The 71695-nt window shown below is 40.1% G+C and overlaps 4 protein-coding genes across 6 annotated transcripts in view; 3 read left to right on the top strand and 1 right to left on the bottom strand.

Moving 5' to 3' along the window:
• Positions 1-12089: 12089 nt before the first annotated feature.
• coq7 (coenzyme Q7 homolog, ubiquinone (yeast)) lies at positions 12090-17055 on the bottom strand. The gene is made up of 6 exons (XM_061051350.1): positions 16869-17055; positions 16162-16340; positions 15800-15914; positions 15066-15205; positions 13279-13347; positions 12090-12395 (listed from the first exon to the last, which is right to left on the bottom strand). The coding sequence occupies exons 1-6, from the start codon at positions 17038-17040 to the stop codon at positions 12318-12320; spliced, it is 753 nt and encodes a 250-aa protein (XP_060907333.1). The 5' UTR covers positions 17041-17055; the 3' UTR covers positions 12090-12317.
• A 12508-nt stretch (positions 17056-29563) lies between these two features.
• abcc6a (ATP-binding cassette, sub-family C (CFTR/MRP), member 6a) lies at positions 29564-56113 on the top strand. Its single transcript, XM_061051362.1, has 31 exons — positions 29564-30004; positions 32650-32826; positions 33018-33143; positions 38222-38359; positions 41118-41240; positions 42381-42442; positions 42580-42711; positions 44347-44553; positions 45753-45930; positions 46050-46211; positions 46309-46401; positions 46939-47142; positions 47850-47996; positions 48129-48216; positions 48785-48854; positions 48953-49079; positions 49174-49350; positions 49441-49608; positions 49839-50022; positions 50184-50268; positions 50376-50493; positions 51286-51493; positions 51624-51934; positions 52214-52413; positions 52613-52739; positions 52974-53075; positions 53224-53370; positions 53477-53635; positions 53802-53968; positions 54122-54316; positions 54642-56113. The coding sequence occupies exons 1-31, from the start codon at positions 29963-29965 to the stop codon at positions 54748-54750; spliced, it is 4533 nt and encodes a 1510-aa protein (XP_060907345.1). The 5' UTR covers positions 29564-29962; the 3' UTR covers positions 54751-56113.
• A 482-nt stretch (positions 56114-56595) lies between these two features.
• On the top strand, positions 56596-58770 carry cep20 (centrosomal protein 20). Its single transcript, XM_061051373.1, has 4 exons — positions 56596-56677; positions 56963-57160; positions 57804-57888; positions 58271-58770. Exons 1-4 carry the CDS (start codon positions 56650-56652, stop codon positions 58398-58400), a joined length of 441 nt encoding a protein of 146 aa, XP_060907356.1. The 5' UTR covers positions 56596-56649; the 3' UTR covers positions 58401-58770.
• A 5315-nt stretch (positions 58771-64085) lies between these two features.
• The window catches only part of myh11a (myosin, heavy chain 11a, smooth muscle), a 25506-nt gene continuing 17896 nt past the window's right edge, over positions 64086-71695 (top strand). For all 3 annotated transcript variants that reach the window (XM_061051385.1, XM_061051391.1, XM_061051399.1), the window contains exons 1-3: positions 64086-64242; positions 67779-68143; positions 68319-68475. In XM_061051385.1, the coding sequence (XP_060907368.1) occupies positions 67802-68143; positions 68319-68475 (499 nt within the window). In that variant the 5' untranslated portion in view covers positions 64086-64242; positions 67779-67801. The remainder of the gene's footprint in view (positions 64243-67778; positions 68144-68318; positions 68476-71695) is intronic.

The raw sequence follows: 71695 nt of genomic DNA on the forward strand, positions 1-71695 counted from the left end.
AGAGACCTGACATAAATCAATAAATCAATCAATCAATAATTTTTTATTTGTATAGCATCAACTCATAACAAGTGTTATCTCGAGACACTTTACAAAAAGCAGGTAAAAGACCTTACTCTTTGTTTTTTAATATCACAAAAGCCATACCATACTTATTTCTATATTACAAAGACCCAGCTTTATCCATCATGAGCACTTTAGCAAAGCAGCAAAAGTTACATTGGTAAGAAAAAACTGCCTCATTAAAAGGCAGAAATCTTCGTCCGGATCCCCGGCTCATGACATAAATGCACCAATACGACTGAAATTGATACAGTGACAAAAAGAGCAAAACTTTTATCTGGCAGAAAACTCAAGCAAATCCAGATTCATTGGTCATCAGCCATCTGCCCCAACTGGATGGGCCAAAAAGGAGGATAAAGGAGAGGGCAGAAAGAGCGAGATGGTTTTAGAAAAACAGACAGAGAAGGGGGCTCACATGTTACAATATTAATTGTAGCAGTTAGTTCAGACAGATCTACCACAGAAAGCAGTCTGCAACAATGAAGAAAACAGAAAAGTCAGCACACTAAATGTCCTTAAAAGTATGTATTGTCTGGGTAGCGCAGCAGTATACAGATAAACCAATCTGCAACAATGATCCACAGAAATCTGATTGACATGTTGGTAAAACTCATTAGAGGTACATGAATGCATTTACAGATGGAGAGTGAAAGGGGGAAACTGTTGCTCAATGTATCGCTACTTAGCCTATAGCAGCATAACTAGAGACTGATATGTCTTTAGTCTAGGTGTGTGATGGTTTATATATCTGTTTTGGAAAAAGAGAATAGGACAAAAGAGTATGCTGTATACAATTATAACTATGTAAAGATGTACTAACAAGGCAGACAGATCCACAAGGTTTGTCTGACTCCTTTGGCTGACAAATATGGTATTTTTGTCACATTTTCAAGCATTTCATGCTATTTTAGATACTTTCAACTGGGGCCAAAAAGAAAACAAAGCTACTGAAAGTATGCGAGTGAGACTGTATGCAGCTAAGCGCAATAAAAATATAGCTTTAGGTCATCACTATACTGAATTTGATCTACGGAGCTTAACAATTCTTCATTCCTTCAGTTGTCTTGAAGCAGGCACATCACCATCTGTCTTCCCAGAAATCAATGCAACAATCTGTTTAGCAGATACCTCAAATAGCTGAAAAGCGAAAGAAAGTGCTGTAAATCCTTCACCATTTTCGCTAGAATGTCACGAACACAGAGATGGCATTGCTGCTATTTTGTTTTTCTTTGATATGAGATTGGGCAGAATGATACGATTTACAAAGTGGGCTTCAGATCAATGGAGAAAAGTAAAATTGTGTTCTACATCTTCAGAGATTCAACTCCCACATGGATTAAACACGGCCACATACAGCAGAATTCAAAATAAACACTTAAATCCCATCAGAGCCATTCATTTGATTTGTCTTTTTACCTTTCATAAACAAACATTTTGCATTGCCCACGGAGGGCTCATAAGACGTGTTCATTTTCTCCCAATTTAAGGCAACACTTTGACCCCTTGTGCAGTAAAGGAGGTGTACTTTATCCCTTTGAGTTGCTATTTTTCACACCTAATCTCCAAGGTCAGGACACCTAAAGCCTGGGTGGTTCGGGCACTTTGTCTGCTGAGCATGTGTGTCATCACCAGCCTCAAGACTGAGGGCCCCGACCAGGAGCGAGAATATTTCATGGCTGAAAGCTTTAAAGACCAAAGGTCGAATCCACGAAATCCAAACGTATACGAGCAAAAGATTCAATTCAAAGAGTGGTTAAGGACTGAACAAAACCCCTATTGGCATCAAACACTCCACAATAAGACCCATCATAGGGTTGTTATCCATATCTCTTGCAGCTCCCCGTGTCATGTTGCGTGTAATTTGACAATCTGCAACAGCATCACTCTGAATCTATGCTGTCATCAGCAGTGGAGGGCATAGCTGGGAAAGAGGCCCATGATTAATAGGAGATAAGATGAAAACAAGCCTCAGGCGATAGATATGAGACCTGGCCTGAGTTACAATGCCAGTACTCTCCATTCAATCAGTAAAGATGACAGACTGGGGTCTTAGTGGGATCAGTGTTAAGTGTTGGGCCGCTGTATTATTCTACATCAGTACCAGGTGGGGTGAGCAAAACTATCCCTCCAACCAGGTGTTAAGAGGCCTCGCGTGGTAACCTTTTGCAGACTGCCCAAATATCAGTGTGATAGATGGAGAAGGGGTGGATGGCAGGAATACATGGTGTTGGATTCAGGAGGGTTGGAAGGGTGGAGGGTGATGTAACTACATACAAAAGCAAAGCTGACAAGTGAAAAGTCTGCAGCTCACTCTGCTGAACAAACCATTAGTTCTCTCTACCTCTCAAGCGTGCCAGACACACCTTCATCCACACAAAATATGTTCAGCCTCCAGTGTGAATGCCACTGACATGACCCTTTACAGTCAAAGCTGTGTAAAGGACATGTTGTATATCACAATGTAACTTTGTGCAAATACATATTGCATTATTGCAAATTACAAATTGGCAGTTTTTTCCCCAACATCAATGTTGGTCATGATAATAAATGTTGCCTTACTGTTGGTACATTTTAGGAATATACAGAGCACATTGGACAATTCATTCTAAAACTCACTATGGGGGTGGTTGTGGTTCTGTGGTAGGTCGGGGGTTCGATCCCACAGCTCCTGCAGCCACATGTCTGATGTGTCCTTCGGAAAGACACTTAACCCCAAGTTGCTCCTGCTGCTTCGTCGGTAGCGTATGAGTCATAAAATGATCATAAAACGATAAGAGGGATGCTGGTTAGCTCAGTTCATATATAACAGGAGCCCAATTGTACAGAGGCTCCATGTATTATACTGTTTTTGCAAGTTCGACTCTTGATCCTGGCTCTATTTGGTGCATGTCATCTCCCCAGCCTCTCCCCCCGTAGTTCCTGTCACTCTAAAGCTGTCCTATCAAATGAAGGGAAAAATACCAAATAATAATCTTTAAAATTAAACAAACAAAAAATAGAAATGTTAAGAATTTGGAAAGTGAACTATTTTTTTATCTTATATAACAAATCATAAATTCACAGCACAATGGCTCTGTATCAAGCAACCAATTGATCAATAAATCAATCAATAAGACAATCAATCAATCTGGTTTGTATAGCACCAATTTGTAGGAAAGGCTATATCAAGAAAGTTTACAAAAAGAGAAGTTCTAGATTGTACTCTTTGTTACACAGAGACCCAAAATAAATCCCATGAGCAAAGCACTTGGCAGCAAGTTAATTATAAGCTAAATTGAAGACTGATAAGGAGAGACAACTTGTTGGCATAAGATTGGTTAATGTGTTTGTATGCAAACCTGAGACATAACTTGGGTTGGATCACTTTCTGCACCTGCTAAATTTGCTTAACATGAGACAATGATGACAACAATACCAATATGTCAAAATCTGTTATGTATAATCTCTGCAGGGATGTACAACCTGCCGTCGGATCCCTGCTCGGTCACACTCTCTTTTTCTAATGTAAGCTTAATCTATCACTGTCCTATTCCGTCTCTTAGCCTCAGTCATTGAATCACTCAGTAAGGAGCTTACTGAGAGTGGTTTCTTTGTAAAACTGAAGGCTGGTGTGTGAACTAGTGCTGTACGCACTTCTCAGGAGATGACCTCAGCCAAAGGTACACAGTTCAGTAAACAGGTGACAGGGCCGGTCTGCGGACATCGGATAGAAGCCACTTTCTGTTGAAAGTTATTGTACTACTATTTATACGTTGGGAAAGTTACATATTGTGGCTGAAAACGTTAGCAGAGCCAGGCTCAGGTTGAAGAGCCATCTAATTTAGACCTTGCGTCACAGCCTTTATACTGTTCTCTTGCCTTTGTGAAACATTATTTTATTTTTTTAATGCCCATCTTTAAAAGTACTGGAAAAATAGCAATTATATGTCAATGTGACCTTTATGGATAAATAAAGGATTCAATATAAAAACGGTCACGGGCTCTAAATGAGGTGGAAGATGCATTCTAAGTTCAAGTAACAGCTTGAAGTTTCTTTGAGCCTCATGACACAGTGGAAGAGCAACTCAGCCTTGGAGTAATACTGAACCAACACATCACTGCACTGAACCTGTCAGTGCAGAGATTGGATACCAGTAATGAGGTAATGCTATGCTCAGCTCACACACTTCTAGAGTTCTTCAAATAGGTTGTCACACCTAATCAACAATACTACTGTTACGCAAAAAAAGTGTAAACAGCACAAGATTTGTCTTATAAGTGAACGAACATGCAAATATAAGCTCAGTGCTTGATATCTATATATTATGATTGAGTCGTCAAAGGACTAGAAAAGCTCTAAACAAGCTCATGTCCATCCAAGTGCATTTGTTGATACCTCAGGTCTTAAAAGAAATTATATACATCCCAAAACCTCTTGGGCACTGAACAATTTGGCTTAAAGACAACCACGCCAGTGAATTTGTAAGTTTGCATTAAGGCACAGCTGTGCGTCTTGCTAACATTGCGATGTTTAGTGTTAATATAGTTTAACTACTGTAGTTCAAGATCTTAGTTCTGTGTGATAACATGCTAGCACAATGTATTTGGTCATAAAACAGAATTGTTCAAATTAAAGCTTTTACCTATTATAGCAGCAGAAGAGAAGTAATTAAGATCTCACTTGTTGGATCCCTGCAAAGTAAAGACGTTTGTGCAGTTTCATTCAGTAAGCATTGAGATGTGAGTAGATAAGCAAAAATCCTGATGCAATAGTATTATAATAGGAAATTCTGGGATCATGATTCAGGCTTTGTAGACCATGAATGCCTTTCAACACAATTCAATGATTCAATCTACCGTAGGCTCTCCAGATACATAAAACTGTTAAAAAGACCTCAATAATTGTTGAGAGACTTTAGCCTGAAGTGAGTATTGAACTGGCAACATCTAAACATAAAGGACCCCTGGTTTTGGATCAAGGACTTAGAATTGTAGCTCTATATACATTTCACCTCACTTCTAAAAGATGCTGATTAAGCATTGAGCTGCCATATATTCCAATCCTGAGAACTGTCTTGTGGTCGTACTTCTGTACATGGTCTTTAAAATAGCTTGTTATTTTATGGTAAAATTGGTGCAACACGTTGTCTGTTATCACCAAATTAAATGTTGTAAATTTTGTTCTGAATAACCATCCTCAAAGACCGACCTTGAGTTGTGTCTTTTCGACAAAGCGATTGGTATTTGGCACAGTGTGGCAGGCCGTAAATATGAGATTCCAGTTGAAGTGATGTCAGCCCTTTGCATCATGTGTTGTCGTTCCACACTGAAGACATGTGGACACGTGTTCACAGCTCAGTCAGGCAACACAAACCTCAATCATACAAATGATTTATGGTGCTGTAAGTAGTCAAATATATGTGAACATGCACATGTGCATGGTATCTCTTTCAGTGCATGAATTCAAGCAAAGATAAAGGACAGCCATGATCACATTTTCAGAGCATATGACAGTATTCTAAGCATAGTCACTTTGAATGTATTTATAGGTATACTCATGCCACAGAAAAATGTTTACTGTTGTCTATTTATAGAATTGCCTGTCTGAGTGTGGTTGATTTTCAACCCATGCTGCTGCATGTGAACATTTGACCTGGATAACTAGAAGAACATTAAAAACTCAAGTGAATCAGTTTGAGTTAATGGTCCCTCAATTCTTGGAACCCCTTGTTAAAGGGTCAAGGCGATGCATTCTGTAATATGCATGCAAATGGCATGTACATAAAATGTATGGTTACATGACAGTTAGCATCTGTGTTAGTTTTATAGCCCTAGGCGGTCAAGTAGGATGAGCTCATCAGACAAATGATAATGTAATTATCTTCCCAGAAGTCAGGTTAGCACCATGCTTAGCCATATTAAAGGGGACATATTATCCCCCTTTTCCACCTTTTAAAACAGTCCCCTGTGGTCTAAATGAAACATCTGTGCTGTGTTTTGGTCAAAATATAACATGACTCAACCACCAGAGGAGGTTTGTGACCCTGTATAAACCAGCTCTCTCAGAACACTCTGTTTTAGTGTGTGTGTCTCTTTAAATGCAATGAAGGTTACCTAAATATATGTTCAAACAGCTGACTATAGTCACCTAGCGTCAGACAACTACTTTTTCTGTTGGTGATGCTAATACAATAGTTAGACTAACAAGTTGTGACTCCCTTTTCCCATATGTTTTAGGGTTATTGCTTAAACCAGCTTCAAACTGGACTTAAAGCCCCTTGGGTTTCAAGGGGCTTCAACATTCAAGAAGGTGTTTGCGTTTTAGGGGACAGAATGCTAAAAAAGAGCATATGGCTGACATAAGTTTCAATAGGACTATAAATACCCTAACATATTCAGCAATTTGGCTTGAAGGAGAAAGTCTTGTTGGTGGACTGTTTTCCCCTCCAATATGTCTGACTTGCCTGGAAAGACAACTACTTTAAATGGGTTAAGCATCAGTTAAAAAGTTATGGTGTCTTACAGCATACATCTGTCTTCCCAAACCTCCACTGTTTTGAAATGTTTGTGTACTAGTGCATTACGGATTGGAAATATTATGGTCAGACAATAAGTGAATACTATCACTACAAGACTGTCAGTAATGTGATTCTAAAGAATGAAATCTTCAAAATGCTCTTTTACTTCTCTGTTCTACATATGGGCCTTGTGCTATCTATCAGGTATTAGATACTATAATTTCCAGTAAGGCCTGCAGGATGACAGCGGGCACATATCGTAGCCAAGAACAAATACTATCTGTATCCGAAAGCTTTTATAACTCACAAGGATTTGTAATATTTGTGCTTCTGAAAATTTACAACCTCAATTATTCACGGCTAGCAAGACAGTCCCAGTTATGTTTTATTGCTCTTTTCAAATTCGTGTTGCCAATATCTTAGTCAGAGACTCAGCAGATTCCTCTGGGTGTGATTCTTAGAAAAGCACCTAAACCGTTCACATGAACTGTTGATGGCCATAGACTGCTGCAGACGTACTTTTCTGATTCAATGAAACAAAAACTGTGTCTAAACGTTTCATCCTTCTTCTTTTTTAAAGCAGCTAATATATTTGGGTTCTGACTGTGTTGTCACGACTGATTTTATTCACTGGTAATTTTGTCACACAAAATGACGCTACTACTTTATTTAAACGGTTACGCTTTGCTATAAAACTGTCAGCACTATTAATCTGGGACGGAGATATTGGATGATGATCTACCTTTGATTTGCAAAGCTGCCTACGGTCTCATGTTGCTTATGTAAAGTGGCTGACCTCCCGTGACTCTTGGAAGATAATTTTATGCCTGTGTTTTTATCATCATATAAAACAAGAAAATATTTAGTGCAGATCGGCTCATGATAATGATGTTATGACCTGGAAAATGTATCTCTGCTGTGGGAATATAGGGACTCATTGTGATCAGCAAAACTGAGCAATAAATCTATTTTGAACAGGTAAGCGCTTAGATACGTTTAGGAATAACTAAGGAATTTGGTTGCCATGGCACTGACAAAGCCCATCAGCAGTTGAACAGTAATAATGACCAATACATTCTGATAAGCTGACAACCATGTGTGTGTGCAATTAGTAAAAAAAGAGTGGCTGAACAAGACTTAATACAATGCACTGACTGTTAAGTTTCAGGTTATTCATCCTTTACGTAACGCACCAAAGACTTAATACTCACTACCATAACAAACATAGCGGGGACACCGTTGTTTCACTTGAGCTTTTACTCTCCTGTTTGAAGCTATTTTTATTGAACTGATGTCACATGGCACATTAACCCTCGAGGTCAGGTCTGATGTGCAAACCAAGTCCAGCTATAATAACTCCTCTGACCTCATGCTTTGCAAAATAGATCAGAGCCTGAGAACCGGGGTAACAGCTCACCTCTGGGAGACACTTCTGGTGCAGATATTGATGCCTGACAGATGATAATTCAAAGGAATTATTTCAGTGAATATGATGGTTATACGCCTAATTGTTAATATTTGAAACAAATGTTGAAAGAAAAATCCAAATTTAGGGGCTTTGTAGCCTGTTTGACTGTCTTGGGCTAGCCAGTGTACAGCTATGCCTGCAGCTTTGTGGGAACCTACAGTAGCACAGCATGTGCTTGGAGGGAAAATGCAAACATGCTGATATTAGGCAGATAACATGTTTCCCATGTTAACATTTTATTTGTTCAGTATTAAACAAAAAACACAAAAGAAGGTGACTGCTGACATTTATTTGACTGATACTTTTGTTACTAATTTGATACTGATACTGAAAATATACATGCAAACTAAGCAAACAACAATGAGAGCATACTTTCTGTAATGTCTCCATTTGTTTTCTTTTTTAGTCCATGTTCGAAAATGCTGTAGGAAGAAGTGAATAAACGTAACCAGTCCTAACCCTTTAGTCTTCATTTACATGCTCACCACTATTATTAGCATTAATATTATAACGTGTTTTAAATTCACCATGAAGAGTAAGAAGAGTTTCTGAATCAAAAGCAATGGCCTTCAGAAGCTATCACGTGAAACACCTATCAACTGAACCAACACATTAGACAGAGCTCTCGACTTTTTTTGTAAAATCCTCAACGTTTGCATGGTATTTTCCTTTTAATAGGCTGGTTGTACCCAGTATGTTAGGATTAACATGTGATATGGTGTTGAGGTTCTTTAATTTGTGTGATTTTATGCTCTGTGAAACAGATTTTCCCATGGGGACTTAAGAGTATATCTCATCATATTCCGTTTTCTATGTTGTTGCACAGACAGGTAGATTGAAGATGCACTGGGCGTCAATGGTGGCCAACCCCAGGTTGTTTCAATTTACATGATGTTGGTGTAGTGGTTTGTGCGCGCCCCATGTGCAGAGGCTGTGGTCGTCTGGGCGGGCGGCAAGAGTTCCAGTTTGACCTGTAGCTCCTTTCCCAAATGTCGTACCCAGCTTGCTCTCTCTCTAAATTCAGACTATATCAACTTCCCTGTCATAACACTGAAGGCACAAAAAGCCCAAAAATAAATCTAGAAAAAAAATGACATCATGTTGTTTATTTATTTTAATTTGTCGCCTATCTGGGCTCATATAGTACCCTGTAGACTATGATGTTTTCAATCTTCCTTTCTGCCTGACAAATTACCATTAAAGAATGTCATGCCTGTTAGCATGCACTACAGTCTATAAATCACTGCCTCATCTTTCCCCAATACATCAAAAGGCTACATCATGGGTACAATGGCCTTTGGTCGCTCTGTGTACAGTGAGGATAACATGATATCGACTCGGAGCAGAATGAACACTTTGCTCGAGCTGCTGAAAGGGCTAATAGATTAGGGGCCCCTAGACAAACCCCCTGTCAATCCTTCCTTCTGAGTGACCTAATGTACCCAGAACAGCTGTGTGAGGGCGCTTAGCAGTTAGGCCAGGATGACAAGCCATTGCTCAGCTTGATCGATGAACGATTACATGAGAAACAGCATAGTTTGTTGAAGGGTATGATGGCAATGCACAAGTTACATTGTGTCCTTATTACATCTTTTTTTAGGTTTATGCTTTCTTGAAGGGCAGATGTGAAATCTTTTGATAACATCTTTTTTCCATTGCCCTGCACTGGCAGATACATGATAACTCAGGAAGCCTTTTTTTTGGGGGGGGGGGGGGTATTTAAGCTCAGTTAATAATTTCTTCTAATTAATTCCCACAATTTAATTTTGAACAACAAAGTGTTATTGATGCTGCAGTTATTAATATTTCCACCTGCTTCACTAATCCTCCTTACAGCAGGTGCAGGATAATTCTCAGTTTGTATCCCTTTAGACCAAAGTTCAGCCTTTGAATAAAGTAAATCATTATATTTTTATTAGTTGCCTTAAAAGTTTGTTGAAACTCTAGCTTAAAACAAAGCTGATGGATTAACTCTTACTTTCATGTATATGGTAAATGGACTTGAGCTAGTATTGTGCTTTTCAAGTCTTCTGACTACTCAAAGCGCTTTTAAACCGCAGGTCACATATTCACACGCTGATGGCAGAGGTTTCTAAGTAAAGAGTCCATCAGTATTTACTAATCAATTCATACACATGCCGCAGTCAAAGCAGCAGGAGCAACTTGAGGTAAAGTGTCTTGCCAAAGGACACATCAGACATGTTGCTGCAAGAGCTGGGGATCGAACCCCCCAACTTTCCAGTTGAGAGACGACGACTCTACCACTGATCCTAAGCCACCCCAAGTAAGTCCTGCTCAGGAGGCTAAATAGCACGGTTGTACTCCACTGTAGGTTACAACAGGGCCATTTAGTGTTACGAACGGTTGGAAAAACAAGGGAGGTGGACCCAAGTGCAGAATAACCAAAAATATTTAATTAACAAAAAGGCCAAAGGCAACAAAAACTTACTTTCAAAAGTTCAACAAAAAACACAGGGATCAAAAACAGGGAGCCACAGAGGAGCACGAGCAAAAACTGACATTCCAACAACATACAACATACAACATACAACACTGGCAACTTACAACAAGACACAGGTGAGGACAATCAGGGCCATCACACTGGGAAACACACAGAGGCAGGAATACAAGAAACGCTGAGGACAACTACAACCTAAATCATGAAACACTAAAGACACACAGAACTCAAGAGTCTAACAAAACACACTAGAACACAGAGATACACGAGGATAATAAATGACAAAATAAAACAGAAAACACTGAAGACAAATCTAGGAAACACACAAGGGAAAAACCATGAACACTAGGAAACATTAACACACAAGGGGAACAAGCAACACTGGGATAAAACAGGGAAACTCAAACACAAAACCAAATCATGACAATTTAGCCCCCTTCCCTTTTCCCTTTACTGGCATATACTTGGTTCTTTAATTGGTTCAGTTTCTTTTTATTAACTATGCTTACAACACAGTTACATTTGCCTTAACTCTCAGAAAACGATTTAAGGACATAAAAATAACAAAACATTATTCAGATAAATTAAAGAGAAATGTGATGTTGCTCTATGGCAGGGAAACACCAGATAACTGATTTTACAGATGCTAGGTGACTTCATGTTTAACAGGTGGTCAAAGAGAAACAAGTCATTTTGAATGTACACTGAACTTAGGTTAGCAGGTAGAGTTTTACAGTTTTTTTCTCACACAGGAATTTAACAGAAGTCAAGTGGTTTATGAATCATGATGATATTGAGCAGGTGATTCTACAATTCATTTGGCAGACACTTTGATCAAAAGCGACAGATATCAGAGAGTAAATACAACACAACCAAGGATCTAAGGAGGAAACAATGTCAGTAAGTGCAAATGAACAGCTTTAAGTCCGGTCGGACACAGGAGCTGACGGACGGTGCACAGAGGCAAAACACAACACCGACAGCTGTTTTTGAGTTCTAATCAGCATCAATATATCATCCTAAAAACATTATTAATGCCCTTATTTCATTTGACACTACTGCATCTATATTTCTACCTCGTTGTTATACCTTAGTTGTTAAGGCACCAAGACTATAGAGCAGCCTGGCAATGAAATTAAATCAGTTTCAGCTTTTATAGCCCTTCTAAAGACACTGTGTGATTAAGTTATATATACTGTATAAGCAACCACCTGTCTGTGTAGCTTTTTAAAATATATTAATGATGTGTTCTAGTTGTAATTGTCTGTTTTTAGTTTTTTAATTGTTGTATTGTTGTCTGTGTAGGTTCTCAGTCATCCAGGTCATGGTCAAGACAACTGGGCTGGTTGAAGATCTTGAAGACGTTTCAACTCTCCGAAAGGCTTCTTCAGTTCTAAACTAACTGGTGGACGTAGCTAGAACTAGGACGGAGTTGTATTGTTGGTTTTAAACTAAGTATTTGGTACATTGATTTAAAAAAAAAAAATGGTACACAAATATTATCTTTATCATAATTATTATTTTTACTATTATTGTCATCTTCATCATCCTCAGGCGGACTGGCACTCAGGGCACCGATTGCAACACAAATGAGACAACAGTGTAGAGATATGCAATTTTATTTAGAAAGGTTCTGCAGTCCATGTAATGAACACTGAGCAAAGCAGTACAATGTAGGTTCTTGTAGATAACAGAGGAATGATTACTGCAATGATTGTAATCTTAGAACGTATGGACACACATGAAAGTTCATTTACAATGGGAGTAGAGTTTGAAATAAAATATAAATTTAGGAGAATGTATGTACACAAAATGAGTCGACACAAGTAGGTTAGACACGTTGTGAAACATAAATTGCAGCTTTGCAGCCCAGTTGTATAGCATTTTTTAGAAGCCAGTATCCAGGTATCTAAATCAAAAGGGAAAAAAGCAAACATAGTTTAAATTGGAGTACTTTGAATGGCAATCATAAAAACTGAAGAAAAAAAAAAAACAATGAATAAAAAACCAAAGAAGTTAACCACATAAACATGTGTTTTACATTTATTGAAGTCGATTTAAAGGACAAATATATAATATATCTACTGAATGAAATCATAAAATGACCTTACTACATCATCAGACATTAAGGAAACATGCAATGTTGAAGTGCTGGCTTCTCTGACAACAACGCCACAGTCAGTATGTCCTCCTAAGTTTTTATTTGGGTCTGGATTGGTTTGTTTTTGTTTTGATTACAGAAGTAGGTGGCCACCCCTCACGGCTGTTTTTCCCCTCGCCCTCGGTTTGCCAGGCAAACAGCAAACCAACAGATGTTGCAATGATGAAAGCGGGCAAGCGAACTAGTTCAGAAATAACTGGTTCCACCTGACCTAAAAAAGCCTCTGCATTTTTCTAATAAGCTCCATGACCAGAAACGTGGTAAAATGAGGATAAATATTGGAGATGCTTTTAAAAAAGAGAGAAAGGTTTCAAGACTGATGCAGAGCCGACTAAACAAGTAAGCATCTGTGTCAGCAACATGGCAACCTGGGTGCACATCGGCTTCTAAATGGTTTGAATTTGGACTGCAGTACCAATTTGAAACACTAGGTGTCAGAGTTACACATTTTTCCTTAAACTGAGCACTTTGAACAGATTGTAGTGAAATGAGAAAGAGAGTTTGTGATGACACCTAATAGATACCAGTGAGCTAAATCTACATCACCAACAAAAGGTAACACATCAAGCACAGAGATCAAAGTTATTATTAACAAACCAAGTTTCAGATTAAGATTATAAAATATACTTACTGATTCGGCATCGTGTTCCAATCCTGTATCATGATGTTCCATCTCATCATCTCTGAATTCCTTTATTACCTATTGAAATATATCAGAGGATGATTTATTAGAATTAATATTTCTTTCAGGTGTTTGTAACACTGAAATCATTTCAACAAAGCCCACACACTTTTTTTGATTCTTTAAAATTGATGAATACACACTTTGATTGACCTTCTTTTTAGAGTATCTATCCTGAAAAAGTTGAAACTGCCATTTCTTCACAATGAACTTTGTTTGTAATAAGGACAGTCATTTATTTATTAGCCATTTGACCTCTGTCCCTTATCCTTTAAGAGCACCGGATTTCTCTACATTTTTTGACCCAGCACTCGCTTCAACCTTTTTACTACAAATGATTGTGTTTCCAAATGATTCAATGTCTCCAAAAAAAGAAAGATACAAGCTGAACTGTAATATAGCCCAATGACAAATGTTTACCTAGATAAGTAAGGCCATTTCTACATGTGGTAATATATACATAGATATGTTATTAAATTGTAAATAAAATAAGTAGATAAAAAACAGTATATTTACTGTTTGATAAAACGGGACAATTCTTATCTCTTAGATGCATTAAGAACACATTGAGATCTCACTTGTGCGGCCTCATTCAGAGTTGGTCTAGGATGCATATTGATGCTTTCTTTCTGCAGTGCGTGTGCAAAGTTTCTTGGACTCCCTAGTCTCCATCTCCAGGGAAACAATGACGTTGAGTGACAGTTCACCGTCATTATCTCATGATTTAAAATCTAACCGCTTGAGTAAGTTTGAGTTTTTTTATTCCTCATGTCATTACAAGCATGTAAAAACAAAGTCTATGTAGCAAAGAGATCTATGTACGAAAATGTCAAACAAATCCTGCCCTATATTAATTCAGTGAAGGACAACAAATATTTTTTATTTTTCAATTTGGATGATCCTGTTTGTGGAGGACAGAAGAGTTCCTGACAGCATGTGGAAACCCGATGTTTACTAGAAGTTGATCATGCTTTATAATAATGCAACGGAAAGGAAACAAGCTTATATAACATTGATCTTTGAGTCTGCTTTTCATTGTTAATAGACACTGGAGTGAAGATCATACAGTTCACGGATAATCTGAATAGCTATAGAATAAAATATGACTTTTTTCATTGTTTTATATGATGTTATTCTATCATGTCAACACTAACTGTATATCCAGCTTGTTGACATCAGCCCATGTCTTATGACTCATTATCTCGGCTGCAAGTCTTCATCACTGTTTCAGAATCAGTTCATATTGTAGGTGGGCTATATAAATGTTTGGATGTAAAGAAGGAAAGTGATATTTGATAAGTAGTGGTCACTAGACACAGCCAGATGTGAGCAGACACACTGGCTTCTTTTTGATGTAACCTCATATTTGTTTCTGTGCTAAAACAATATGTGGACTCAGCCTGGAGAACAATGCCATTCTTCAGGTACTCTGTTTGAATAAACAATGCTTCCTTCCAAAATGTGTATTCACACAGACACATGCACACACATAGTAGAATACCTGATAGCGCTAGCTTTCTAGAAACCTTACCTTTAAATGAGAACGTCTAGCTCTCTTTCTAATATTGAATTGCTCTCCTGGACAACACAATTGTTCTACACATATTCATTGTATAGTTCAGACACTTTTTTGTTTCTGTGCAACACTAAACAACAAGTCATATATCCACAATAACACACAACACAGAGAACAGTGTGAGTGATAAGAGTTATATAGAATACGGTGGCTGACTCACCTGTAACAGTTCAGTGTATCTCTCAGGGTCCTTCTCCATCAGAGCTCTTATTTGGCTGTTGTAATGCTCTGAAATACTCTCCTCCACCGCCACAGTGCAGGCCATGGCCCCCTCTTTTCCCAGGAGTGCGCTGGATGCACCTGAAGTAAATTCACAGGCAAAAAAAAATACATCATTTTGAGACGCTATTTTCAGAAAGAATGCCTAACTTAATATAGTTTTAAAACTGTTGAAGACTACCTAGGTCAGGGGTGGGCAAATGGCGGCCCGGGGGCCACATGCGGCCCCCATCAACCCTCAATGTGGCCCTCAGGTCAATTTTTACATATCAATGAATTGGAAACATGAAGAAAATGTGACAAAATCTGCCATGAAATCATGAAAACCAGAAATACGTCCATAATAATATTTGATCACTGGTATATGTTGAGTTAAATTTGAGACATAATTGATTTTTTTTTATAATTGATTCATAATTGATCATTTTTGTATACTACAATGTGTCCCTTTGGCAGGGAGAATTAATTGAATGTGGCCCTTGCCGTGACCAAAGTTGCCCATCCCTGACCTAGGTAGATAGTACTCAGACACAGTAACCTGCTATAACCTCTATGTTGCAGAAATGCAACACAAACACTAAGGATTGTTTGCATTCTCCTGTAGCAGATGCAGATGTTTTCATCTTATCTTTAAACTTTAAAAACCTGGGGGAATTGCTAAAGGGATGTACACACCTAATACAAACCCAGCAATGTTCCAGAGGGGTAACAGTGCTGTGGGACGAACTCTGTTCTCAGCCAGAATTTCATTGAATTTCTCAAGATGTTTCTTTTCTTGATCCCACATTTCCTGCAAAAAAAAAAACAAAACAACAACATGAAGATTGACAGTCATAAATCCCACAGTTAAACTCATGCCATGTCTTCTGTTGAATCAATAAACTGCAACCAAACATGATACATCGTGTCTGCTGTGTTTGAGCTTGACTGAAGTCCAACACTTGACTAAGTAATATCAGAAAATACTTTTAAAGGCATATACACAAATGTCATGTTCTACACCAAAGCAAGGCGTCAAACGTTGACACTTCACATACCTGAATGAGAGGCCCAGTCCTAGATCGACCCAACACCGCCATCTGACCGGCGTAGATCCGGTTGGCCCCGTACTCACCTGCATGGTCGACCCGCAGCATCCGGTCCAACATCTCCTTCTCCTCACTGTCGCGTGGGGGCGGGAGCACACTGTAAGCGCGTGAGCTGAGCTGCAGAGCACCTGAACACAATAACAGACACGTGACAACATTTAACACATGAATAAATTATCTATTTACTCTACAGGGCAAAAACATATCCACACAGGACGCTCAAGCATCCGCTGTTGTTACCAATAAAAGTAACTCAATTCTTCTCTTGGATAGTTTTTGCCTTAAAATAAAAGTGCCATGTGTGTGTGAAAAACTGTTCTGTGTGCAGTCACTGCATAACTATAAGTACTGATATGTTCATAACTAAGTACTGATATGTTCATAACTAAGTACTGACATGTTCAACATGTGCTGAAGAAAGTTAAAGTAGCCTAGTGTTAGCAACTATCAGCTAACACTCTGTTATGAAACATGTCATTTTAACTTGTTTTTCCTGACACATGCTACAACAATAGAAGAACGACCAGCAGTAATTAGAATATATTCACCATGACATTATAGCTACATGTAAATAAAAACCAGATTAGATCTGTGTTTTTAGCATTTTTGCAGAATAGCTATTAGCTTTCGCTGCTTCAGTCAAATATATAACTTACCTCTGCATTTTAAACACTGGCGAATCATCACTGGACCAATACAATTAGACATTTTTAATACAAATGTGTTTGTGCCCCTTTGCAGGGCAGTCACTTGTGATATAACCTGTTGGTGCGCTGACGTGCGAAAATTGTCATTGAAGATTTTAGAAGGTGGATTTGGCGCAGACATATGACGTAATAGTGTTACGATTTTCACAACACTGCCCCGCCCCCTTTATATAATCCCTGGCTTCTCTTTTCCCCCTCATTGTAGATGTTATGCATCTCGAAGATGCGGACCATTGCACAGCATAAACACATACATGCTGTGACGTCATGTAGGCCTACTTTTGTTTTTTTAATGGGTTTATGTTGTTACATTTCTGTCACAGTAGACACAGAGCTGCTTGGAAAATATACAAATAGAATAAAATCGCCTTTAATATGGAGTTTTCTACCTTTATAAAGTTTTGAGATTCAAGCTTAAGAACTTATTGGTTCAATGTGAATGGACCTGTGCTTCTATTTAGTCTATTAAAATATATATATAAATAATGTGGCAGTTGATCTGTTTTCACAAATTTTAGCTTGAGCAGGACCAGCATTTGCAATAAATAGCAATCTGTTTCTCTAATCTTCACTTTAAAGACTTGAAGATATTTTCTTCAAAGGCTCATGCATATAGGGCCTAGTTGTTGATGTCGAATTTAGACTACAATTGTTTAGGGTTAAAGTAAACTTTTAACAACAACAAAAACATTCCTTACTTCTAAGTTTAAATACGGAGCACTTATCATTCTTTTTTCTTAAAACATATGAAATAATGTCTTAAAATATGCATTGCATTAATCAGAAGAATCTATTCTGATGTATAATCATAGTCTCCAACTTCTTATGGGTCACAAGATTAGGATTCTGGACAGGTCACAAGTCTATCACATTTCTATAATACAACACAAACAAACCCACACTTAGCAGGCAATTTAGATTGCACATAGTCCACCTGACCTAAATATTTTTGGCTTGTGGGAGGAAACCAAACTTTAAAAAAAAAAAAAAAAGAAGTAAATACACAAAATTACCTTTTGGCCAGACATTCTGCTTTTCTGTGTCAAACAAATCAGAAGTGCACATTTTGTATAAAGCTGTTATGTAAGACCAAAGCTGACAATAAGGCAATAAAGCAAAGAGGTGAGGGAGTCCGAGGAGCAAACAAAGTACATGTGGATGGTCTACAGATGGCAGTGCTGCATCTGTAAAACCCTTCCAAAACTCCAGTTCCTCCCAATTTTCACAATAAACCTAATTTCAATCAAAACTGTGTCACTACAGACCCTCTCACAGAAAGTCACCTAGCATACAGTGTTTGCGTTGAGCCTCTTAATTTTCACCACTCTCTTTTTTTTAAATTTCATTTAGTTGCCTGTATAACTCCTGTTTTTAAAGGGCAGAAAAAGCACAAGTGTTTCAGTAAAGCATATAAAATAGTGGTGGTGTCGTGGGACGCAGGAATCTGTGGAATGATGGGATTGACGGCTGTAGAGCTGTGATGGTCATAAGTTAACAAGGCCAGGACGGTGAATGGCGGGGTGTGTCGGTTTCTCTGTGTGTGTGTGTTTTTGTGGTGAGACACCGGTTATGTGTTTCCCTATCTGTCTGTCTGACTGTGGGTGGCTGTGCTTAGGCGGCTGCATATCAGTTCATTCGGGTTGCTTTTGTGTTCTCTGCAAGTGTGTCGGTCTCAGGTGAAAGCAAGGCTTGATTCACAACTGGGGCCCAAGAGCCTCAAAAGCCTGAGGGTCATTGTGTGCCATTAGGTTTTATGTTCAAGAACATGAGAACATTTTTAGAGAATTTGCTCTGCTTACGCCTAATATCGCCTGGGATCCTCATTGAAAACATATCCGGTAAAGGTGTCCTGTGTCACAGTTTAGTTTCAAAGGCGGCACTCCACTAATTTAATGCACAAAGTGACTCTCCCTGGGAATTACCAAGTTAAAAACAGATGTCTTCTTTGGCGTTGTAGTAAGCTCTCTGAGGGTTAAAGAAAACAATCATGATGATGACGTATGGGAAAGAAGGGTCCAGGGTTGCTCAAACGATTTGGCCTCAGCTTCTTGTTTAGAACTTTTTAAACCTTTAATATCTTTTTTTGTTTGTTTGTTTTTTTTACTATTTTGGACAGGTTGAACACAACATTGACATTTTCTCCCATTAATTTAACTTGTTTACAAGTGTTGTGTTCTGAACAGAAGTTACAAATAACCATATCTGGAGTCATGTTACCAATCACCTGATGAGTAAGTAAATAATGACACTTTGTTTCTTAGCTATGTTTGTTACCAACAACTTGTGAAAAGATATTTTGTTCTTTAGCTGCAAATGGTCCTTTTTCATCACATCTCGCCCTGTGTTAACCATAGACTGTATAAAACGTTGATGTAGTCTCAGTGATGCCTTTGACCTTTGAAGCGCGACGATGGTGCTCGCCATATTGGAAATGTTGTCTCAAACTGTCAACCTAGCAACAGCCAAAGACCCTATAGTTTGCCACTCGATGTTAACCAGCTTTTATCTACGGTGTGTTGTGAGTGTTACGGGCTTAAAGAGCTGCCTGCTGCGGCAGAAAACAACTCATTGACTCGGAAACAATGAATCAAAACACTAAAGTTGCAGGCCAGTCAGTTTAACAATGACTTGAAACTTGCTTTAAACACAGAGGGTGGCTGAAGTTGTAGGTGATAATTGTGAGTGGGTTCAAGACTACAATTGACATTCTTATATTACGTGTTACATATTTTTCTTTTTCACCACTTGATATTGGCTTCTTTACAGGGTTACTTGTAACCCCATGAACTCTGTTGATGGGCAGCCTTGACTGATTGGCCCTTGAATATTTGCTGTGCTCACATGGGGCACATTTCTAATTATGTTCCAGAAAACCCGGGCACAGCTAGATTTATTCCAACATAGAAATGGTGTTAATGGGTCTCTTGACTTAGTTGCCATTTATAGACTGCTGTTTAAGGTGTAATTCATTAAGACCAAAATGTAAACACGCAGTGCACAAAGGTGGGGGTTGTAGGTGATATGGTAATGCAATGAGGTATGTGTGTGAGGACGTACCTGAACATAATTTGATTCACTGTGTATGAGGCTGGGGCTTGGTGTCTGTGGATACAAAGAAGTGTGTGGCAGACGTGGTTTTGGAAGGAAAACTGAGCCGTTTGACAGAAAGCCTTTGCAGAACAGACTGACAGGTGCATCTCACCCCAAACAGCAAATACTCGCTCTAAGATTAACAGATATATGAAGTAACCAACAGTTGGGTTGACATTTTGGTGGAGCAATTGAAAAAGGGAAAGGCTAAAAGAAAGTGCAAGTGCTCTGACTCTTTAAGGGTTTTTTTGACTGATGAGTAGATAAAGAGAAAACCACAGAGCTGGAGAAAAAGTGAGACTGGCATGTATGTGTCTATGAACCTGTATGTACTATGTGTCTATGACTGTGTTTGTGTAATGTTTGCATGCATCCATGGACCTGTGTGTGTCTGCACACCCTTGCTCCGAGGCTCTGGTCAGACAGTGCATAGCTGTGGTGGGATCCAGGCTAAGCGCCTCTAGACTACAGTGAGTCAACAATGTCTGCTCTCACTGAGCGGAGACATGATAGGTCTTGTCTCATTTGGTCCCTGACTGTGTGGTGGGACACCCAAGATTGTGTTTGTGTGTGTGTTTGGTGCGTGCTTTTAAGTCAAGTTTGTTTTTTCGAGAAGCAGAATATATGACAGCAACATACGTCAGTGACTTTGTTTACACACAAAACATTGTCCTTAAAAATCCCTTCTCAATTGTCAATAAAAAAAAGAAGATACATGGTTAAAAGCTTGACTAGCAGCGCCATGCTCATCACCAATCCAGTCCTGGCTGATATTTTGTTTTTGGACTAACATCTATTTCATCTTAAACTGGAAACTTTGAACCTTTTTGTGGAATTGGCCCTCTTGTGTATGTTCTTCTCACACAGTTATTTTATCAATTCAAGTAGTTTACATGTAAATACTCGTATTTCTACTTTTATCTTTGAGATTTTAGTTGTTGCTGTGCGGGACCAGAATGTTTATAATATTTTTCTCTAAGTTTGAGCTTTTAGTTAACACAAACATCCAACCATATTTTATGAAAATAAGTAAAATTTCTTTAAAACGAGTAAAGTTACATTACTTTAGTTTTAGTTATATTGCAGGTGACTAGCAATCATTGGAAAACGACATAGTAAGGGCGCGGTCACACTGGCGATCCGTACCGTATCTAAGCACGCTTCACCCCTAAAGTCCAGTTCGTTTGACCAGTGTGACCGCTCCGTGCCGTGCTCAAGCACAGTACACTTCCTTGGCCCTGGCACGCTTTGGAAAGCTTTGGCTCGGTACAGTTCATGCAGGAGCACTCGGGTACAGTCTTTATTATGAAGACATCCAGAGTGTTCTGTCTGTATCTGACTAAAATGACTCAAAGTAAAGACACAAAGCAGCAGTCATGTTCTCCGATGTGCGGACGCAGACTCGACCGCGTGTCTCTTTTATCGTGCTTGAGCACAGTACAGGACAGCATTGCCAGTGTGACTGCTAAGTGTTGAAGCAGTTGTAATGCTTTATAGTTTCTTAGCTGAAGCTGACACCCATGCAATAAATACATATTTTCACTGAAGTCCTTATGATGGTAAATTAATTTTAAGAGTTAAATAACTGTTATAAATCCCTAAATGTAATGCTTGGTGATAGTAAGGTAAAAAAAATAATAACATTATAGACACTTGGATTCACCCATCTGGAGAAAAAAGCACACTGAGCTCCACTTTTCTATGTTTGCATGTGTCTTACAAAGTATTATATTTTGAAATGTCATTTTGAATTTGTCTCTGTAAAAGTATACATTTTGTTCATTCAATACCCAACTTGAGAATCAAAGCATTCAGTTGCATAAAATGCGACCACCATGAAATCCCTTAAAGGTGGAAGTTCAAGATCAGCAGCAAAAGTGTCCTTAGATGCCCTTAGATAGGCTGTGTGTTCTCACATCTAGAGCTGCATTTGCTTTTGTCTCCTTTTAGAGCCAGGAGGAGCGTAGTTGATATTGATATACAAAAATGGGTTTGGCTGCTCTTGACGGTATAAATTCTTTAACTGCATGGTATTCCCCTGCAAAACAACAGTTAATCATCCCACATTGTTCTAAAACTAGTTTGAAAAAGAAATTAAAGTTATGCAAGATTGTTTGAAAAAGCTAACCATTTTATGGTTTGGTGGTATCCCTCTGGAAAAGGCAAGATGTCTCGTAAAACTTTACAAAAAAAGAGAAAAATTAAATTCACCAAGTCTCTAACCCTTCACCACCTAACCCTTTTTATAGATGGTTGTCCGAGATTGAAACCAGAGGAAAGTGATTTCTCCTCTATTATTGAATTGTTTACTCTCACAAATCTATCTTGTGAACCATACAGACCTAGTTTAATCACACTCTAAACCGCCAGTTTTCATGGACACTGGAGAGTGTATTTAGCTGCGTCTGGTACAAGTTAAATGGCCCTTGTCTGTCTGGTACTATTCCTTGCAGTGATATTTTTTATACCAAATAGATGGGAGATAATGTTTAAATCTGTTCCTTATTGTGGGGGAGTTGAAAACCTATGCAGGTTCAGGCAATCCACCTGACGACACCTAGAGAGATTTCTGAATGAACCACTCAGGTAATAACCTCTTTTTAGATAGGAAGCCAATAAAGAAAAGGCATGCAGGTCACCTGACACAAGACTATTTAGAGTGAGCATGTAAACAAGCTTAGGAAAATGAGTCAAAGTACAGCCTTGTCAACAGAAATTAGATTCAACTCAGTAGCAGGCTGAGACACATCAGCTAGTATATACTGTATAAAGTAAGTGAGTTCTGTTGGAGAATTGGAGGTGATGCCCTTGAGGAGAAACTGCTAACTTCTAAATGAAAGGGTCATTTCTTAAATCTAACAAAATATCTTCGTGGTTTTAACATTTGCACTGATTTTGAATCCCCAAAGCAGATACTTTTAGGGAAACAATCCATTTAAAGGGTGTGATGACAAACCAAGCAGCCTTTCATTTATGAAACCTATCATTTAAATAGTATTTCCTGTTAGCCACAGGATGTGGCTCTCGGTGCTTTGCCATTCAGGCCTTTGCTGTCCTATATGGATTTCCGGAAGTGGAGTTGGTAGTCTTTTATTTACAGAGCGTAAACTGTTAGTTACACAAGGGTGTGTACATACTGTTGTACAAATGGCCTTGGAACAGAAATCTGAGTGATGTGTGCTATATGTTACTACTGTGGAATGCTGAATTTAAATCAAGGATATATTTGGTGGAGAGTATAAAGCTTTGTAACTAATGTCACAACCTTCTTAATATTTTAGCAAAATGTTATCAGTTAAGTTTTTTTGCACGTTAATATGGAGTCCAAGTACAAGGAAAAATAAAAAAATAATAATTGGCTTTATCATCAAGGTTAGTTTGCCAATTAGGTGATGCTTCGAATTTCTTTGTTTTTGATATTGTGAAACAGCCAAGACTCCAGAGAGCACAAAAAGGCTGGTAGCAAGATTAAAGTCATCAAATAAGAAGCAAAACAGGCAAGCATTAAGCTGTGGTTAAATTCAGTCAGAACATTGAAATATTTTATAACAAAAGAGCAGGACGGAAAAAAAATCTTCTGGTCATCACTTCGTCATTTTACCACATTGTACTTATCCCATTTGTTTTCCACCTTGGAAAGGACAATGTTTTTACAGCATGCAGGGAGTGTATGATTCCATTACAAATGTCATAACCACAATCTTGGCCTCCCCCTCAGTTTTTTGGGGTTATTTTTAGAAGGGTTTGGGCCACAATCCTCAAGTCAAAAGGCAAAAAGTTGTTTTCGTTGATGCTCCTCTTACCACTTCGGTGTGGTGACTCGTGATGAGCTGGTGCCTTCATACGTCACAAGAGGCCAGAGTGAGTAGGAGTAGGCTCCGAGCTCTATTAAGGGGGGAGCCAGTCACACGAGTTATTGGGCAATGAGTGCAGGGGACTGTCCAATGGATTCCACTCTCTGCTATTTTAGGATTGCAGCAGGTCTGTTTTGAGTTAAAAGAAAACCCACAGTATCCTATTAAGCATTATAAAGTAATTGGGCAGTGTTTACTCAGAAGGCCTACAGTGTTAAACAGGGGCTCCTGAGTCTCTGCAGATGCTAAACTAGCTGTGGATGATAGAAGCATAGATAAATTGATGGCTAAAACCATGCTTTATGGTTGCATGAATGGATCAGAAGAAATGACTGATGGATGGATGGAAGAATTCGAAAATGGATGGATAGATGGATGGATGGATGGATGGATGGCTGGATGGATGGATGGATGGATGGATGAATAGATGGATGGTGGATGGATGGATGGATGGATGGATGGATGATGGATGGATGATATGTGAATGGATGGATGGATGGGTGAATGGATGGGTGGATGGATGGATGGATGGATGGATGATGGATGGATGATATGTGAATGGGTGGATGGATGGGTGAATGGATGGATGGATGATGGATGGATGGGTGAATGGATGGATGGGTGGGTGAATGGATGGGTGGATGGATGGATGGATGGATGGATCAACCCTCACGCCAGCTTTTTTTAAAATCTGCACTAACCTCAAGTGTGTTAAAATAAAAAGCTAAACGTTTTATGTTTTGAGGTTCTTTTTCCATCAGTTACGTTAAACATAAAAAAACATTTATGTTAAGCAATAGGCTACGAGTTGCACCAGAAATTAAACAGAAGTGTCTAGCTATGATTTCTTGCCTGCAGCTGCAAGCATCCATCCATGCTGTGGTTAACTGGCCCACATCCAGCATCTCCACTTTATTTAGAGGTCTCTCCAAACCCAGTTGGACTGTGGCTTGGTCAGCTGTGTGAGGCACAGGCAGGTCAGACCCAACCAAAACTCCCAACTGACTGACAGATTGAAGTACAGCTACCCAAAGCTGTGCCTGTAAAATGAATTTAGTCTTCAAAAATAGGCTGTGTGCAAGTTTTGCTGCATCATTTGTTTTGTGCTTATTCCGGGAGTTAACACTGGTATTTGACATCTGAAACACAGAATCTAATCAACTTTTTTTATTTTGTACAAGGTAGTTTATATTTAATATTATGACATGAGGAAGAAGATGTTTTTTTTAACATTGGAACAATAAAAACCTGGCTACCTACCAAAAGTTGTAATTTCACAGAAAAATGTAAAGCTCGTTGAACATCATGAACTATCAGAGGCAGTGTGAAGAAATACAAGTGACCTGGTCACCAGAAGAAAATACATCAAATAATACTGTCGGCACTTCTTTATGGACTTTTATGCAAAACCCACATTTGCTTTCAATCACTGTCTTTTTACTAAAGAGGAACTAGATATGACCTATGACTGCAAACACGGCATGACCTCATCAAAAGACTTTTTTGATTCAAACTTGGCATACATGTGACACATTTTGAAATAGCTAGCACATGATGAAACCCAAAAGGAAGCAAATAATAAAAAATAAAAAAATTTGTTTAAAAAAAAATGCACAATTTTAATGCTGACTGTTCTGTGCATTTCCTCTTCTTTATAGTGAAAATGTCACAATAGGTCATTGAACTCATAACCAAGACGCTCACACGATTCATCATATTATAAAAAAATAAAAAAAAACTTTATGAACAAATTGGGACATATTTGAACTGTTTTCTAACCATATGACAGTTTCATCTCTATTCAGGGGAAATCATTAACTGATGTTTCATTTCTTTACGAACTTTTAACTTTTAAGCATTAAACAAGCACACAAAAAATAGCTAACATTAAAGTGTTTTACATGGTTTGACTGAGAGTGGGTGCTTCAAACCTATCCAGCACAGTCTTTCCTCTGGTTGGCTGTAATCCCGCGTGTTTTTTCCTCTGATGGGTAATCAGAGCACAATCTCATCCAGACACCTTCTAGTTCCAAGACAGTTAAGAAAATGTTGGGAAGCCATCCGCTGTCTGAGAAGAAAATGAGGATCTTTCCTTTGTCTGAGGTTTAGAGATGTTTGGTTGAGATTAGTCACGCAACCAACAAAAAAACAGCAATTGTCTTACTGGAGTCTGCTAATGTTGCAATACAGAAATACATTCAATTTTCTGAAAGCAAACGCTTGGTTTGGCCAAGTTTATAATTTTTCTGTTGAGCTTGGTCTTTGTGTTATTTCAACACTTTTGGGAATTTCACTATCCCTAGCCCCGGTGTAGCGCCGTGCTTGCTTTGCGTATCCTCTTAACACAACAGTAGAAGTGATTGTAGGCCACGAGAAATGGGAAAATGTTGGCTGTTTCATTAAGTTTTAATGCTATGGTAATCTAGCTAGCTGCTGCATGTAGCTTTATATTTGCTGGAGTGGACTGAGGATACTTTGATGCACAGTCTAATGTTAATCAAGCTGTTAAAGTGAATAATGTACTTCTGTTTCAATTCCTTTAGTGTGTATCAAGCTGAGATATTTGGACTTCTTATGAATGATACCTCTGCCAGTGCAGTAGGGTGGTAAATACTTTTACACTCATATCACTCACAGAGACATGTGAGACGGGTCTGAAGTCTACAGAGGGAACAGACGCACACAGATACACACATACAGTCCTAACCGGGTGTCTTCCTCTTAATATCTAGAGAGCTTGCACAGTACAGCAGTCCTGCTGACAGACAGGAAGCAGGTCTGAGTCAAAGGTTAGTCTCGGCTACAGAACGAAGCGGTGGGCACAAACTAAGATGGCTCTTTGGATAAAAGAGGGAGGGAGGAAAGCGGAAGAAAGAGCCCAGTTATAATTGCTTGCGTGGGCTGACACATCAGAATTTACAGGCGGCACTGGAGCTGCTCCACTCATTTAAGATGTTATTTAAGAGCTAAGAGAGAGAAAAAAAAACATAGAAGAGATATTTTGTACGCTTGTTTCTTAATCTGTTTTTGGCCCCTCCCTTTGCTTTGGTGTATCTAAATTTGTCTCCTGTTGCTCAAACGTCAGAAGCCAAAATGACACCATTATTTTGACTAGACTGTTTTTCCTGCAGGGAGAGAGGCCAGAGGAAGTGTAGGTGACCCAGACTGGTTAACCGCCGCTTCGGCCACGGGTTGGCTGGGGCACTGCCTCCCCCACAGCCACCCTCTGCATCCCATGCCTGCCGGGGCAACATTACTACTACTATACACCATGACCACATATGGCCCCGCTCCAGAGCCAGCCGCCCATCAGAACCTCGCAGGGTGCCCCCCCCCCCCCCCCCCCCCCCCCCCCCCTCCAGTGTAAACAGTCTGGCCGTCGACTCGCACGGAGCTCATTAAGAATCATATTTACAGGCCAACATGTGTATGTTTGTGTGTGTTAACCCATCTTGGGCCTAAACCAGCAATTTTGCACAGCCCTTGCTCTTCATTGTATGTACAAAACTGTGCATTTGTTTTGTTTTTGTGCTACTTTTCTCCATAGATTGCTACACCTCTGACCTCAAGCTGTCTGGGACTGATCAACTGAAGGGGCTTGGCTTACAGTCTGCAATGAAGTTTATTCTTGAGGCAACACAGGAGATACCACACGATCCTTCCTCCTATAAAAAACAACAACATAGAATTTGTTTGCCCGTATACCAACAACGTTGTTCCCGTTGAGACCATAGTGCACAGGGCCCCTTTCGAGAAAAGTTCTCACACACCAATAAAAATGTCCTCCGGGATACAAGCAGCAGATGTTGACATCTTTCTTATGTTGATTAGAAAACACAAACACACTCAACCACAGAGACGCAAGTTTGTCAGCTGCGTGAGATTACACAGTATATTTGGAGCGTATTATCTGGGACACAAAGGTGTCCAGTACACACTGCGGGATTTGTTACAGTCATACACATACACTTAAAAACACCACCCACCCCATTGGTTGTGGTACACTGCTTGAGGTGTTTCGGACCATTTCTTAGTCGTACCAACACTGAACTCAGGCTGTGGGACTGAGACATAACACAACAGAGGGTCAAACCATTGGATGATTATTTCTGTTTAAAACTGTCTGACAGCTACATTTGGGTTTACTACACACATTTATTTTCATTTAATCTGCCATTGGTTAATGTTGAATTCAGCCGGACAAAGTTTTGGGGTAGATGATTTCTGACCTTCATACCACAACTCAAAACAAAGAACAACCACCACACATCATGTCAAAATATTTATTTCTCACCAAACTTCTTACCATAGTAACAGTTCTGTCTTCTTGTCTGAGCATCACAACACATTCAGATCCAACTTTTAAAAAAGTAAAAAAATTCACACTCAAATGCAATCACGCGTCAAGTTACATAATTCATTTTGCACCATGAGGTAGCTGAAATGCTGAATGAAAAAAAAGCCCTCACAGTAGGAGCCTGGAGGAGAGGCATGAAGTGATGAGTCATATTTTAAAAGAATAATAATCTAATATTTGCACATGGCGAGACACAGGACCTGGTGGTGGTCTGCCTCTCTGCCGAACTTTCCATGTTTCTTCTCTGTGGTGATGAAGGAGTTGGTGTACAGACGGTGTCATACTTTCCTGCGCAGCTGCAGCGCTGGAGTTTTCCCTTGCGTCTTTACCAGAGTGACCATCATGATTCTTTTTAGGAGACAACAAAGAACTTTATGCAAACGTACTCTTGTTTTTGTGCTTTAACAGTGTGGAGATATGTCCAAAAACTGATTTTCGTGTGTCATTAACACTAGTATATGTCCCTGTTAATCCCTGCTTTTGACCTGGTCAACCTTGCTCACTTGCTGCTACACTTTTGACATTAACATTAACAACTTACTGTAAGTGTCACTGTCCTCCACCATTAGCTTAACTATCAAGTCTCTCATATGCCTTATGCTCTTTCTCTAACAGAAAGGCCACAGAGTTTCAACTTAACTCCTTTCTAATTTAACGTGGCACTGTGACAAAGTTGCATGAGTTAACATTTTCCACTTACACTGCAAGTTTCAATCCAATAGGATGACTAATTAACCCGATATATTCTCTTTGCTTCCTGTATCAGCAAGTTTTTTGCAATAGTTAGAAATGCATGTGATGCTTTTCACCAATGAGGTGGCTTAACATTTTCCAATGGACTAAAAGAATTAAATTACTGTAATATATATGTCTGGACTTAAGAATACAGTTTTGTGGCTCATCAAGTAGCCTTAAATGCAAATTGTCACTTGTAAAGGAGCTTCAACACATGCTAACATGTTAAGCTAGGCATCACACTGGGGGTAGAACTGAATACATTTCTTACAATCGTTCCTAAGGTTATCAATATCTTGGATTTGAGGACAGTGTAGGCCTTTGAGGCAAATGTGAGTGTTGATGGTCTCAGTTTAAAAGGTCTGTCTATGCACAAACAGACGCAGTGTGGTCAGACGACGGGTGGTTTGGGATGTGGGGAAAGAAGGAGCAAGAAAGGAGGTAAGGGGGTAGTGAGTGAAAGTGGGAGGAGTGTGTCTGGGTGTGGGACTGTCATCCCATTGAGGGGAGTAGCTGTGGTGTTTTGATCGAAATCCAGCAGATGTGGGAGAGAAGAGAGGGGTGTGAGTGAGAGAGAGAGGGAAAGAGAGAGAGAAAGATTTCCACCCACCCAACAAGGAGACACACTCATAAACAGCAGACAGACCGAGAGAGAGTCAGAAAGACACGGGATCTCAGGGCAACAGCAGTTCAAACAGTGTGGCAGACAGAAACAGAGTTTCATTGAGAGAAGATGATTTATTAAAGGGGAGGCAAAGTCACACAGACACACTCCAACAGCAATCACTAATAAACATAGAGCAGAAAGGCGAGCAGGAGCAGGCTAAAAACCTAAATATTCTATCATTAGCTTAAGAGGAAAAGTCTAATAAGGACACACTCAGTGCACTCTTTGCCCAACATCTCACACACATACACTGGTGCTGAGTGTGTGCTACCCAGTCTGAGGAGCCGGGCTGATACACCCCAACAAGTGGAGCATCAGGGAGGAAGGAGCAAGCAAGTGGATGGATGCCTTTTGCAGACTCAGCGGCCTGGACCCTCTGTGGGTGAGTTTGTGTTCACTGACCCTAAACTCACAGTCTCAACCTGTGTATGTGTTTATCTTCTCTTTTTCCAGGGAACAGTTAATGTAACACCATGTCCAGTTCAGTTACAAAAATATAGATTTTGGGTACATTTGGGTACATCTTATACTTTCAAGTTGAAATATTCCTGCAGCATTTAGATTTTTGTTTTTATTTTTGTTTTTCCAAGACTAAATGATGAACATTTGTTGTTTTATTGTGTGCAAATTTCTATGCATACCTTCTCAGCATTGATCAGGGGATGCATGTCATTAGTATTAGCAACATTAGCATGCTGCATTAGACAGGGTTTGACTTTTCATCAATAATTGATAGGATGAAAGCAGTCGGTTGTGTGCAGTTGAGGGAAATGTTAGTTGGCAGCACTTGCAAGTACTTGAAGAAAATCCCCATGGTACTCACTGGCCTTCTCAGTTTGCAGCCTGTAGGCTGTGAGCGCATTAGAAATCTAACCTACAGCAAGTGTGAATGGTAGACTACCTCTAATGCATATCAGATCTGCATTTACCGTCATCGTGCTCTGTGAGTCAGCTCCGTGAGATGCTGAGAAGTAGAGGTGCGTCACACTGAGAGAAATACTGTTGCTGGACAGGTTTTAAAGTCTTGTTTAGTAGCAAACCTCCACATTCTGAATCCCTACTCGAAAGTCGGAGAATGGCCCCGATCCAGCTGGAATTCCAGAATTATTGATGCACTCACTCCCAGCTTGCCTACCCCCCTCCCCCCCCCCCCCCCCCCCCCCCTCCTACTCTCACTCTCACTCTCTCTCTCTCTGTTTCTGGTTCTCATTATGGCTTTTTTCTGTTCTTTGCTTCTGCAAAACCTCAAAACAACAGCCAACAAACATGTTGAGAAAGTGAAAGTAAACTGTATATCATCTTGTTCAGTTCTGTTTGCAATGAAAGCTCAAAGAGTACAAGTGATTTTCTGAACTACATTACATCCATCACAAAACAAATAGGGTGTTTGGACAGTTGTTTCTTGTCTTGTGTTGGCGGAAAAGAACATTCAGTTATTAAGTGTGGCAATCAACCTTTCACATGCTTTTGGTGCAGCGTCATTGCTTTCTTATTGGTCATGGCCATGGGGTTGCAGCAGGGATTTATTTTGGCACTAGTACAAAATTGAACATGCACAATCCAGCACAGAAAAAGAAGTTGGATGCAGAAAAAGATTGCAGAAAAGTTTTTCAGAATGGACAAATCTGAAAGGGGCCAATTCAGGAGCTGGCAGCATCTTCAGTATCATGTTTCTTTATATCAAGCCATCCTTTAATTTTAGAAACCGGACACATCCTAGGCAAGGCTGTCAGAAAAGTGATCGAAGACAACTTGAATTATTATTCTTAGTTCATTCAAACCACGTACTCACATCTTGTTTTACACATAACCCTCGTGTTCATACCTGTTACAAGGTATTGAATTCCCTATTAAATCAGCACAGTCAAAGTCTGTACTACTTTCACATTATATTGTGTGTCAGGTAACAATAGACAGCTGCATCTCCCAAGTTGTCGGCATCGACTACTTTGCCGCGTACACTCAATCCAAGTGTGAGAAATAGGGTAGGAACTGAGCAGAATGCACAATAAAGCACTTTGGAGAGAGTTTGACATGATGGATTTCTTACATAAAAGTGCCCTGTGCATCTGCCTGCCACTGACCGCAGGACTCAGAAGGGTCCGTGAAAGTAGCCTCCCACTCACTGCCTCTCAAGAGATTCATCACTTAAATGGGTTTTGGTGTATCAGTGCTCAAAAAGACCACCAGTATACCGTACGTGCAAATATGGTGTGTTTATTACATAACCATAACCACCTTTGCTATGAAGATTTGTGTGTGGATTTTTGGAACCCTGAAGTAGGGCTGGCAAAGAGGTTTTATTTGAACAAGTCACCTTCAGTCAGGCTGTGATTCAAGCCTTTGTGGTTTCAGAGGAGGCAAACAGTAGCGATTGATGGTAAACTTGAATTAATCACTCCTCATGCTGAGACATGCGGGCCCCAAGAGAAGTCGCATCTCTCTCCATGCAGGCTGTCTATCTTGCCCTGGTTTACAGTTTGGTGGACAGTTTTTTCATAATGATCCTGCAGCTGCCATCAATTGTTGACTCGCAGGGCCAGACTTCTCCGACCATGCTCAAAACCACTTCCTGTGGTGACTCCACAGGGCAGCCCCATTAGCACAGACAGACACCCTGCCCCTCGTTAGGCCAGGGAGGTTATAAACAAGGGGTACAAGACGACAACAACAGGCCACTGTTTTTGTTTAACGAAAGACAACGCGCTACTGCGTCTGCTGTTGTTACATAATCACAAACTAAGGGCAGTATTTGCGTAACACACCTCGTCTGCAGATGGTTTACTAGCTTTTTAATATGTTGACAGCGTACATTGTCCTACTAAAATTAGGGAACAAGCTGAAGACTTTGGGCAAACATTTTCCAAAACTGACTCGCAAATGACAGCCTCTTTCAGCTCACACTCTCAGCCCTGGACATGGACACATTTTCTGTTGACTTGCTGTTCTTCTGTTGAGTTTTACTTCAAGTAATGAATCATAAGCATGGTGTCTGGATCTGAACCGTCGACCTTTTCTTTGTTGCAGGACTGGAACCGTACGTGGTACACAGCCAACCCAGACCTGACCCAGTGTTTCCAGAATACCGTGCTGGTGTGGGTCCCCTGTATCTATCTGTGGTTGCTGGCCCCTTTCTACTGTCTTCACCTCTACTGCCATGACCGCGGACGCATTCAAATGTCCTGCCTCTGCACCTCCAAGATGGTGAGATGTCACACAGACTTTGGCCAGGCTTCAATTCATTGTTTAAAGTTTTCTATAAGAAAGGAGCCAAATGTCTACTGCCTCTCCACAGAGGGAGCCCCAGTATCAGTTGAAAAATAATGAGAAATGTGACTGTCTGTAACCATGAAGCTTCTAAAGTTGATCCCCCATTGCTTTCTTGTCCTGTTCAGGCGTTGGGTTTCCTGCTGGCCTCCTTTGGCTTTGTGGAGTTCTTCTACATCCTGCTGGAAAGGAGCCAGGAGATCCAGCAGCACATGGTCTTCCTACTCAGCCCTATCATTCGCAGTATGACTGTGGTAAATACAGCAACTTCCTGACTTTTCTAAGGCTTACCCATAAATCTATCTTTCCAAATAGGATTTTTATCTGACTAGACTAAGTTTAAAGTAAATTATTTTAGCTTTAAAGCTAAATGTAGGCCCTCTTCTGACCATATACTTACATAACTGTATCAAAGGGTGGACAAGCAGCTTCCTGTAAAGTGATTCATCATTACATTAAGGTCTTACCTGCATGGATGAGGCTCAGGTCAGTTTGTGGACTCATTCACCTAAAACATTTTAAACATATTTTATTACGGCAGCATCTGGTATTGAAAAATGAAACTGGACTTCAATAGTTCACTTTAGAAACTATAAAAACAGTTTAATACAGTTTATGGATGTAGAAGAAAAGTTGCACAGTTAAAATGTGTCATTGAAATGTGTTCATGTATAAAGTGTTGCACATATGGACAGTTAAATACAGTAGAGAGGTCTATAGTGGATGTATATAGCTGAGTTCTTTTAAGCCATTAGTAATATTCATATTGATAAGCAAACTTATTTAGACATTTATCTCTGATTAAGTTGTATGAGATCATTTAATGAGGCTTGTGAGCAAAATAAACAGTGACTGTAAGAGGAATCAGAACTGAGTAATTGTGCATTAGTTTTGTGTAGTCCCAGTGAATCCATAGTTTGTACGAGGAAAAAGCTTTAAGAACTGAGCACTGACTATGTAGAAGAGGTGGACATTCACTTGTAGACTACCATTTTGAAGCCTCAAGAATGCTTTTTACTCTCCCGTCATGTTTTTCTGGAGGTAGATATAGTTGAGCAAGCATACTGCATACTCTATGATGGTTAGAGGTCACTGTCAAAGTAACTTAAAAAATGAATAAGCCATGCAAAAAAGCCTACCCTGCCCTGTCATTGATTTTACTCAAAATGGGAAATAACATTTACAAAATGAACATCATGCTTTTTTTAAATAATAATATAGACTAGCTTTTGTGATTATAATTGCACTAGGAAAATGTAGACTGAGTCAATAAATCAAGAAGTATAGGGTCATTTATTATCATTTCAATAAATAGCTTTCTCATATACATACAGTAACGCAAAATAAAGGCTAAGGCACTCAGAACTTTGAATCCAAGAGCCTGAGTTTACACTATAGAGCTATGCCTCTTTGATTTGTGGCTAAAATAACACACCTGACATCCTCCCTGCGTTGCTCGGGGTTACATAGGAGTTTTGGGAATAAGTCGGCCTGTGTCCCGCTGGCTCTCATGCCAAAGAGAGAAATTGTAGAATATATAGCCTCCGTACAGTATGTTGGCCAGACACTGAGGTGCTAAGATGCACAACAGCGGATAGATTTACAGTGCTGCAGGAAGTGCAAATATTACAGTACCATGCGAACATAGCCTGTATTTGACCATCAGTCATCAGAGTGCAGAGTACATATGTAATGACATCAGTTACTATTTGATGTTGAATGAATGCACGGATATATGTGGAAAGTTCCAATACAATGAAAAATGTTATGGTATGTGCTGTGCATGTGAGAGACCAAATGTCATTTTAATGAAATGATACAAAGAGGTAATATTTTAGAAGTTTATAGAGACTTCCCTTTTTTTCCAAAAACAAATGCTCTGTCCATTTCCCCATGATCACTGCAGATCAAAGGTCGGTCACACATAAGCGCGGCCAATGACTAAGTTGTGTACTCTAAGTGGATGGTCATTGCTAGTGCATCACTATATGAAGTTAGTTGATGCATGTCCAAACATTTACTTGAACACAAACGAGCTGTTCAGTTTTTTTTCAAGTAATCCTGAGTAATCCTATACACTTTATACAAGTTCACTAAAAGGTCTTCCAAACTTTTGGTTCATCTTTTAAGAGCACCAAACCGCCAAATACAAAGGTGATGATACACAATTGTAGCTTAAGTCAAACCTAATTACATAGAAAGGTTCAGTCTTTATATAGGCTTCAGGTGTGCTGTTGGACGCTTTGACGCCAATTTCTTCTTTGAGCGCCATTGTTCTGACCAAAACAGTATTTAAGGTGCTACGTGTTAAATTGTAATGCCTCTGCATTAAGGAAGAGAAGACAAAGGATATAAAACCTTCATCCAATTTTCTTAGGAATAAGAATCTGAGGTTTTGAATCAACAGAACCATTACCAGAATCTATAGTATGCACGTTGATCTGCACAGGTCTGAGGAGAAGCAGCTCTTAAAATCCAAGACTTGTGTTCATTTTTTTAAGCGTAGATGAGATCTTTAATCTTTCCAAATGTTTTCTTACTCTTCTAAATCTTCCATCAAAATTAAGTGTAACCCACATGGATCAAGGTGGCATGAAGGGTGGGCTACAGAACATTTGAGAAGAAGACGGCTGGTTTGTAATCATAGAAATGTTGTGAATGACTCAGTCTGATGAAAGGCCCTGGATGTTTCTCCAGAGCACATTGATCCCACTCATTTTCGTCAGATTTTAAATGATACTTCACAGAGTAGGAACAAACAGAAAAGGGGTGCAGCTCACAGCACGGGTGGCATGGCAGGATTCGAATGCTGTTTATCCTCCGCAGAAACGGTGTAACATAACAACACAGTAGAAGGTTGCTTAGGTGTTGTACCCCAGTCGGCCTCTAAAGCTATCCAAGTTTAACTTACAAAGCTTCCTCTCTCAGCAGCCTCACACAGCTCCTGTTTAGACTCACTCTCTCCAAGTCAGACAGCTTTGCCCACCTGTGGTCTTTTCAGACTCCTGAGTAAATAGCAGCAGGTTCTTAGGTAATAAAAATGCACTGAGACATCTCTTATAGAGAGGGATACATTTAAAAAAAAAAGGCTCATTTATTTTGAGGGTATATTTATCACTGCAGGGGCAGAAAACAAACATCTGCCAAATCATATTAAGAGCTGTCATCAATCTTTAAAATCTATTTGCCAGATATATCTTTAACAAAGGTTATAATTTTCTTGATGTTGATTGTAGCCACCCGCCTCCACCCACCCCATTGGGAACACTGCGCTCTTGTTGCTCTGACCGACTTGTTTTGTTGACCTTCAACTCCAGTTAATGTATGGGAACAGTTTTGCTTCGAGTCAGCCAGCTTAGGAACAAATCGTGGTCACTATTGATGAAAAGTACACGCATGATGCTGACTATAATCAGCAATACCATGACGTAAAACTCTATTCCCTCCCCGCCACTGCACACTTCCCATGTAATTATAAGGTAGGGTTTTGATTCAGAGCTTAGTGATAGACTTAGTTCCACCCACTGACTTGTACAAACAGATGGGCTGATGGTTTGCAGCAATATGGCAAGTCAGAGCGGAAGGCTAGGAATAGGAAGGTCCTTTCCCCTGGATGCTGAACCAAGGTCATCTTTAAGTTTAAGGTTTGGATGGGGGCTGATGCAGCCTCTACCTCACCAGTTCAGGACTCAAAGTACCAACGGAAAAGGACATAAAGTTCTAGCGATGGGCTTGGTACTACTGACTTACATTATGTGAAGAAATACACATTGACAAGCCGATGATCATGAAGCAGCATTTTACAGATAGGAGCCAGCTTTTTCCCTCACTAGTTGTTGGAGACCAAATAAGGGCAAAACAGAGTATCCAGTATGTTAACTTGCAGAGAGAATAAAAAGTCTATTTGTTGTGTGAGTCCAACTATAACTGGACATTTAAAAAGCTTGTAAATATGTTAGTCTGACTGAAATTACAGTGGGACGATAAAGATGTTACGATTCATTCACTTTTGCATGAATACGCTTTTATCTGACCCAAACTAGGACTGGGCATGTTCCGTAGTCCCCAGGCCGGGCTTTCACCCAGAAATCAAACAGCATAAATGCATACTAAAGCAAAAGCCGCATTGACGTCTGCCAACCAATATCACCATAAGCTAGAGGGATAGCGCATTCAAGTCAGGTGGACAGAAGCCTCTAAATTCCAGGTATAGTCATGAGTACCTGTTTGTCTGTATGCATCCCTCAGTAGACTGGCAAGTATCAAACGTGTAGGAAAAATGACTGAACAAAAGAAGGAATAATCAGCATGCCACCACAGCAAACAGCCTTGGTGTTATTTACATAAGTTCTCCCTCTCTGCCACAACACAGAGATGTGTACATGTCTTTCCATAGCATACATCAGTTTGTTGACGTGAATAGCTTATATAACTACCAGACCACTGTAGTTTAGAAGAGGACAGCACTGTGGCTCATCCCAAAGTTAGCAACGTGGTACTCATTATGAAACCCAAACCCATTTTTCTCCTGACTTGATGATAAGCTGGCATGACATAGTGACGTCTCACTCGGCCAATTACTCAGAGAGGGGCCATTTATAGTGGTTTAGGGACACATGCACGACTCCTTTGAGGACAGACCGCCATTTACAAACGCTGAATCAGTCTGTTTTGTTTAGTTAAGTTTTGCCTTCAAACTACACTGGATTATTATGTTAAGTAATGTGTGCTTTTAATTTGATGGATAGATGTAGAGACAGGAACGTGAGGAGAGAGAATAGGGAATGACATATACCAACCAGTGTCACAATAGGGAATCAACCGGCAACCTGTGTATCAAGACCGGTAGCCTCTGTACATGGAGCACCCGCTCTACCAACTGAGCTATACTGGTACCCCGATGCAACATTTTCTGTTTGCGAAATATCACATCTGTACAGGCTGCGGTCAGGGAATTCCCAAACCTAAGTTCTTACTCCAAACCACCATCAGCTGCATTCGATTAGAGCAAGAGTCTGATTAAAGCCTCCATGCTCTAGTGGCAACAACAAAAAACATCATCAGCTGATATTTAGAGATTGATGCTTTATTTTCTTTGAATGGATCATAGTGGGGCACTACTGATAAGGAGCTTGGAAATAAGTTTTCTCAGATATAATTGACAAAGAAACACACACATTAAAAACACTGCTTTATATGCTATTTCTTTTTCATCAGGATTAAAGTTTTGGCTCTCAGCCATTTTGTGAGGGAAGTTTTTTCTCTGCTGTGCTGCCAGCACTTGTAAATTCAAAAATTAAGTCTATTTGTCTCTCTGTGCTTCCTTTTTTAGATCTTAGCCTTATGCATCATCCAGTTTGAAAGAGTTAGAGGTTGTCGTTCCTCTATATTCCTCTTCCTATTCTGGGTCTTGGCTGTTGTCTGTTCCCTGGTGCCGCTCAGAGCAAAGATCCAGCTGGCCATGGACGAGGTAAGTTTTCAGCCTATTTATTCATACAGAATATTCACACTTGACCTTATTATTTGATAGAAATGCCAACCTTATCCAATCCTTTATCTATAAACACTTAGTGCTCTGTGCATTCCTAGTATCCAAACTCTTGTGCTCTCTATATTTAAAATAAGGAATAACTCAGAGCTGAAGCTGAGGTGAAGGTGTCTGTCAGATTGAACTCGGTGAACCTGCAGTGTCAAAACTGCAATCAGGTCTAGTCCTACCCATCGTCTAGACGCAAGACTCCAGCAGCCCAGCTTGACATGTGCCCAGTGTCAGCAGAGAGTTTTATTTCATCCCCCTATTTTAACCAAAGTAACCTAAAGTTAACCAAGTGTTGGAGGATGACACTGCCAATTCTGGTCAAGCGTGTGTGTGTTTAAGTTTTCCTTTTCTTCCTGTGTATCCTGTCAGACACTGCAATCATTGTTGTATGGGGTAGGTTTCTATTTCAGCGCTCACTGCCGTGGGGCTGTCGCATTTGCATTTCTATAAAAAACACACAAACAGACACACACATCCATATTTCTGTTTTATCGTCTTCAGTGTGACATTCCCACACTGCTTGGGGGAGAGTAATGACGGCCCTGGGATAAATGCTGGTGAGACATGGCAGCCCAGGGTCAGACCAGAGGAACGTCAGCGCTGCGTTTATGGGCCTACACTGTTGTAAACACAGCCAGATGGAAATCTATGCATCCGCACTAATGTGAGGCCATTAAGAATTCAGACAAAGACATTTTAATGAACCCCATTTAAGATCAAATCCCCCACTGCGATACTTAGAAACACATTATGATTTACCATATTGGCATGCGTAGATTATGTGCATCAGATTTTCTTAAAATTAAGATTAATATCATTAAGGGGCTTTTGTCAGTCCTATGAGAGAACAGTAACTAGATATAAGGTAGCCTAGATATTATTTAAAGACTAAATTGAAATGGTCTCAATGCAAATAACTATATAAATTGGACAGGAGCTTATACAAAAGTGAAGAAGCACCCTACAACCAACAAAACAGAGAAAATTGTTGTTGACTTTCACTGTAAAAATTATGATGCAGCCAGAAAAATATCAAAATATTTGTGATAATTTTCTGTATTGCCAGAGTTAAATAACAAGAAAAACATCACTGTCTTGTTTTCTTGTTCAGTAAAGCTACTGTTAGCTAAATTATCTAATTAGCTAGCTTAAAAAAGAGACATAGTTTACAAAATGTACCTTGGTGAAGCTTTAAAACTCATAACTGCTACGCTCATATGTTCAAATCATTTTTTCTTAACAAAAATCAATATAGGCTATAAGCTAATGTGTTACTAATCAAGTAGGCCTATAAGTGATGCTGGTAAGACTATTTCGTTAACCCTGTGTAGAGCCAGGCTATGTGTTTCGCTCTGTTTTGTCTTAGTGCTAAGCTAAGATAAGATAAGCTAAGATTACTACCAGCAAGCAGTAGTTAGTACATTTTTTAAAAGTCAAATGTCTTCCAGTAAAACATATGGCAACATGGCAAAGTGGCTTGTACGATTCAGTTTCAAAAATAATTAATTTTCAATTTCAATCTTTCCCTTTTATTCCAGTGGTTATGCTTTTCTAAACTAACATTTTAAAGCTTATCTGATCCCACTTGGCTTTATTTCACAGATTTGTTATGGTTAAAAGACTGACGGTTTAGAAGTGCCTTTAGAAGAACCTTATTTGTTCCCTTACTGAGACATTTTCTAAATATGTAAAAAATAAAGTGTTTAATTCACCTTGAAGCACTAATGGCTGGAGTTGACAGGGTTCATGTTTGCAGACCCTTGGCCATTCTTAGTTGCTCGAACCACATTTTTCCCACCCACTCTCCGACCATTCTGACCCAGTTTTTCACTGTGTGGCCGGATCCATTTGGCCCCTTGATATCTTTTTTCTGGGCGCTGCGCCACACTTTTCATAGAAAGTCATTTTACTGTTTACCATGGCTCTGACTTTTATTCATACCCGTACCGCTGAACAACACACTGGCTGTGGCAGTGGCAAAGACCCACTAGTAAACAATGCGCCTGCCAAAACCCAGAGTTTCTGTACGTCAAGAATAACATGCGAGTCCTACATTTCACAAAAGGCTCTGAGTGGTTAATATTGCAGCTGCTGCCTTGATTGAATGTAAGGGAGGTGGTTTGTAAAACCACAATCTCGCTATTTACAGATACAGGCTCTTAGCGTGACTGAGAGGCAGATTTAACTATCGCTTCATTTATACAAAGTACACCATTAAAGACTTGGGTTTTCACCCTGTTTCAGCTTTTATTTCTAAAATACTCTTTATTGTGTCTGTGATCGTGGTGTGTTAACTGTATCCTCTGCTATACAATGTGTAAGCATTTGAAAGGCCATGTAATGAATTTAGTGTTGTTATGAAACTGCAAACAGAGCCAAAGATAAATGACGCTGTTTCCCACAGGATGTTGCGGAATTTGTTCATGAACATTAAAAGAGATGATAAAACCAAATCGCATTTTGATCTTTATGACAACCCTGTCTCTTGATGCAAAACAATGTTATTTTTCTGTGGCCTATGCCTAGCCATGAAGACAATTATTTGTGTCTCTTGTTTAAAAATAAAGGTCTCACTTACGCAACTTGTCCGAAGTAGTTTTAAATAAATACAACCGAAGAGCTCTAAGTGGAGATTCTGGTATTTATAACCCTGCAGCAGCCCCTAAAGTGTTGTTTTCTTATTCCACAGGGCATTGCCTCTGATATCGTACGATACCTCGCCTTCTTCTCCTACTTCACAATCCAACTGGCCCAGCTCTTCCTGTGTTGTTTTGCTGACCAGCCTCCAGAGGGGAAAACCGTGTTGGAAAAGGTAGGCTGAGGAGAATGAATCCCACTTCCGCTGACTCAAATCCAGTAGCAAGGAAAGAAAATGTCTCAACAGCTATCTTGTGGTTTTCAACTTTTGTTGTGAAGACACTTTTGCCTTATGGAGGAAATGATGTGATTCACATCCCAGCTTCCTCTCCCGCTCTCTTTGCATCGCTCTGGCAAATCCTGAGGGGTGTGTGAAAGACCGTGTGTGTGAATGACTGTGTGTGTGTTTGACGGTGTTCTCCTGCATACCTTCAACAGAACTCACTCACCTCAGCTTTGGATAACATCATGACTGCTGCTTAGAGTCCATGACCAAACAACAGCACAGGAATTACATAATACAGTCACTTGACTATCCCATGAATCATCAGCCTGATGAACACGTTTTCAGAATCAAAACGGTTAGTTGACTCAGGACTGCTGACAGGTGAATGAAAATGAGCCCCCTGTCAATCAAACAGCCCAGCTATGTCATATTTCCCCGGTGACAAACAATCAAAACAGCTGGAAAAGTCCCTAACAAATTCGCGGCCCGTGGTGAGAAGAGGTCGAGGGTGCAGAAGCCACAGTCTGGCGGGGCGGACACACCCATCGGTCGCTCCCTGGTGTGTCTTCCTCTTCTCCCTCCACCACCTCCTCCCCTCAGACCCACGCTCTGGTTAGAGTTACTCACAGCAAGAGAGGAAGCGAGGGGATGAAGAGCAAGAGGGCTGGTAATGAAGAGCGCAAACACCCTGGTGAGGGGGTGGCAGGGCGGAAAGATGCCATAAAGTATGCGTGTGATGACAAACTTTCTGTGTGTGTGTTGTGTGTGTGTGTGTGTCCAACTTGTACGGTTTCTGATGACACATTTCCCCTCCGTCTGCACTCGACCTCAAAACGTCACAATTGACTCTGCGCTAACACTGAACTCTATTTATTCTGTCCTGTGGGAGTTCATGGCCTTTGCTTCCCACAACGGACCACCAGACTGAACAGCACTGTTTACACACATTAGCATTCTAAAACACACGCCTCACAAATGCACCATTTAACCATTTAACCATCAACCAAACGTCTCTGAAGCTCTGTGTGACTCGAAAACCAGATTTATTGCGAATAAACAAAATTGAGTTTGGTGTTTAATCTGTTGCAGAATCCCTGTCCCGTCAAAGATGCCTCTTTCCTGTCGAAGATTCTCTTCTGGTGGTTCACTGGGTAAGATGGTTCTTCAAAACCCTCTAATTTTTAGTCTCCTGTTGACTCACTGCAGCAACAGTTTGTACTTGTTTACGATCATGTGTGTGTGTTGTTGAAGATTTTGTGGGTGAGTAATCTCCACGCTCCCTCCTCAGGCTTGTTGTGAAAGGATATCGCACCCCACTGGCAGCCGAGGACCTGTGGACCCTGAGGGAGGAAGACACATCAAACAAGATCATCTCTGAGCTGCAAGAGGATTGGACAGCCGAATGTGCCAAAATTCAAAAGTGAGAACATCTGATAATTGATGTGTTAAACCTGAAATTACTGACTCCAGTAATTTGGTTCTGCACTTTCATGAATTTAAGAGACTCATTGACAAAACAAGACGACAGACATGCAAACTGCTCTATGAGGCTGTAATTTGTCTCAGTGTTGTTTTGACCTACATACCAAAGTCAGGATGCAAACATGTTCATGATGACAACACTAACATACTAAAGCTTGTTTGAATAATGCACACCAGTTTAACAATCCTAGTATATTCTAATTATTCAAAGGGTTGTCAGAGATATCACAGTTCATCTTAGAGAGGTAGAAGTGTGAACAGCACATACCCCTGCAATCCATCCAACAGGGGTTGAGAGTTTTTAAACAAATCATTAGCGTTTTTAGGATTCATCATCTGAGGCCCATGCATTTGAGAAGTAACTTTCTTCATTATGCCTATGATCTGATGAGCCTTGTGATTAGATTACTCATGGTCTATGTTCTTTCACACATGCACAAAACTCCTGAACATTTTTTTACCCAGAATATACCCTAACTTCTTCCATTAAAATGTTCCCTTGAAATCAAGGTTTAGCTGGACATACTCAGGATATTAATTGTGAAAACTTCCAATTTCAAGTAGCATTGGTATACTGTAAAGGCAGAATTCTGTCATTAAAGTGTTGGACTCTCGCTTCATCTGCCATCTTTGGTTTCTGCAGTTTCTTTTTTTAATGTCCTTAGGCCCTCCTCCTGTCAGTCAGGATCACTTCACATAAGTGAATAAACAACTCAGGAAGATTTCAGGGGCAGGCTGTCCTCAATTCAATTTGTCTCCAATTATTCAGGAGAGCATGTGTGAAACAACTTTAGAAAGCTATGAGCTGCAGCATGTTTTGTTTTTTTAGATTACTTTCTTGGGCGTTTTTCACATTCATTAGAAATGAGTGAAGACACAGACAGGAACCAGGGAGGAATGCTATAATATAGCTTATCCCTGACGGGATTGAGGTTATATTGCATGCGCTGTACCCGCTAAGTAAAGGCGTTTCAGCAAGGAGAAACATGGTGAAGAAAGCAGTCTTCAAAGGGGAAAGACACGTGTAGGATATAAACATTTAGTCTTTCATGCTCCCTCTGGCGCGTGTGGCTTCTTCTTTTGCCACATGCTTGTGATTTACTGCACAGCTCTCACTATTGTCACAGCCAAAAAAATCAATTCCATTTTATTGCAATGTGGCTGAACGTCAGCATTGTGTTTGTTGAGTTAATGACTCAAACAGACCATGACATAGCCATGATTGCGGTACATTGAAATTCGGGATGTCTCATCAGCAGAGGCCTAGAATAGTTCTGAAGGCGTACCCTGAGGACATCCAGCACCAGAATGTCAAGAAAAGTGCCATGTGTCATTTCAAATCGTGTTAACAAGTTCCAGCACTTTGAAGTTCTGTCCAAGTCCAATAATTATGTCGGCAAGTAATGTCTTTTACTGCAGCTGGTGAATTCTTCAGCTATCAGGGATTATAACAATAACAAGTTTTTGTTCCTCACCCCCTGAATACAGTTAAATAATTAACCAGCGCCAGCACCATGTTGAGGCATCCTTGACACAGATGTCTTGTCCTTAACTTTGTTCTCCCCTCTGGCAGGCAGGAGAAGGAATTGGCGTCGGGTGTGGCGTTGGGAAGCAGACTGCCAGACCAGGCTCAGCTGCTCAGGAAGCTGCAGAAGGAGCAGAGCTCTGGCTTCTTCCTGCTCAGGACGCTTGCACGAAATTTCGGTCCATACTTTCTGACTGGCACCCTGTGTATCATATTCCATGATGCCTTCATGTTTGCCATACCCCAGGTGTTAAGGTAAGACCTAAAGAAGAAGTACACAAAAAGCCTAGTCTGCCCTCAACATCAATTACGTCTGGCTAAAATATATGGTTGCCAATATTTAGATTTATTAGCTGTATCAAAACCCCAAATCCTGAAGTATAGGGCGTTTGGTTTTGGGGTTGCTGAAAGCCTCAAAAATACAAAAACAGTACATATCCTTGTGGATAGATTTGCTTATTCTGCATGCAGCCTTGAATCAGGCAGTTGGTCTTTGTTTTCGAATAGCCTATACGACGGTAACTGTTGCAAGATGTGTCATTTAAAAAGATGTATTGTTGTTTAGTTTTTCAAATATAACTTATTTAGTGGTCAGACACCCACAAACCAAAATGCATTGAGTGCTCTGTCTGAAGGAAAGCTGAAGCCAATATTTCCCAACCTTAAAGCTCGGACTGCATTTACCTTGAAGGACTGCAATCTAATCTGAAGTATGAATTGATTTTATTGTCCATTTTGGAAATGAACACTCTATTTAAAATTGGATATTTATGTAAAAGAGATTGTTTATTCCTGGTATGGAAGTTTAAAGAAATGTCCCCTACATTGATCTATTTTCAATTAGTTGTGACACAGACAAGCAAATAACAACAGAAGCTGGCAGTAGTGAAAAACAGGTCATGGCTGAAGCACCACCCGCCGCACCATCCCACTCGCCAGACTGGAATGTTGTTGTGATGCACAGCACAGAATCAGTGGAAGTGTTAATTACGGTCATGAAGCTGTGAGCAAGAAAAGTAGACGGGACCGCAGCCCTCCAATGCTCCAGTACGAAGGACAGGCAGAGAGGGAGAGGAGTCTCTAAATGGCAGAAATGTTGTCGCACCACAATAAGAGCACCGCCGGCCAAGAGTGAGGGCAGCACGGCCACAAGCTGAGCTCTGTTGTGCAATGCGAGCTGCTTACACCAGACAGCCAGCAGCCGCAGAAGCACTCCAAGACCACTGGTTTAAGACCCAAACTGAAAGTTAAATAATACCAAGATTGAATGAAAAACACATAAAAAAATCATGTTGACAGGGTTAAAACCAACCAATGTCTGATATGATGATGATTTTATCATTCTTTCCAGGGAAATCACAGGGTGTTCATACAGTAAAGACATGACACTGATGTGCAGACATTAAACTGAACATCCTCTTAAAATGTAATTATTTGCTTTTCTTCTTCAACAGTCTTCTTCTTGGTTTCATGAGAGATGAGGACGCTCCTCTGTGGAAGGGCTACTTCTACGCCACCCTAATGTTCCTGCTGTCCTGTCTCCAGTCTCTCTTCAACCATCAGTACATGTACACATGCTTCACAGTGGGAATGAGGGTGAAGACGGCAGTTATGGGCTTAGTGTACAGGAAGGTAGGTCAATCTGCATTTAGGGACCTGTAACCAGATGCTAACCTCAAGACACAATAAAACAAAAGGGTTTCTCTGTGTAACTGAGGGCTAAAATGTCTCTGCCTTTGTTGTCAATCCAGTCTTTAGTGATAAACAGCGCTTCCAGGAGAACGTGCACTGTGGGCGAGATCGTGAACCTGGTTTCAGCAGACACTCAGAAGCTCATGGACTTCGTGGTCTACTTCAACGCTGTCTGGCTGGCTCCAATTGAAATAGCGCTTTGTCTCTTCTTCCTCTGGCAGGTATGCCGACATGTACTGCACTCAAAATACAGCTCAGTCGTGCTCAGCTACACTTTAGAAAAACCTTGACACCATTTTATTCACTCTTTTTGCTCAGCATCTTGGACCATCAGCTTTGGCGGGGATTGCAACTGTCATTCTCATTTTTCCACTCAACGGATTCATCGCAAAGAAAAGGAGCAAGCTACAGGTAAAAAGCCATATGAGTAATTCTTCACACTTTCACTCCAGTAGCCCTGACATCTGGCGTGTTAGGTCAGGGATGCCACAGCTGGTTTAGATAGTGGCCGAGGAGCCGTGTGGGTGTTTGGCCTGCATGGTACATTCTCTCTTGTCCTTTTGATGTCTGCCCCATATAACATGCCTGAAAAACAATGAAAGGAAAGGGTGGGCAGTAGGAAGACATGATTTTTCATTTCTTTGGAAAAACAACAGACAGTTCTATAAATGTGGATGCCATTTTAATCGAACTAAGTCTTGAATGCAGTGACCGCATCCCTGGCCCTTTGTTGTTTCCTTGTCATAAAAATTACTAAAATGTTACGAGCTATAAATTCTTTCTGAATTAAAACAAGTTCCATGATGTCCAGGAAAACTACTACAAGCGGCACAGCTGACAAACCCATGTTCACAAAAGAATGTATTTGATTTGGTATGGTAATTGACACTGTTCCAAAGTTGTAAACTTTTATTAATACACATAAAATGCACTTTGTCTGGTCAACAGGAGATTCAAATGAAGTTTATGGATGGCCGTATCAGATTAATGAACGAGATTCTTAACGGAATAAAGATCTTGAAGTTCTACGCCTGGGAAAAAGCCTTCCTGGAGCAGGTTTTGGGCCAGAGAGAAAAAGAGCTGAAAGCCCTGAAGAAGTCTCAAATCCTCTATTCCATCTCCATTGCATCGTTCAACTCCTCTTCTTTCCTGGTGAGTTTACCTAACAGGAAGACCTACTTGCTGGCGTAATGTTATTCATGTTCACACTATTAGTTAGCATGTTAGCATGCGCCATTTGCTAATTAGCAGATGCAAATGGTAAAGTTAGAAAGCAATTTATTGGACATTTTCAAACTTTGACCCAATGGTAGAACTCAGTAAGGAGTTGAGGCATCACCAGAATTTGAAAGGTCATCCTTAGGGGGACATGAATGTTGGTACCAATATGTGGCAATAGTTGTGTGATGAATTTTGACAGACTACATATGGAAACAGGATCACCAACATCATTACGTTTTATCTGCTGGATACCATGAATTTCTGTTTTGATCTCAATCTAGTTATTCAATGTTTAGACAAATGTGTCTGATTCATCTGTTGAGCCAACATAGAAATCAAGGTTGCCGTGTCTTGCTAGCGTGGCAAAAACTAAAAAAAAAAAATGAAATTGCATCCTTGTAACCTGTTTTGTAAGACTTCAGTGGGAATAAATGGGCTTTGGGCTGAGTGCCACAGACAGGGAGGGGAAGTAAGATAGTTTCCAGAGACAGACTAATGCATTGGTGATGAGTTTTTGATCTTTTGATGTGATATTTAGACTGTAAGAGAAATTCAGAAAAACACCAGACTCATCCTTTCAAGTGTCTCTTCAAGATCACCAATGACACAAGTTAACATCAATCCTCTTTTTCCCCAAGATTGCTTTTGCCATGTTTGGCGTCTATGTGACACTCGACGACAGGAACGTTCTGGATGCACAGAAGGTTTTTGTCTCGATGGCGCTGATCAACATCCTGAAGACCCCACTCAGTCAACTTCCATTTGCTATAAGCACGACTATGCAGGTTGGTGACATTTTAATTATATACTGCTCAGAGATGTTTTCTCCATCTTTGGTGCCAGTTGGGGTATATACTGTACTCATGGTCATATATGATGGCTATAGGTCAGTTTACTAACCACTGACTCTGTTTCAGGCTGTGGTTTCACTAAGACGACTGGGAAAGTACCTGTGCTCAGAGGAACTGAAAGTGGACAATGTCTCAAAGGCACCATTGAGTTCTGGTAAGGGCCCCACCCATGTATACGTAAACTATTACATAGAATGAATAAACAACTATACTGCACATTCAAATTCACCCATTTCCATAATTTGTTGCGTTCTGCACACTGCCTGAAACCATAGGCTGTCATAATCAATATAAGCTTCCCACAAGATTTGTTGTTTATATCTGTGGAGTACCACAGCCTTGTATGGATCATGTGCACTGTCACTTCCCGGGTCTCATGCTGACTGGTAGACAGGGTAATTATAGGATGTTTCGATTTAGTGGTTGAATGTAAATCACAGCATGAATTCAGACATATGAATCATAGAGGAATAAAAAAAAAATACTGCACTCTTCTGTCTGTAATCTGTCAACACTTCCTAAGACAGCTTGTGAAAAAGCAACAGCTCTGTAATTTGTATGATTAAGCAAATTCACTTGTAATTACGCCCAGGCTGCGCACTGACGACTAACTTCAAGGGGGAATTTTGTTTGTTTGTCATTCAGGTGGACCGAACATGTGCCGTCTTCAAGTTTCTATTGCAGGTTTTGTTCATTATACTCCACTTTTCTTTTCTGTTTAGATGGGGAGGACGTGGCAATAGAAAACGGCACTTTCAGCTGGTCTGCAGAGGGCCCTCCGTGTCTTAAAAGGTATGAGTATAGAAACAGCAAGAATTAAACGACTACAACACTCACACTTAAAAACAACAAAGGAAGTCTTATAGGAAAATTCTCCTCTTTGTTGACAGGATTAATGTCCACGTGCCACGAGGTTCCCTTGTTGCTGTGGTCGGCCACGTGGGCAGTGGAAAGTCCTCTTTGTTGTCTGCCATGCTCGGTGAAACAGAGAAAAGAAGTGGCCGTGTGGCTGTTAAGGTAGTGAGCTTTTGTTCAACAAGTCAGTTCTATTCACAGTTTTGGCTTTCATTGAATAAATATTGAATCTTTCTTCTGACACTTGTCTTCACAGGGCTCTGTTGCCTATGTGCCTCAGCAAGCCTGGATCCAGAATGCCACAGTCCAAGACAACGTCATATTTGGCCGTGATAAACTGAAGTCGTGGTACAATAGAGTGCTGGAGGCCTGTGCCCTGATGCCTGACCTGGATATCCTACCTGCAGGAGATGCTACAGAAATTGGAGAGAAGGTATGGAATTGGATGAGAGGGAGAGTTGAAATAGTTTCCATGTCTCAAGATCATAGTAGATTAACTTTAAAACATTCTGTGTCCATGCAGGGACTGAACCTCTCAGGTGGGCAGAAGCAGAGGGTGAGCCTGGCCAGGGCTGTCTACAGAAAGGCTGACGTATACCTCCTGGATGATCCGCTGTCTGCTGTTGATGCACATGTGGGTCAACACATCTTTGACAAAGTTGTTGGACCAAAAGGAGTCCTCAGAGACAAGGTAATAAATGTTTAAAAAAAACCTGCAAAGTCTTTTCAATGTAGCTGCAAAGAGGCAAAACATGGTCTTACAACATCTAAACCGCTTACAAGAATGTGACCTGCACTATTGTTATGATAATATGGAAACCGTTACTTTGTTGACAGTTTTGTTTTCAAGAAAGCCTCAATTTTAGCATTGGATTGTGCTTACATCCTATTCTTTTCTGACCTGTGTGGCTTGCTTTACAGACCCGCATCCTGGTGACCCATGGGATGAGCTTCCTGCCACAAGCTGACCACATCCTGGTCCTGGTAGATGGAGAAATCACAGAGAGCGGCTCATACCAGGAGCTCCTCAGCCGCCATGGCGCCTTTGCTGACTTCATCCACACTTTCGCCAACACTGAGCGAAAAGAGAGCGCCATACAAAGAGGTGACGATACATTATTAATTTCACTTTTGGTTTTAAATTTTAAAAATGCTCTGAAATAATACCTGATGAATACATTTAGCTAAATGCACAACTCATTTGTATTTGACATTAGGTTTTTTTTTAAAAGGTCACAATTAATAAATACTGTCCTCTTCTTGCAGCTGGTTCCAGGCGGTCAAATGCTCGTCTCAGCATGGTCGACTTCATGCCATTCTCCAGAGACCTGTCACAGGAGCAGCTCATTGGGTGTGTAAACAAACATTTCAATTGTAAAAACTGTCATAAAACTGTTTAGAATCCCAAGCATCTTTTTTACACAACTGACCTCTGGACTCTCTTCTCCCTCCCTCCAGGGGTGACACCACTAATACCAACCTTCAAAACATGGAGCCTGTGTCTGAAACAGACCAGGAACAGGTACCAGAGGACCTGGGCAAACTGACTGTGGTTGACAAGGCTCGCACTGGAAGGGTGAGTCTAAAACTGCCTTTGGCTTCCCCTCACCTCTAAGGTGGAAAGATGGGATTTAAAGCTGAACCTTTGATCATCAGACTACTTTTTGTTTAAGGGGAAGCTTGTTGTAGTAAACCCGCAGAGAATAATCTCCAGACTCTGCATCTCCCCTCAGTTCAAAATTGCTTTTTTCAAACATACTTCAGCCCTTTACTTCAATTTCCAGCAACTACTGTTTTTGTTTACTCTCACTGCTCTCATAGCGATAGCTTCTGACTAAGTAGGTAACTGTGTTCAGTGAGAATAGTACTGCACTTTACAACCATTGCCCATAACCGAAAAACAGACAGGCTTGCTGGGACTTCCTTTCACAGTAACACAATTCAAAATGAATGATTATATTGCTCCAAATCCTAAAACCTCTTGATAACAAGTTTCTCCAATCCAATAAGGTGTCAGTTGTGTTTACAGATTGTTTCTGCTGCCTCCTAGTGGCCGAAAATCTGTTATCGGTTTAATGGACAAATAACATAAAACCATTATGTAAAAATAAATTAACCAGGGGCGACAGGTAGCCTAGTAGTTACTGTATATGCACCCCGTGTAGGAGGCTATTTTCCTTGTCACAGTTGCTATGGGTTCAAATCTGACCTCAGCCCTTTGCTGCATGTCATCCCTCACTCTCTCCTCCCAACATTTCCTGTCCCTCTTCAGCTGTCCTATCTAATAAAAATATAACCTCAAAAAAATGTCCTAATTAATGAAATTCCTTGATATTAAACTGAACTTTTCTTCTATGTTCTACAACAGGTGAGGTTGGACATGTACCAGAAGTACTTCAAGACAATCGGCTTGGCCATCATCATTCCCATCGTCTTCCTGTACGCTTTTCAGCAGGGCGCCTCACTGGCTTACAACTACTGGCTCAGCATGTGGGCTGACGATCCTGTTGTTAATGGCACTCAGATCGATACAGACCTAAAACTGACTGTTTTTGGAGCACTGGGCTTTGTACAAGGTTAGGAAGCACCATAAATACCATGCACTCTATCTGACTGATGTGTTTCTAGGTTTCTTTGTTTGCAAAATAAAAAAATGTGATTCCACACTGGGTCTTATTAAATGAAACCTCTTTCCTCTCTCTTCAGGTATTGCCATCTTTGGTACAACTGTGGCCATCTCAATCTGCGGCATCATCGCCTCTCGCCACTTGCACATGGACCTTCTGAACAACGTGCTGCACTCGCCGATGTCTTTCTTTGAGTGCACGCCCAGCGGCAACCTGCTCAACCGCTTTGCCAAAGAGATTGACGCCATTGACTGCATGGTCCCCGACGGTTTGAAGATGATGCTGAGCTACGTTTTTAAACTCATGGAGGTCTGCATCATCGTGCTGATGGCTACACCTTTTGCCGCAGTGATCATCCTGCCTCTGGCCTTCCTTTACGCCTTTGTTCAGGTACATTTTCTCTAATATATGAACTCCTACTTACGTTTTCTTTGAGAGCTTCAAGTTAAAGGTGGCTCCGAAAGTGCTGTTATCCATTACAGTGTGTTATTGGAAAGGTCCAGCCTCCAAAACCAACCCTGCTGATTTTGCTGTTCACTTGTGTTTTGTTCCCCACCTGCTGACATGGATGTTACTCACATTCACTATGAATTATGGGAAAATCCTCGGCTCTCCTTCTTGGTTTCACTCATTAAAGCTGCTGTTTTACTTTTCCACTGTGGGCTACAGAGCTTCTACGTTGCCACATCCTGTCAGCTGCGGAGGCTGGAAGCTGTGAGCCGCTCACCCATCTACACTCACTTCAACGAGACGGTGCAGGGCGCCAGCGTCATCCGGGCCTTTGGCGAGCAGACCAGGTTCATTCAGCAGGCCAATAAGAGGGTTGACTTCAATCAGACATCCTACTTCCCTCGATTTGTGGCGACTCGGTGAGACGATATATGATCATTATGTATATTTTTACATTCATTTGCTGAGTTGGAGTTCATGGAGGATGGAGATGATTTATACCGCAAAGAGTTTCATTGATTGCTTTACGATACATGTTACAAAAATAATTTGGCTTTGGTACTGAGGAAACAGTCAGGAACGCTTCTGCACACAGCTAAATCAATGTTACATCCATAGGTGGCTGGCCGTGAACCTGGAGTTTGTTGGTAATGGTGTGGTCTTAGCTGCTGCTATTCTCTCAGTGATGGGAAGAAGCACCCTGAGCCCAGGCATCGTCGGTTTGGCTGTGTCACACTCCCTCCAGGTAAGAGGCTCTGCCAACAAACACACACACTGGCACACATTCTCACTCAGTTGCACTAGAGGTATTCCAGTATAGGACTTGAAAAAACATTAAATGCACCACTTCAACTTCAGTTTCAATTAAAGTTTAAAAAGAGCAAATATAAATGCATTGCCTTGATCAGTCTGTGAAACTATTTTAATTGTAGGGTATAGAAAAAGATTTAAAGTAAACCTTATGCATTGAAATTTGCAGGTGACTGGAATCCTTAGCTGGATTGTGAGATCCTGGACTGATGTGGAAAACAACATTGTTTCTGTGGAGAGAGTCAACGAGTATGCTGATACAGCTAAAGAGGTCGGTGTTCCAAAAAATAAATATATGAATAAATCAATTCTCAGAATGCATTGCATCAGTAACAAATCACTGCAGTGTTCACTAGATCTCTGTAAAACAAGAGGGCCTTTGTTGTTCTCGACTCACTCTTTGTAACTGTCTCATTCAGGCCAGTTGGAGCATAGAGGGCAGCTCCTTACCCCCAGCCTGGCCCCAAAGAGGCACTCTAGAGTTCCAGGACTACGGGCTGCAGTATCGCAAAGGCCTTGAGTTGGCTCTGAAGGGAATTACCTTGCAGATTCATGAAAGAGAGAGAGTGAGTCAACAGCAGTTTGCAGGCTTAACCCGTCTGGATTGAATAAATTGCTTGGATCGCAGAATTGTTGTCATACACAGTTTTTGACTGATGACCTCTTTTCCAGGTTGGAATTGTGGGTAGAACCGGAGCAGGAAAGTCCTCACTTGCCTTGGGAATCTTCAGGATCTTAGAGGCAGCAAAGGGAAAGATCTTTATCGATGGAGTCAACATCGCAGACATTGGACTCCATGACCTCAGATCCCGCATTACAATCATCCCTCAGGTACGACACTAACAATAACAGAAATCAAGCCCTGGCTTTCATAACATAAACTGTTTTTAATAGTTTCTCTCCATATCCAGTATCAAATAAGACACTGTGAAATAATAATAATGTTTCCAATCTGGGCAGTTTTGTATTTTAAAAAATATCTGCTGTTCTCTCCCAGGACCCCGTGCTGTTCTCCGGCTCCCTCCGCATGAACCTTGACCCCTTTGACACCTACACTGATGAGGAGGTGTGGCGTTCTCTGGAGCTCGCTCATCTGAAAAACTTTGTGTCTAATCTTCCTGACAAACTGAACCACGAATGCTCAGAGGGAGGAGAAAACCTCAGGTACACAAGGACACTGATATGATGAAGTGCAATGCAGATAAACCACTCACCATTGTTACGCCTTGACAGTCACTAAAATATTATGACAGGCAATCTACAGACGGTGGTAACTTTTGATTGTATCCCTTTCTCTCCAACTCTTTGTCTGAGTAGTCTGGGTCAGCGACAGCTGGTTTGCCTGGCCAGGGCCTTGCTGAGGAAAACCAAGATCCTGGTTTTGGATGAGGCTACAGCTGCTGTGGACCTGGAGACAGACACACTCATCCAGTCAACCATTCGCACACAGTTTGAAGACTGCACTGTCTTGACCATTGCTCACCGCCTTAACACTATCATGGACTACACCAGGTACATAACAGTCCACTAGCAACTGACAAAAAAAGGACAATTTAAATAAATATTAATTTACATTAATTCATCCAATAAAATAACAAATATCTAATGACTACAGCTTCTGAAATGTGAGGATTTGCTGTTTTTCAGTTCTAAAGGAATAACTTCTGAAGCCATAAAATCTTTTTACTGAATTTAACAGAATGCAAATCAAATGCAAAGTTAAAGGCCAGGACCTCCCAAAACCAACAGCGTCATTTCAGACTTATAGAATACGTTTGATCAGTTGTGATGAGAAATGCTGGATCTAAAACCTGTCCTATTTTTTGCCTCCTAACAGAGTGATCGTCATGGACAGAGGCCACATTTCTGAAATGGACTCTCCGGCCAACCTCATTGCACAGAGGGGACAGTTCTATCGGATGTGCCGGGAAGCTGGGCTGGTCTAGGTCACCTTTGTGCTTCGTACCTCGGAGCTGGTGTCCTGTATACATGTGGCACCTTATTTGTGTGGCTTTCACACACACGTTCAATCTCGCCATTCCAAGCTTTGTGGCAGCTCAAACGCCTCTCCATGAGGGCATTGTCAATGAATCTACAGAGCAGCTGCAGTTGCAGCCCCTTTACATTGGTTTTCAACACACAGATATGCTGTTCTTAACCTCAGACGATGAAGATTCAAAAGAAAGCGACAGTGGACGGTTGAGAATCTTAAAACTTTAACGATTGTATATAGAGAAGTTGAGTCCATTTATTTCATTAAAGGATTTAGCCAGGAGCTGGAATGAAAGAGCCACACATCTTAAAGATGTCCATTCTCTTTTTGAATGGGAGCTATATTATTTTTGTAGTTTTTTGTAAGTTTAATGAAGCACATGACATATTATTGATGTTGTCTCAGGCTTTAATTTTGATGTTTACTCTTAAGCCTTGTGTACCAAAAAGGGGAAATTTTGTAATTGTAAATTGATTGAAATCAATTTTGTCTTCTTGTCCCAGAAACTGGGACAAAAAATAGTTTGACACACTAACCTTTAAAAGGTTCACCCCTGGCAAACACAGGGAAAGTGAGGTTTTCACTGCTTTAAAAATCAGAGCTTGAGGGAGCCAATACGAAGTTTTTATAAGTCAGGGAAATGAGGGAAACGTTGAAGTGAGCCAAGACACTAGCAGCTGTCCAACTATAGTGTGGTTGTTGTTTATTTCTGTCAAAGTCAAGTCAATGGAGCCTTGCTGGTTAGATTTAACCTGACACCGGTAGTGAAAGCCACAATGAATGAAGAGAATGCCTCTTCAAAACAATGGAGATAAATCTCTCAGTGATTGTCTCTCGGCCTCCACCGCACAACTGAGACCATACACACATAAGGAGATAAAAAAAGTATCTTTTTTTTTTTTTGGTGCTGACATAACAGACTGTAAATAGTCCACGATGAACTTTACTCTCAATTCGAAGGAAGAACCCAATGAACTTTCAAAGAGAAGAGGCATTTCCTGTTTTTTTGTCTTACTGGTTTAGACAATATATATTCAAAGAAAAACCTGAAAGTTTATTTATGTTATGTGACAAAATGTATTAAGTGTCCTTAGAAATAAAGGGATTGTTTTATATTTATACTTTTTATAACAAGCTTGTTCATTTTTCATTGACCATTTATTATTGATGTACTGTCTTGATAGATTCCTCATGCTGGATAATAAAATGTATCAGAAACTACTGTGTGGTTATGTTTTCATTTAAGGTCATGATGAGCAATATGATCTGTAAAAAATAAAATCATCTTAATAAATAGTCATGATCCTGTTGGGAAATACTTTTTTTTAATGTGTCCAGAATCACCAAGTCAGGTTCAAGTGACAGCTGAAAACTGTTATGATGATTTAGCTGTATGTATTAGCATTTTATAAACTATTAGGTCATTTGCATAAAGTCCAAGTGAAGTCTTGAGTCTGAAAAGGGACAGCACCATTTTAGAAAATATTTATTTAGATTTTTATTGAAACCGCTAGCAAATGCATTCTATCAAGTACAAATATTTATTTTAATGTGCCAAGATCAATTGAAGTGTGATTGGCCAAAATTGAATTTACTAATTCACCATGTTCAGTTTGAATTCCTCTTTTCTATCATTTCATATATAATATAGACAAGCTGACTATCAGTCGAGCTGGTTGTTATTGTATCTTCTGATTGTCAGAAGATGCATTTTGCACAACATTTCAAAGCTTTGGATGTAAAAATGTTGGTCTAATGAAACAGTAAATTGTAATTCCCACTTTCAGTCACTAGATGGCAGAAGTCTATAACATGATCACTGGCAGACTATCGTTTGTTTACACTTGTTGCAATGGCGACCATCACAGAACTGAAGTGTGGTAAGAGCTCACTAAAAATGGTATATTTGTCTGCATAGTATTCTTCAACCGACAAGAGAACATGATATGATATGTCTAGTGATAATTAAAGTTAATCTGATTGTGAGGCTGGGTAGCTCAGGTAGCATTAGCTTAAACACAACAACATATCTTTGTGTGTATGGTCTGCTGTATGTCTTCATTCAAAAATCACAAACGAAAAAGCGAAGCTGGCTGATTTTTTTTTTTTCACCCATCGAAGCGCAAACTTAACACCTTTCTCTCCTTTTTGGTGCACTATTGTAGCCGTGCGGGACACATTAGAGTCCCGGGGTGTGCTGGGCCAGCTGAAGGCTCGTATCCGGGCTGAGGTGTTCAGCGCCCTGGATGACCAGCGTGACCCTCGTCCCCCGCTGTCCCATGAAAACCTGCTCATCAACGAGCTCATCCGGGAGTACCTGGAGTTCAACAAGTACAGATACACTGCGTCAGTGCTGACAGCAGGTGGGTGAATACAAACAAACACAACAAAAACTATTTTCACCAACTGGACCACTGAGTCATCACATTTTACTGACCCATGAAACACGTTTTACTGGTTCACTGTAGGGCTGGGAAATATATCGAGTTTTTAAGATATATCGATATATTTTCAAACAAGATATAGGGTAAGACAATATCGTTAATATTTATATAGTTTAAGTTGCATTAAAATAACGTTACAGAGGTGCCAGGTCACCTTTTTCTCATCTCAATGATGATGACTGACTGTCTGTCTCTCTTAACCCTGCTCCTCCTCTCTCTCTCTCTTTTATTGTATTTAAGCAACATTTTTATTTTATAATATTACTTTTTAAATTCACAAACAGGTAGTTTATTTTTCCATGCGTTTTCACTGTTAATAAAATACATATTAATATATATCGAGTATCGCTATTCAGCTAAACAATATCGAGATATGAGTTTTGGTCCATATCGCCCAGCCCTAGTTCACTGTATTGATTACAAATTAGTATGCCCTTTCAAGACTTATTAGTTGTAGAATTAAAAGTAGAATTACTCTCAGATCTCAGTTTCCAGCCGTTGTTTTGGAAACTTAACCAATTTATATTGTTTAGAAATTTAAAAACTCTGTTTGCTTTCCCAGAGTCAGGCCAACCTGAAATTCCCTTGGACAGACAGTTCCTGGCAAATGAGTTAAAAGTCACTGAGGATGCAAGTTCCAAGTCTGTGTAAGTACACTACAGTAGGCTATCCAACATAGTTGACTGATATTGACTGAGCTATTAGGGGGTATGATGGCCTATGGGAGAATATTTTCAAACAGTGAATCACTGCTGTTGGCAAAGTTGTATTTTGTAACAGAAGAATATTTTCAATAGTGTTTGCTTTCGTAGCTCTATCATCCTTGAACAATGAAAGAAAACTGTAAAACACATTATTCAAATAATAGTTACTGGTAAGCCGTTTGAATAGAATTACAAGTTTTGCATTATTCTGGTCCAATAACGTTTCAGTAAACCCCACTTGCACTTTAGCGATAGAAAGACAGAGAAAGAGAATAAAAGGTGTTGATAAAAAAAAAACTTTGCTTTTTCAAAATGTTACTTTCAGACCTCTTCTCTACGGCTTGATGTCCCACTTTGTGAACAGCAATGACAAAGGTGGAAAAGTGTTTCTGCGGGGAGCCTCTCTGCCAGCTGCTGCTCCTGCAAGCAACACAGTACCTGGACCTGATGCCTGAGGTTAAAACACTGAGACAGAGACGCTTTTACGTCCTATTAGATGACATAAAATGTTGCAGCATCTTGTTGGATTACACTGACCGTTTCCAGTTTTTGTAAATAAATTTTAAAAATGTCCATTGCTTTATACTGTCAGTTGCCAATGACCCTAGATGACCTTTAGACCATTCGTTTAAATGTGAGTACTGGCTTCTACCATTGGTTTAGCATCAGTCATGGTGGTATTTCCCACAGTTATCAACATTCACTCAATAATTTAGGCATGAAGTTGAGATACCATGACTTAATGTTTGATACTTTTAAATGTTTTTTTTCACTTGTTAAAAAATGAATGTTTTATATTTATAAACTACATAGATTAAAATCATGCATTGAAGTGTTGTTTTATTTACTACCACTTGATGGCAGCTAAAGGTGCAGAATGTGTGGCGATGCTGTAACCTTTGCTGTCTCAGGAAATACTACATGTGCTATTATCTACATGGGGCATGGTGCATATAAAGGATAATTTCCTAGCATTGATTCAATAGATCCTACTTATTACATTTCACTAGCTAAACAGTTTAAATATTTACTTATATATATATTTACTTTTAAGACTCTTGTAAACTTAAAAGGAAATTCTGCTTTAATAAAAACTGTAATTGATAGTAAATTGCACACTTCTGAGCAGTTTCTTAATGTTACTTTAAACACAACCTGGAAGAGGAAAAGTGAAAAATAACGACTCAATGTTCACTTACTTTCCTGTGTTTGTTCATGGGTATTTCAGCACTCATTGTGTTGCTCCATCAAGCCGAACCCACCCATACTGCCCCTGCACTATTTTAGTTGAGTTGGTATAATACTGTCTGATTCAAGCAATGCTGCCTGGCCCTTGTTTGTCTTTATTAACACTTTATTACTACTAACATGTTTTATCTTGGTCTCATATGCAGTAGCTGATAATTTCATGATTATTGTTTAGATAAAAGACCCAGACAAATTAGTTTGTTAGATTTTTTTTTATGCAACTACATTCCTGAAGTTTTTGAACTGGGGCCATGGAATCCTCAAACCCCTTTAGTAGTAACTTAAGGCCCCTATAACTTTTATATTTATCATCAAACTCTGGTCACAATACGTTAACCTTTTTTTTTTGTCTACAAATTATTGAATTTGTTAAAGAAACAATTATTCCTACAATGATCAGACCCTGTTCAGTACACACAAACAACAAGCCTGTTTTTTTTTGTTTTTTTTAAATCTCACTTCCTCTCTCACCATTTAAGGGAACTTGGCTTTCTTATCTCACACAACTTCAAGCCCTCAGTTTCAGGAACTGATTATCTACAGTTACAGTCATTTGTTTCTCAGCATGATCCCTGATGCTAAACTCACAGTTGCACCACTTTCTGTAACATAATCCATGCATGTATTATTTTAAGGATTTAGAAGTCATTTCATCCTGTCTCAGTTACCATGCCTCTATCCTTAGTACTTGGTTGTAGAGGCTTCAATAAATGAGATCATAGTGCTCAAATTAGTTCATGTAAGAATGAGGTCATAATGCAGCAGAGCATTTAGTTCACTTACACGTGCCCATGTGAAAAGTCAAGATACAATGTCAGCATTTACCATCAATGCAGCTTGTACAACAAGATGTCATGTACACTCGACTCTACACAGCGTCCAAGTTCGTTGCTTCTTATTCTTATTAAAAACAAAAATGTATGTGATGAATGAATATGTGCTGGGTCGAAGAGAGTGTCATTGGGAAAATTTGAAGTCCAACTTCACATCATGTCTTTGGAGCAATCCTTTTTTGCCCCTACAGGCCGTGGCTCTGCGGTAAACAGTTTATTGGCAGCAAATATGAGTGTTCTCTTGAAATGGCTATATAAGCAGATGAGGTTGAACAATGGGACATGATTGTTAAATTGTCAGATCTCCTGATAATAGGTAGCATTGCTCCTCTACTGAATAAATTAGTTGTGTTGTAGAGACAGCTGTATAAATAGTGTTAAATGCAGCAGTCTGCAGGACTGATGTTTGCCTCTGAGCTCAAATTAGAAACCGATTGCATTCCTAGAGAGTCAAGCATATCCATAAACATATTTTCTCTCCGATACATAGCCATCTATGGACACGAGGTAGGAGAAAACATTAAACATACTGTATGTTAGAGATTTCTGCTTTGCTGTTCATGTTTTAATTGTTTATTTATTTTTGTGCAAAATGATGAAGCACAGAGCACATTTATGCTGCCAACGGATTGTTTTTGTACGGCGAAAAAGAAGACGTTTGAAGCAAAAAATGAAGTTGCAACCATTTAAATTTTCAGCTAACAGATTCAGATAATATTTAATTAATATTTATTTAATCCTTTCTGCTGCTTTAACCATCCTTCGGCCATTTTTTATGCATATACATTCCAACTGCCTCTTCTCCTCCAATTGTCACTGCCGACTTTTCAGTGGTTTATTCATTGCTCAGAGGAGGACCATGAGATTATTCTCCATCTCAGACAACCTGGGGAGGACGAATGCTTTTGGCTTAAGTTCAGTAAAGACTCCTCTTGTCAGCACACAGTGCCCTCGTACTTCAGGCTTTTTTTTCAGGCTCCACTCCTCCCTTCTCATGTTATGAATCACTTTACGTAACTTAAAGAAAATACCAATCTGACCTTCTTGCTTGTGGCAGTTAAAGTAATGATCCTGTTGGGAAAGCATGAAGAGCAGCATTCACTGTAGTTCAATGCAATGATCATGTAAACTTCTATGTAAACTTATTTTATACTACAAGGAGAGGAAGATGTACCATGTAGTCCAACAGCATGTTCTCTTAATGGCTCTGTGTACTGTCAATTGATTAGCAATAAAGCATTTTTCATAGCAAACTTCCTCATATAAAGAAACAACGTAATATGTTTGATCACTGCTATTGTTGCTGGACCATATTTAGTCACTGGGGCTTAGAAATGTTCGTCTGTGCTAGACTTTGAAAGTAACACAGAGAGCTCCCGAGATTCCATCCAGACCCCACTATCCTTATATGGCACACACTGCAACCTCTCTGTTCAGTGCTTTGTCTCCATCTCTCCTCCTCCTCCTCCTCCTCCTCCTCCTCCTCCTCTCATTCTTCATCCCTACCTCTGCCTTGTCTCTCACCCAGACTCCCTGAGTGTTCAACCAGAGTTTCTTCTTCATTAACACCACCCCTCCTCATTGATGTTGGCCAGAGAGAGCCCTTAGGTCCTCCATGTTGTTCTTGAGTTTGTCGTCAGCTTTCACACACAGCCACATAGTGTGCGCTTCTCTGGCACAAAACAGGCCCTGGCTGTCAACAGGAAGGTTGATTTATTGGAGCAAATAGATTAGTGTCCTTATATAGGAAGTTCCATTGGAAAGAAGCTGGAAACAGGGGGGATGAAAGAGAGGGATGGATGGGGGAGGGCAGCTTGTGATGGTGGAATGTGATGTGCGTAACGATAAGACATCTGTGGGATGTTCGTACACACAAACACACGCACACAGACTCATTTTCATTTTGTGAATTATGTGTTTTGCGTTCTGGGGAAATCTCTCTGGAGCTGTTTCAGTAAAGGGTGATTCCTGTGCTGGGGACACCTTGCCTTATAAGGAGTGAGAGCAGATTGCATCATCTAAAAACCCTACAGGGTGTGGGATCAGAGAATGTAGTTGGTTGTAATTCTAACTTATTATTGAGATGCATATTTAGTTTTATACCACTTTTATAACCTGCAACATGTATACTGGATAGCACAGAATACCTTGCTGAAATAGAAAATGCATTATGCATGAATAGGAGTCACACATTTTCTTATAAGTTCCACAAAACTTTAAACTCAGCAGGGGGTGATGGCTCTCACATCGAAGGATAAAAAGACCTTTTTGCAGAATACTTTTTGACATGTCCCAGTACTGGAAGCACAGATGACACTAACAATATTAACAATCTTCCTATACAGTCTGGCCCCCAGTCAGTGAGACTTGCCATATCTTGCTTTGACATTAACAGCAGAATTGAACCTTCTTGGTCACCTTTGCTATTGATTCAAAATGTATGTGGTAAGATATACTGTAAGTAACACCAAAATAAAGTTCCAGTAAATGTGTGTAGTTTTAAATACCAAAAATAACCAGGTAACAGTGCTGCAACATCAGCCTGATATAGTTTATTAAACTTGCTCGTTAGTGCTGATGCATTTAAGCAGAGTTAAACGTTCTAATTTTAATGTTTCCTTCATTATTCTGTATCCTCTTATGATACAATTAGCTTTGACTGTTAAATTGTAATGATATAAAATGAAAACAGTGGCAAAAGATTTTTCTCTGTGTCAATAGGCAGCTATGAATTTGACGATGTCCACAATCAGCATTCAATACAGAGTTCCGCAAGGGTCAATTCTTGGTCCTTTGCTTTTTAATTTGTATATACTCCCACTTGAGCCTATCATTCAGCATTTCAACATTTCATATTATTCCTATGCTGATGACACTCAGCTACTGTATATCAACCAATCAATCAATATTTATTTGTATAGCGCCATTTCGCAACAAATGTTATCTCAAGACACTTTACAAAAACAGCAGGTATAGACCTTACTCTTTGTTTGTACTATTTAGACCCGTCATTAATCAATCATGAGCCCAGTACTAAGCAACATTTAGCAAAGTTTCAGTGGCAAGGGAAAACTGCCTTTTAAAAGGCAGAAACCTCGAGCAGAACATATACCTGTCACTGCCAAAAAACTCAGCCCAGTATTTGATCTTATTCAGTGCATTGTAGAAATCAAAAATTGGATGGCAACAAAAGCTTAACGACTGAATCAGGACAACACAGTATAGGTCCAAAGACTCTTTGGGACCAGATTATCTCTTTGCTAACCCCTTCGTCGGTAAAACCATGGGCATCCCAAAAACCTGTAGGTGTGATTCTAGATGCTGATCTCAATTTTCAAAAACATGTAGTAAATGACAGCCTTCTACCATCTCAGAAACATATCCAAAGTTGATGTTTCCTGTCACAGTCAGACTCTCAAAAGCTGGTTCACGCTTTCATCTCCACGAGACTTGATTATGCACTTTTTTCTGGACTTACAAAACAGGTGCTACACAAACTCCATTCAGACTGCTGCTGCCAGGGTTTGAACTAAAACCAAAACGTTGGAATGCATCACTTCCTGAATGGATTTTAAATCTATAAATGACTGAAATACACACCAGACAGGTCCCTCAGATCAAATAACTCATTATTCCTGAGGTCTAAAGTCTGCTAAAAACCAGTCTTCTTTAAAAAGAAGACTTCTCTTTGCACAAGCTTTTGGCTAAACCTTAACTGATTGGAGTAAATCTAGCTGTTTATTAATACAATCCATTTTGTTTCTGTTTTAATTTCTTCTTAATTATTTATTCCTACTCCTTTGTATGGTGTTGCTGTCGCATTTTATGCATTTTGTTTTCATCTTGTGTTCTTATTGTAGGCTATAATGTTTGTATTATGTATGTTGTCAACTTTACCACATTAACACACTGAGTCTATGATTATGAAATATAAATAATCTCGACTTGACATGACTTGACTTGACTTATCATATTTCCTTCCTCGGACGCTGGTGTCCCCAGAGGGCATGTCCTCAGCCTCCTGCCTCCTGCCTGCAGCTGGACGATGCTGGAGGAGGAGGAGCAGCAGCAGTCCGCTGTTTAAATGGTAAGACTCAGAATTCAACGGGGGTCATTTGGACTGTTCGTTTTTGGAGTACCTCGTCAACGCAAGACGCTCCAAACCCTGACTCTCCAAGTCCACAGCTCCCCCTGAAAACTACTTTCTTAACAATATGTAAGTATAGCCTATCATTTACTGTTGAGGCAAGTTTTACGAATGGTGAATAGTGTCGTGCACTTGTCAAACCGCATCATTTCAACACTTCATGTGTGCTTGAGGAAGAGACATTTACAGTTTATATGCTCTAACCACCATCATGTTTCATAAACATATTAGCCTCATTTTAGCATGGAAACTATTTTGCTATCGTTGTGTGTCTTTGTGTGTAGTTAGCATTACTTTTTTTGCTGGCTGCTGACTATATGGTTCCAGACAGGTGCTCAGGTCTAGAAGGCATTATTCAGTGATTTTATTCATACATGTCAACCATGCAGAACTACATTTTTGCATTAGAAAACTGCTTTTGAATACAGTAATAAAAATAAAAAAAAGTTTAATTAGTGCACCACCCTACAGAAAAAGTTGGGGAAGTATGTCTGCAAAGCCTATCTCAGTAAAGATGCAGGCATGACTATCCGTGGCGTTTCCTGTTGCAGGGTTTAAAGCTGCCTGTCTGTCAAACTGCTGTTGCTGAAGATGCAGACTCTGCAATGAGAGCTGAGCCCTGCCACTCTCCACAGTCAAGTGCTGAGTGCTGAAACATATTATTGATGACTGTGATGTTTTGTATTTATTTTGTGGTTTACTGGTTTCATGTTTTAGTTCAGGTCAAAATGATAGACTACATCAAGGAACAAGTAGGCTATTATTAGCCTACCGTTTTCAGTCTACATATGAAATGGTGATTCATCGAGCATTACTATTTTTTAATTCTACTTCTCTGACAGGGACTTTCTCGAAAGTCGCCAGACCATGATGAAAAAAGGTTCAGGGACAGATACACATACCAAAATGCTGTGACAAAGAACAAAGTATTTTTCTTTTATTATCAAAGCATCTATGAAAATGTAATTGCTATATTTGTGTTTTCAAGTGGCAGTTTTGCATTTGAATATCAAGTAGGACTCTTTCTCTAATGTGACACATCATTAGTGTATATAGTTTTTATAATTTAATCATTTAAGCGGCTCAATCCTTATCACTATAAAAAGGCATTACAATTCTAATGTGTCAGGTTTGTTAATGAGATGACTACAGGAAGATTGTTTGTGAAACAGCAAAGAGAGGAAATGAGTAAGATCCTTCACAGGCCCTCAGAACAATTTTGACCCATAAATAGAAAGGTCACATAGTCTTATGTGTGACATTTGTACTCTTATTACAATATCAAAAAGATATTTTAACATCGAAGTTTCTGATATTTGAAAAAAAAACATTGACTTTTTTTTTTTAACTTTGTGTGAAATGTTTGAATTGTGGCCAAAATCTGATTTTAGTGAAGGGCTGCATAAACTTGAGAGCAATGTGATACAAGTTTTTACTGAACTAAGCTAGGTCGCGTAAGTTTTTGTGGTGCCTTTGGTGTTCCTGTGGCATCTTCGTTTAGATTATTCTCTTTTCATGCACTATTTGTGTTGATTATTTAGGAGAATGGATAATTGAGTCTTATGTCAGTATGCATGTGGTGACACACTCAGCGTTGTGATGACTGTGAGCTCCTGTCGTCCTTTAAATTGTCGGTCTCTGTCTGTTGGTTAACCTGTTAACCCCTCAGCAGACAGACGTCTTCTAGGTACAGTGGCTGAGTATAAAACTGTGTTGACACAACAGAGAGAGAGAGCGAGAGAGAGCACAAGAGAGCGAGAGAGAGATAATGCTTTGGAGAAGTTTTAACCAGAATATTGAGGAAAGTTAAAGGGGATAAGGAGAGGCATCTTGATTGGCTGCACACACTTGAACACAGGGAGGGGTGTGTCAGGAAAAGTATGTTTACTTTTATCTTCAGAAAAAAAGGGATCATCAAAGAATCAGCTGGTCTCCTCCTCATTCCCTCAGAAGAATGCACAGCTCACTGCACTTATCCACTATCGCTTCAGTTTTTCAAAAATAGGAAGTGTCTGTCTCCGTCTCCAGTTAATATTAATGAAATATCTTTTAGGAGTTCCGGTTTAGTTTGGTTTGGCAGCACCCCGGGGTACATTTTTTGGCTTTCTCAGGAGGCTCAGTCAGTGGCTTTTTTTTTTTACATAGTTCCCACTCAAAGCGTGTGCCAGTCTCAGTGTACAGAGGGATGGAGAGGGGGGAGAAGTAACAGCCTGCAGACAGGATTGACTCAGTGTCTGTAATCCATGCACCACTAAGTTTTATTGCTTAGTTCAAACGGCTAATCCATTTGACATATTATGATATGGTTTAAGTGTAGTATTAGACCACTAGACTCACTAGACCAATTGTGCAGTCAGACATAAAGTGTAGACTGTGATCAAATATTTGCAATAGATGCTACAAAGCTACATTTCTGTCTATTATTTTAAAACAGTAAGGTTGAAGTAAAAATCCTTCCCCTCTTCCTGTTTGCAGTTTACAGTAGCTTCCTCTGCAGGTACCACTCCAAGACATGTCTGTGACCCAGACACTTGTTCATAGTTCAGCCTCAACCCATTGCATTTCAAAAAAAAAAAAAAAAAAATTGTAGATAGGGGCCAATGTGAAGCATGATTGTTAAAGCCCCTCGCCCCCCTCAGGCTCTCTGCATAGCTGTTATCATTTTGGAGTAAACGACGAGGCCAGCAAGAGACATACTATTCCCTATAAGGGCTTTGTTTGGGAGTTCACTTGCCTAGCTGTTTAGGTCCACAGAAAAGAGTCCTGCCCCAGAGAAGGAGCCCTTATATGGTCATCACAGCACGAGACTGGAGCCTCCTAGCAGGGAGACTGGGAAAGGGAGATGGAGGGGGAAAGACGTGGGAGAAATGGATGTTGTCAATTAAACACTTACTTAACTATTGAGCATAAGTAATAGCGAGTGAGCATTAATGGGTTGGGAAATAACAAAGCTGTTGATAACAATGTACTGGTCTTTTTTTAATGTTGATAAATATCCATTTCCCAGCCTCAATCGTGCAATCTAAGCTAAGGAGGGGAATTGTTCGTGCATCTCCCTTGTGGTGTGTGTGAGAGTGTGGGGTCAAGGGGGGGTGGAGGTCTGTGAGAATAACTGCAGTCTGAAACTCCGAGATGGATGAAACATGTTAACTCTTTGAGTTATCATCACAGACAGGAGGCAACTGTAGTAGCATGTCGTCTATACCAAAGAGTAATCACTTAACTGCAGTATTTAGTTTACCCTGTGAATTAACTGTCTTTAACCCAAAAAGAGAAACAGATAAGGGACTGGAGCAGGGTTTTTATTTATCTTTTATGTGTATTCAAAAGTTTGAGGTGTTGATCGTTGCTGTAACATATTGTGATCATATTTTTTGCATCACTGTAGTTTCACGTCCTGTTAAATGTAAACCATAAATTGGTGGGTCATTTCTTGCCCTCTCATCTTTATCTACTTCCTGCCTACCACTTTTCTTTGTTTCCTCTTACTGTACATTGGCTCTTTCCTTCTTTAGTTCCTTCCTCTCTTTCCACCTCTCTTCTGTCTTTGCTTGTTATATCAATAACTCTTTTTAAATATACAAAATATGTGTTCCCTCAAACAGTTGGCCCTCCACCTTAACCAAAGATGTCCAAGAAGGCCCCGAGCGAGGACGAAAAGTTCCTCTTCGTAGACAAAGACTTCTTGAACAGCCCGATGGCTCAAGCCGACTGGTCGGCCAAGAAGCTGGTGTGGATCCCGTCGGAGAGGCATGGCTTTGAGGCGGCCAGCATCAAGGAGGAGCACGGCGATGAGGTGCTGGTTGAGCTGGCTGACAATGCCAAGAAGATGACGGTCAACAAGGATGACATTCAGAAGATGAACCCGCCCAAGTTCAGCAAGGTTGAGGACATGGCCGAGCTCACCTGCCTGAACGAAGCATCCGTGTTGCACAATATACGCGAGCGGTACTTCTCTGGCCTTATTTATGTAAGTATACAGCAAAATCATTTGAAATGCTCCCGCAGTCATTCAGTCACACGTGTGACACCTGAAATGTTGGACTGGCAAAGACTGCCGTTGTCCAACTACATTTTTGACAGTCATTTAATTGCTTATGTCAGTCTTTACACATGTGCGTCTTCCTCTTGGTTGTTCCCCTCAGACGTACTCTGGTCTGTTCTGCGTGGTGGTGAACCCCTATAAAATGCTGCCAATTTACTCAGAGAAGATCATTGAAATGTACAAAGGCAAGAAAAGACATGAAGTCCCCCCTCACATCTACTCCATCGCTGATAATGCTTACAGGAACATGATGCAAGGTAAGAGATCTCTACCTCTCCCAGGTTTAATATCTACCTTTCTTATAATCCTGTGATGGAAAGTCATACTTTGTCTTTGTCTTTTTTGTGGGACCTTTCTGTTATTTAAGTGTTCAAGTGCACATTACATGAACGGTTACAATAAATAAACTGAATAACCTGTCAAGAGTAACTCTCCATCCAGTACATCATGTTAAAGACTGCAGCATCTAATAACTTCAACTGAATGAATTCAATAAAAAAATGATTGTCAACATGTGAACTGGTGCAGCTGAAGGACACCATTCACACAAACACGAGGGAAATGATGTGGAAGCATGTGCTCTTGAAGCTGCTATTCTTGACGCGTTTGCATGAAGCTGTAAAGGTCAGGTGAGGTTTTGCTGTGGTTACCGCTGTCAGTAGTCTAACGTTTGTCTGAGTGACGACAGCTGTCAGCATTTAACTCTGTCATGTTAACAAACGTGGTTGATAAAAACCACAAACTGGCCCCCGCTGTCAAGCTGATAGTTTAAAATGCAGAACTGTGTTTATTATTCTGCACAATCCAAAATCCACCCCAGAGCTCTACCTGCCTGCTGAAGGTTCAAGTGTAAGTTGGTTACCAGAGTGTATTAAAATCTAAATGAGTATTGTATGGCCTATTAGAGAGTCAGTGTCTCGTATAGGTGACAACACTGGCCTTGGCAGAGTCGTGCTTACAGTAAATGGCTCTTGGAAAATCCTGGAGTGGTACGACTTGAGAGCGGCTGCTTTCCCATAGAATCCGTTTCTTGTTCTGCCAGGGGGGTCGTGCCCACTGGACTTCATGTTGACGTGATGATTTACTCTCAGAGGAGTTGACATCTGGATTGAGAGATGGGTGGAGGGCAGTAAAACATTTCCTGTTCCAGCCCCTCCCCCCCCCCATCCCCCCTCCCAAAAAAAAGAAAAGAAAAGAAAAAGAGACAAGTACTTTTTTCCACCATGCAAGACAGGAATCGCCTTTTCAAGACTCTATTAATATCTTTTTGGTTTGTTTTGTTTTCCTATGAAGGGGGGTGTTTGGACAGGATCTACAGTTAAGTTAGGAAGCAACTGTTTAGAGAGCTCCAAAGAAGGGGGGGGGTTATCCATCCAATCCCTCTGGCAGTGAGGAGAGCGGACATAACTAACTAGTGGTGGTGCAGACATCAAATACATACTAAGTTTACATCTGCTAGTTTAAACTCACCGGTATAGACACTCATGACATTAGAGATCAATGCATCACTCCAAAATCAAGATGGTTTGATGAAATCTTTTGCATTTTAGTCATGATTATTCCAAATCTATTATTTATGTGTGTGTCCATAGTAATGAATGCAACTGTTGCCAATATTTGTGCTAAGGCTGATTTTAAGCTCCACCACGGCAGTCCACAGGAAATGATTGTATTGACTGCTGCAGTTATTATGTGTAAACACAGTGTCTCAAGTAAACAAGTAAAGGGAGGATTCATTGGTGTTCGCGTGAGTGTTTGGATTACCTTTCTCCATCAGAGGAATCTATACAGCTGAGAAGTGGAGACCGTTTTCAGTTTATGGTACAATCAAACACAGAACCACCCATCAGGAGGAGTGCACTTGATTTGTTGCTCTTATCTAAGACTAAACTAACAGAAATGTGTTTAGGTTCATGGTATACAGTAACAAGCTGCTGATTAAGTTTGTTTACCATCCATAAAGTTTTACAGTTTAAAATCACTTCTTCAAGCTGCCTTTAAGAACCAAGACAAATTCAAAACAGTTTTTGAACAGACACGCTTTTTTCCCACACAGAATAATATATATATCCAAGAAGTCCAAAGTGTAAAGATGGGATAAAAGTCTTATTGTCGCAAAAATGCTAAACCAAAAGGTTAAGACTTAAACTACACATCTCTTAACCCTATCTAAGCCTTTATTATACAACCTTGTAGATGAAGAGAGTTGTTATTGTTGATGCTTCAGTGGGATTTCCCATGAAGTGGTGACTAATGATGCAGGCTGTTCTACACTGAATGTTACTGCATCAACAGTTCACATATTAGAGTGGAAGTGGGGCATAACTACAGCAAATCCGGATAACTCTCCTAAGCTTTAAAAACATTCTCCCTGCAATCTTGGCTGAGATCCAATTCCTCCAAAACTGTGCCTCAGTCTTTGATGTTTGATGTGTTTTTCAAGATAAAGATGTGAAATTCCCACAGGCAGTTTTTGTCCCATGCAGCAGATGACTGGTGTGTTTTTGTTTTTTTTCAGTGCTCTGAGTGTGTTTACAGTACTTCTTACAGGTGCAAGACACAGACACTCTCAGGTCTGATTTTGCTTAACATGGCTAAACCAGTGTCACTAACATATTATCAATTTTGACAACAAAAAAAAAAAACAGTTTCTTTACTCAAAGTCACTTGTGCAAGCAAGACTGGATGTTGTTTTTGGACGTTTTACAAAAGCTCCCAACTCTTCCCAACCATCTAAACGCTCTCTCTCCTTCTCGCTCTCTCTCTTGCTCCATCTGCCTTAATTAGGAAGTGCAGAGAGGGAACAGTGTGTGTATGTAAGGAATTTAACAAATGGAACAGCAGCCAGAGTCAGAGTCCAAACAGGAAATGCATCACTTTCTAGTTTACAGTTCAGGGACAGCTACATACGGTGAATGTGTGTGACTGTTTGAAAATGAATGATTGATGGGGTGGTCTGTGATGCTCCTTTCCCCCACATTTGATCATTTTTGCAGTGCAGTTTCACACTGCCATGCTCTGGGAGGTTTTATGTGCAAAAGTTATCTTTTCTACCAGATGTACTCAACGTACTCCCCCAGGGTAGTTTTTTTTTTTTTTATTGGAGGATGCTGTTACAAAATAGCCCTACATGGGCTCAATGTATTCTCCCTGGAGTATTATTGGATGACTCATTGCTCAGCACATTCAAAGTTGAATTTGAAGCTTGAAAATCTAAGTTTTTGTGGGAGCTTTTACTTGTAACACACCCTTCTTTAAACTTTACACAGAGTCCCAGTTGGTTGTTTAATTGTAGCAACAGGTTCATATTTACTTCTGGAGAAATGCACGTGGTTTCATATGTAATATGACAAATAGTCCTTCAGTGAAACACTGTGCATGGTGACCTCAAGAAGAAGAAAAACAGGATGCTCAATCATAATACCTAACAATAGAATGTTTGCACTATGTTTTTTTTTCAGATGTTTTTTAATTCCA

This window comes from Labrus mixtus, chromosome 2, assembly GCF_963584025.1.
Source record: "Labrus mixtus chromosome 2, fLabMix1.1, whole genome shotgun sequence".
NCBI lineage: Eukaryota > Metazoa > Chordata > Actinopteri > Labriformes > Labridae > Labrus > Labrus mixtus.

What these genes read in the sequence shown, in the direction of transcription:
- abcc6a (XM_061051362.1), top strand. Translation starts at nt 29,963, where the DNA reads ATGGATGCCTTTTGCAGACTCAGCGGCCTGGACCCTCTGTGG. An exon ending in AAAGGCACCATTGAGTTCTG is followed by an intron (nt 48,217 to 48,784) that starts GTAAGGGCCCCA and finishes TTTTCTGTTTAG; the next exon opens with ATGGGGAGGACGTGGCAATA. An exon ending in ACTATCATGGACTACACCAG is followed by an intron (nt 54,317 to 54,641) that starts GTACATAACAGT and finishes GCCTCCTAACAG; the next exon opens with AGTGATCGTCATGGACAGAG.
- coq7 (XM_061051350.1), bottom strand. Translation starts at nt 17,040, where the DNA reads ATGTCTGCGCCAAATCCACCTTCTAAAATCTTCAATGACAATTTTCGC. An exon ending in CATTGCTGGGTTTGTATTAG is followed by an intron (nt 15,206 to 15,799) that starts GTGTGTACATCC and finishes AATTTACTTCAG; the next exon opens with GTGCATCCAGCGCACTCCTG. An exon ending in TGGAACACGATGCCGAATCA is followed by an intron (nt 12,396 to 13,278) that starts GTAAGTATATTT and finishes CTTTTGATTTAG; the next exon opens with ATACCTGGATACTGGCTTCT.
- cep20 (XM_061051373.1), top strand. Translation starts at nt 56,650, where the DNA reads ATGGCGACCATCACAGAACTGAAGTGTG. An exon ending in TGCGTCAGTGCTGACAGCAG is followed by an intron (nt 57,161 to 57,803) that starts GTGGGTGAATAC and finishes TTGCTTTCCCAG; the next exon opens with AGTCAGGCCAACCTGAAATT. An exon ending in GATGCAAGTTCCAAGTCTGT is followed by an intron (nt 57,889 to 58,270) that starts GTAAGTACACTA and finishes TGTTACTTTCAG; the next exon opens with ACCTCTTCTCTACGGCTTGA.